Genomic DNA, 70,738 nt, shown 5'->3' on the forward strand with positions numbered 1-70,738 from the left:
CTTCTTTACTGAGAAAATCCTAAACATTAGAGGGTCAGTATGTATGTCCATATCACGTTCAGAACCTTGACGAAATGTTCCAATTCAGCCAAATAAACCACAAAAGCTTAGAGCAGATCATTCAGCAGCTAAGTTCCTCCTTCTGCTGCCTTGATGTTCTACCCACAGCTTTCTTTAAGAACGTTCTGCCTGTCATAGCGTCTGATTTGACTCAGATAATAAACACGTCCCTTCTGTCAGGTGTTTTCCCCCAGTCCCTAAAAACAGCAATTATCAAACCACTGCTGAAAAAGAACAATTTAGACAAACTTCTACTCCAGAACTACAGGCCCATCTCAAACCTCCTAGATTACCGAAAAAGCTGAGTTTCAACGATTAAAGCTATAGTTGGTAGTCTTGGTAGTCTATCTCTGTGGGAGATAAAGGCCTGTAAAAACGCCGCTGCTCTCATTGTAGACTTTGAACATGGCTGAGAGTCGCAAGAAGCAAACCGTGTACAAGTTTATGGGAAGAAGAAGAAGAAGGACTCAGTAGAAAGAAATAAGAACAGAGTGGATTTGGGAGATTTTTTTTTTCTTGTGATGCCCCTGAGGAGCTGAAGAGCAGGTAAGACGGTCTTGCACATCTGCGGTTATTCAAAAAGGGACTTGGGAAAAATCGCCAACTCTACCTTTAAACACCTTCTTATCAATGACCTGCCGCTTTGACATTTTCCAGTCAGTTTTTCGTATTCTCCACAGCACAGAGACCGCCCTTGTCAGAATGTTCAATAACATCAATATAAATGCAGACTGTGGATGAACCACCGTGCTGGTTCTGTTGGACCTTAGTGCAGGTTTTAATACTGTCGATCACTCCATTTTGTTAGAACGCCTGGTACAGCACTCAACAGGTTTAAATCCTACTCAAAGGACTTTTTTGTGTCAGTAGGTAACTTTACATCAGAGATGACAAAAATCCCATGTGGGATTCCCCAAGGGTCCATCCTGGGTCCCTCCTGTTCAACATCTACATGCTCCTCTAGCTCAGATCATAAAAACAACATCAGCTACTATGCAAACGACACACAGCTCTACATCACCATGTCAGCAGGTGACTATAAACCAGTTGAAGCACTGAGTAAATGCCTGAAACCACTGATCAGGCCTGAGATCTGGCTGTAGTGATGGACTCAGACCTGAACCAGTCTTATATCTTGACTTTCTGCTACTATTCCACTGCTATGTGCTTTCCTCTGTAATGTTTTCTTTTCTTATCTTCTGTTCATGTGCAGCACTTTGCATTGTCTTGTTACTGAAATGTTCTTTACAAATAAACTTGCTCCGCGTCTGAAGAAGCAGCAATATACCAAAAACCCAGCACACAGAGGAGTTTTGATTCAAATGATCTTGAATTAGGATTCAGTCTTAAAGGGACAGAGGGGGTGAGATATATGTGTGCAAATGAAAGATTAAAATTATAAGTTTAATAATAATCAAAATCTTGACTTCCATTAAGTGGGAAGTGGCTTTATTTGGGCTTTTCTCTAAAAACATGGCAGCAGCATGAGATAGTGGTTGCATAGCTGCATCTGAATGAACCACTAGAGTTCTTGAACAATGAGACCAAAGTTTGGTCCTATAGCAGCATGTTTGTAGAAGAGTAAAGGGAACTCATCAGTTTGAATATAAATAACTCATACCAAGTGCCAGGCACAGAGGTGGAAGGCTGCTGATTTGGGCTCATTTTTTACTTGTACACCATATGTGAGGCTCTAGGGATGAGGCTCGGTCCAAACTGGCTCCATCCATCCAACCGTTCTCTACACCAGCTTATCTGTGCAGGGTTGTGGGGTGGGTCTTCTCTAAGCCCCAGTGGGTGGAGGCAGATGAGCGTTCACACTGAGCCTGGTTCTGGTTCTGCTGGAGGTTCTCCTCCCTGTTAAAGGGGAGTTTTCCTCTCCACTGTCGCTGCATGCATGCTCAGTATGAGGGATTGCTGCAAAGCCATCAACAATGCAGACGACTGTCCACTGTGGCTCTACGCTCTTTCAGGAGGAGTGAATGCTGCTTGGAGAGACTTGATGCAACCTGCTGGGTTTCCTTAGAGAGGAAACTTTCTCACCAAACTGGAGGATTTGAATGATTTTGACTTTGGAAAGTGCCTTGAGATGACGTGTTTCATGAATTGCCGTTATATAAATAAAATTTAATTGAACTGGGTTAGGTGTCCAACCTGGACACTTAAGGCCAATTAACTATAGAAGGAAGCTGGAGTGAGAACCCACACATGCACGGGGAGGACATGCAAAGTCCATACAGGAAGACAGTAACCCCAGGCGAGGATTTGAACCCTGGACCTTCTTGCTTCAAGTACAGCCCCCCCTAATTGGGTCGTCAACAGAAAACATTCAACATAATGGCTAAAAAAAAGGACCAGAATTGAGTTGCTACAACGGTCCAGTCAAAGTCCCAATGAAACCTGTAGAGAGCTGCGGAGAAGCACATTTCTGCAAATTTCAATGAACTGAAGCGACATTGGAAAGAAAGCTGGGTCAGAATCAGAATCAGAATCAGACATACTTTAATAATCCCAGAGGGAAATTACTCCTCCATGATGTCGGCAGACTGATAAAGTCAGACTGAAAACCGCAGACTTGAGGTATTGCCGCTGAAGGCTGTTCCTCTAGCTGTTAAATCATGGGCTGTACTTAATTTTTTTCCCTATTTTTTGAATTTATTTTGAATCCAGATGAACCCCCCAGCCTTCCCTGAACAGCTGGACGTCTAAGGGCCATTTAATCTATTTGGGTGGTTTTATTTTCTTCTCAGAGCGGCCTGTACGCACGCATCAGGCCTCCATATGCTGAGGGCAGATTGAGAACACTCCCCAACTGAGCGCGCTCCGTCTGACAGATAAGGAGGAGGACGGACCCTGCTGTAGTCTGAAGGCGGGATCTCTCACTTTGTCTTGTCACTGTTTAAAACAGTTGACCCCGTCACAGAAACAGATCTGTAACGTTTTTTTTTTTAATGGATAACTATAATGATCATGTGAATAACATCAACCAAAAAAAGTTTTAGTTTAATATTATGCAAAAACTGCACAAATCTTGACCTTTTTGACGAGAGAAAGAAACAATTTTCTGCATTTTCTTCATTATTTGGTCTAGTTTTTTGCCTTTTTACACACTGTATGCCTCCCTCACCCTCCAAACACACACCAAACTTGCTTTTGGTTTACTTTTTTTTTTTTTTTTCTGGCAGCTCTGTGCCAACTCCTCCAGCTTTGCAAACACGATAAGGCAGAGGCTGCAAGAACTCCCCCTGCTCTGGGAGTAATGTTTAACCAGATAATTCCTCCAGGGGGTGGGAATAGACAACAGAAGTGGCTTTTTTTCTTCTTTTTTGCTGTCTGCTGGCGCGCCTTTACAGTTGAATTCATTCATAGCTGCAGCCAGAATGGAGGAGACGTCGCAACAGGAGCAAATGCAAGAAGCGGAGAATAAAAACCAGAATGAGGAGGAGGAGGGTAATGCCTTTTGCTCATTTTTGCTCATTTTGCAGGTGCTCTGACAGAAATGCTGTGATCTTATTGTCTGTGGTGATTTATTTCAATAATGTTTTCATAAATGTTTGGCTTTAAGCGTGTGGCCAGAGAGGAAAAACCCTAATAAAGCATTTCTGTTAGTTTTTTTAATGTCCGGGGACTTCATGGTCCACGTGTAACAGCTGCAGATCAGTGCATATTTCAGTTTATGGCGCACTAAGTCGACATTTTCCCTTTTTCTGCATCTGTCTCAGGTGGGATCCGGCGGCGACTGCGAGACAGGGAGCTTCTCAGGAAGAGGAAAGCCGAAGCAGAGGAGAAGGAAACTAACCAGTGGGTTTTTGGGTAAATTTATTTTAAACAAGAGCCCTGTCGGTGTTAACGCAGCTCGCAGCAGATCTCAGAGGAAGTCCCGCAAATTTCAGCGCTTACGCTGAAACGTTTGAGTCAAAACATTTGACCTGAGCACTAAACTCTCTGGGCCTTTACAGTGCACGGCGATAACACTATCAGCTCTCTCGCTTCTTATCTCTCGTCTCGTTTATCTTGAATGTGGAGCAAGAGGGAAGCAAAGGTTGCCCTGGTGGGTCTACTGACGCCCCAGATCACAGTCAAGGACTTTGTACTATTAGCTGTGCAAACGTGTCGCACAGCCCTGTGTCAGTGTCCTCTGCTGCTCGGCTTAATGAGCTCAACTCTTTCAGGGCGGAGAGCCAGAGGAAACGATCCAGGGCCGAGAACAGGAGCGGCTCAAAGAGGAGAGGGAGGCCTCGGAAGGCCGATGCCGTCCCACCGTTTCCAGTCCCCCAGGAGGAGGCAGGCGATCCTGCAGCTCTGGTGGCGTCGGCGCCGGCTGGAGTCATCTCGGGTCAAACGCTGAGCTCTCAGACCGCCACGCCGGCTGTGGAAGCGCAGCGAGCTCCAGATGTGGAGGCAGCCGCTCAGGTGCCGGTTCTTCAAGTGGTCCGAAACGACGTTTTTGAGAAGTTGGATGTGGATTATGCTCCAGTTCCTGTTCAACGTTCAGCCCCAGCTGGTCCAGTCCCAGTAGACGCTTCCTACGGTGCTCCAGAACAAGGACAAGCCTCCTATGGTCCTCCAGAACCAGTAGAAGCTTCCTTTGGTGCTCCAGAACCAGTAGAAGCTTCATATGGTCCTCCAGAACCAGTAGAAGCCTCCTTTGGTGCTCCAGAACCAGTAGAAGCTTCCTATGCAGTCCCAAACCCAGTTAAAGCTCTTAATGATGTTCCGGTCCAGCTTCCAGCCCCTGAAGACGTCCCATTCCAATTCCCCGATGCCGTTCCATTCCGAGCTCCATCTCAAGACTCTGAGTCTGCTGCAGCTCTCGCTCCTCCCTCAGCTCCTCCCCGGGTGGAGACCCTCTACACGGAGTCAGGAGGCAGAGAGTCCCTGGACCGGGTCCTGATAGAGGACTTGGGCCCTGACGATGAAGATGATGTCTCCCCTTCGCAAAACGACAGAGAGGATGAAGGTAGGACCGTCACGGAGCGCCGGATGGTGATGTTCTTCAAGCTGAGCTCTCATTAACGGTTCATCTGCGTATCTTTTTTCAGGCTTCAACGAACCGCCGCTGATGAACAAAATGTACTCCGTCCCAACACTGTCCGGTCCTCCTCTGCCTCAGGAATACTTTCCAGGAAATCAGCTGTAACTCGTCCCTGTTCAGCTGCCGCTTCAGTCCAGATCGTGCATCTTCTCTCTTCCTAGGTCACAGCGTGTGTCTGAGGTTTATTTTGGTTAGTGTGCATTTTCTCTTTGAGGAGAGCCAATTATTGCTTTTTTTTTTTTTTGGAGAAAAAGAAATGCTTGAGAGCAAACCAGACCTGCATGGTTATTTATTTTGAAATGCGCTTTACTGACCGCTTTTAACAAATTCTCCTTTTTTTTTGGTACTTTGCATTGAGTGAGGAGCTAAATTTTACTTTCTTTATTTAAGTAGGAATAACTACTAATTGTAGTGAAATCTCAACATGTGTAAGCGTGGATCATCTTTAATTTGATTTTTGTAAAAAAAAAACTTCAATAAAATTCACTTCTTATGTCATAAAAGGCTGGTCATTACTTTCATCTCAGTCAGAAAAATATTCAAAGATTGTGAAAAACACATTTCTTTTTGTTTTGTTTGTTGGGTTAATTCCAGGGATGAGCTTTGAAAGCATTAAAAAGTTTAGAAGAATATAAATACAGATAATAAATGAAATCTAAAAACAGTGATGTTTTTAGATTTCATTAGGTAGTCAGATGTGTTATTATTACTCAAGAGTCACATGAGATTGAGGGTTTGGAAATAAATGACATAAATCAGAATTTGCTCCATGCTATGCCGTTATTTTCTTTGTTTTCTGTTCATTTGTTGATTTGTACCTTTATTTTTTTTATATAGTTTAAATCAAATTCTTGCTTCCATCACGCGAGTTCGGAGGTCCTTCCTGCACTTTGGTCCTGCTAAAACCTCGCAGCTCATGACATCAGGCGTCTACGAGAAGATGATATTTTTCAGCATCTCGCTAAGTCTGATTAAATTAACGAATAAAAGAATTGGTTCACCAAAATAATACGTTTGTTTTTAAACGGCCTGGCCAAAGGCCATTAAAAAAAACCTAGAAGAAATTCTCTAGGCTCACCTGAAGGCGGCTGAGGTCAGAGATGCGGAGACTGTAAATGAAGAAGTCTGACTAATGAAACCAAAGGAAATGGCGCTTTGAAATATTAGTTTAGGGCCGTTTATACACATTCAAACAGGTTATTGTGCTCTTTCCATTCTTCATATTTCTCTTTATAACAAGAATGTTTTCCTGATGGATTGTAAATGATGTCATGGTGGAAAAAGTTTCAATCTTTTTTGGCGTTTTTATTTTTGTACTCCTCGGAAGGCATTTCAGGATGAGTAAAACAAACGAGCCAAAGTTAACGGTAACCTCAGGTTCCCTTAACCCCCATCATGAAACCAAGAGAGGCACTGGATTGTTTCTCCACAGCACTGGCAGGACAAAAGGTGATCAGTAGTCATTGCTCAACTGATGCAACACAAACTTGTATTCAGTCCACTTCTTCTGCTCAGAGGTGGGTGAAGTTGCTTAAAACTTAAAAGCCGCTTCCAATTAATATTACTCAAGTGGAAGTCAATAGTTCAGTGCAGCAGAAATGCCACTAGAATAAAAAAAAATGTCATTGTTATTCAAATTAAATGTAACTTATTGCTTCATCCTCTGCTTCTGGTTATGGTGCCACTGCAAAATGCAAACGTCTTTGCTCTGATTTTACTTTATTTTTATTACTTTTTACGTTTTATATACATAGTGTGGACGTCAAAACTGTGAAGCAAAAGTATATCAAATGACGTAGCAAACAAATGGTTGGGAAATGACTCGAAACATCATTTTAGATTCTTGGAAATAGCCCTCCTTTGATCTGATAACTGCTCTGGTCCCTCTTGGCCTTCTTCCTCAATGAGGTTCATGAGGTTAGGCAAAGTAGGAATAAAAATAAAGAAAACCACTGAATGATTTTCCGCTGCTATCAATCAATCAATCAATCAATCAATCAATCAATCAATCAATCAATCAATCAATCAATCAATCAATCAATCAACCAACCAACCAATCAATCAATCAACTTTATAGTCAATTTCTTCATATGCTCCAGACATACAAAGAGATCGAAATTACGTTTCTCACTATCCCACGGTGAAGACAAGACATATTTACCAGACTAAGTACACAGACAACATAACATTCAGATAAAAGTAAATAAGAGGGCAATGCAGTGAAGAAATAAATAAAAGCAGCAAAATTTGGTTTTTAAATTGTACATGGACAGTCAATAAAATATTAGTGCAAATCAGGCCAACAAAAATAAATAAAATAAATAAATAAATAAAATAAAATAAAATAGAAGGCTGAGGTAGTTCTGTTTTTAGTATTAATAGGAGTCATTATGTAAGAGCAGCAGAAGTGCTGTGTTTTCTGGACAACAACAACAAGTTTCAAAGTGCACAAGTGTGCAGGTGGAGTAATAATGCAAGGCGAGGCCTTGCATTATTACATTATTACTATACTATATTAAGTATAGTTGGTAGCGCTGTTGCCTTGCAGCAAGAAGGTCCTGGGTTTGAATCCTGGCCTGGGGTCTTTCTGCATGAAGCTTGCATGTTTTCCCTTTGCATGCATGGGTTCTATAAACATGACTGTTAGGTTAATTGCTTTCTCCAACTTGCCATTGGGTGGGCATGGTTGTTTGTCGCTGTGATGGACTGGGTTTCACCCATAAATAAAGCAACGGCATAATACTACCATCTGGGCCTGCATGCGACCCCCTGTCAAACTGCATCTGTGGAGTCTAAATAAAGCATTCCCTCCGTCTGCTGACCTTCACTCAGTTTTCACTGTTTGACACTGCAGCTACCGTCTGAAACACCCCTCCAAATGTGATCTACCGTATGACCCCTCGACCACATTCTAAACATGCCAGCTCCTTGTCCGTTCGGTCATTTTGACACCCCAAATTGGTCTGGATGCACACCAGACCACGTCCAAATTTGGACCTTTCCTCGTCAGAAATTGCTGGTTTTGGAAATGAAAAGTTTGACACAACTTATTTTACTTGAGAATGTATAATTAGATCCTACAGCAGAGCAATGTGGTTTATCATCTTGTGTGGCTTTAAAGACTTTATTGAAAATAGCCGTGCGTGCTAGATGAACAAACGTCGCCATTTTCTTCTGACATCTGATAAAATAAAAAGCTCTGAAAAGAGGTGGGAGCTGCACAGTTGGTGGCGCTCGTGCCTTGCCCTCGCAGCAAGAATGTCAAGGGTTTGAATCCCAGTCTGGGAACTATCTGCATGGAGTTTGCATGTTCTCACCATTTGGGTTCTCACTGGGTACTCTTGCTTCCTCCCAGTCTAAAAAACTTCACTTAATTGATCTCAACAATTAACCTAACCTGTGTGTGTGTGCATGGCTGTGTGTCTCTGCGCTGCCTGCCTCTCACCCAGCGACCCCGACCCTGCAAGAACAAACAGGTGTGGACAATGGATGAATTAGAAGCGGTATAAAACCCCTATGTTCAAGTCCCCAAGGCCAATTTTTTTACCCACCTCTTTGCTGCCACCTGCTGTTAGAAAAACAAGAGAATGATTCAGTATAAGAATCTTCCTCCATGAACTGACACGATTTTTAGACAGCTTCATGCTCTGTGCATGATCACCTTGTTTAAACTTTTTGGTGAAAGGGCCAAAATGATCAAGTCAAAGGAACTATAGGGCCAAAAAATTAACACAATTTTTTTAAAACCAAAAAAATTAAATAAATGTTAATATTTTAGCTGCTCTACAAAATATGATAATTTTAAATAATTAAATTAGTCTGATTTTGTGGGAAATGAATGTATAAATCATTGTAGATCCAAAATAAAAAAAGGGTTTTGCCCCATTTGTTGTATTAAAAGATGGTCATCCAGTTTGCAAATTATTTTGAACAATTTAAGATAAGATAAGATATGATAAGACTTTATTGATCTGACATTGGAGAAATTCACTTGTCACATCGGCTCAGTAATCAATAATCAAAAGAAGGTGCCAAAACGAGCAAAAGGTGCATCCGGTATATACAGTGTGTCTATATATATACAGTGGTTTAAAAAAATAAGAAAAATTAAAATACAAAAAGGAAATCTCATGTACATTCACGGTGACTATATACATATGTATTGACGTACATTAAAGTGGTAATAACAGCAGGAGTCACTTCTTTTCAGGATTATTGCACAGGTTATTGCACAGTGTATTAAATAGAATTGCACATTGGTTGTTACAGTTATAGTTACAGTTATAGTGCAGCATTGTATAATCTGGTTGCAGCCGGGATGAAGACCTGTGGTAGCGCTCCTTTTTACAGACAGGATGTCTAAGCCTGTCACTAAAGGAGCTGCTCAGCTCCTCTACAGTCTGGTACAGGGGGTGGAAGGTGTTGTCCATGATGGATGTGAGCTTGGACAACACCCTCCTCTCAGCCACTTTCTCCACCGAGTTCAATTAATTTGACTAATTAAAAAGAATAAACTTTACCCTTTTTGGTCTCGCAATATAAGAACAGTATTTGGGTCAGCTGTTCTTTGAAAACACTTGCTGTAATTGGGCAATTTTAATAACCGAATTCAAAGCAGATTTTATTGCACCAAAGTCTACATTTGGGTAATTAAATGTCATTGGATAGATGTTACTATGAAATTAAAAAAATATATCAAAAGTGTGTTTATTAAAAGATGAATAGTTTGTGTTGTACTTAACATTTTTAGTTTAACTTAAGATTTTAACTTTTCTGTAATCATTTTCCCTAATTAAAAACTAAAAGCATCAGGACCAAATCTTTCTTGAAATAATTTTTTTGGGGGGAGTACCCAAAATCAGTGCAGGGGCCACAAATGGGCCTCGGGCCGCAGTTTGGACGTGTCTGACCTAGGCGCTTTAACGCTTCAGGTGAGCTGTTTGCTTTTCACTGTAAACAGTCTTTGTTGGCCAACAATAAAATCCTGCAAATGCTTCCGCTTTGTCGGGCTGCTTCCGGTTGGATGACGTTTAACTTCCACCCAGTAGAGGCTTGTAGTCCGTTTGTGTCGTTGAAGCTAGAGGCTAAAATTAAATAACACATTATTTAAAATAGGGAAACATTATGTCAGGTAAATGTGAATATCGTGGACAAGAAGAAATAGTAGAACATGTAGGAATGTATTGTAAGAAGTATGAAGAAGAAATAAGTTATTTGGTCAGAGACCTTTAAAAGGAGAAAGTTAAATGGTGGTAGATATTCTGCAGAAAATTTAAAAAAATAAATGTTATCAATATTTATTTAAATACTTAATAATAACAGGAATTATTAGGAGGATTTAGTATTTGTAAATTAATATTATAGATATAGATATATAAATATAAGTATCTTAAGAAATGTGGCCATTCTCACCCACACTTCTCACCAGTTGGTGGCGATAATGCGCACCGAAAAGATGTTTGCCAACTGCCAATAAACGCAAGAAGAAGAAGAAGAAGAAGAAGAAGAAGAAGACTACAAAGCTAGAGGCTAGCTGGATGAAATCTGTTTTCTGCCGTTGTTCTTTCTTTATTTCAGTAAAACATGAGTCCGCTGTGTGAGCACTGCGGAGAGAACATTACGAAGATAAGTCAGCAGATTTCTGTAATGCGGAAAGAAATAAAAAATTTGAGGTACGTTAAAATAATAAAAAAGGACCACGCTGAAGTTAGCATCCGATTGGGCTGTTAGTTAAAGGGCGATTTCACTGTTTTAAGGACTCAGAACTTTATTTGGTCAGCTGTTTTTAAAAATAATAAACATTTATTATATGCTAAAAAACACGGGAATTTATAACATGGGAAACTAGTTTTTATTTGTGTCAAAATAAACAGTTAATCTGTAATTCATTCTGACTGTTAAAACATTCTAGATGAGATGCATTAACAAAAGACCTACTTGGACAAATCTAAATTTTAGAGGATTATTTTAAAATGTCAGCTAATTTTATTAAGAAAAAAAAATACAATTTCATATGTATGAAGTCTTTAACTGCAATTTCGATGTATGTTAGCCTTTATTTTATTTATTTATTTATTTGACAGGGACAGTACAATTAAACATTGCAACTAAACAGGTGGCCGATGTCCAAGTACATAAGGCTTGTAGCCATGGGCTAATTTGCAGCCTTCGTCCCTGGTTAGGCTTTTAAAAGGTGTAAGTATTAAGGGGGAGGGAGGTTAGTAACGACACACAAATGCATAAAAAACAAGAGAAGTTAAAACAAACAATACAATACAAGCCAGTTTAGTGCTCACACTTGATTGTCTTTGAGCCATTTTTTCAATCTTGTGGAGAAAAGTCGAACATCAGTCTGTGACTTCAGCTCCAGAGGCAAAGAGTTCCATAAATGTGATGCTTTCACTGAGAAGGCGGACTGACCCATAGATGTCCGACATCTTTTAATCCTTTTAAGCCTTCAGAAAACTTAAACTGGATCCAGCTTGGACACACAGTGTTTAGATAACACTAAACAGGACCGGATCATTTAAGAAATATTAAACATTTCTGAGTTTTTATAGAACCCCTGTTTAACTTGTGAAAGTTCAGATTACTGATCCCAGTGTATATTTTTATAAGACAGACCATTACACAGTTTGCTACGCTCTTTTGTCTTTTGTGTTTCTGTACATGGAATAAGTTTAACAAATCAAAAACTGTATTTTGTAATTATCTGGTCTTTTAATTGAGTTACCAAATAAAAAATAAATAAAATTTCACTGAAAATGGTCCACATCCCATACATTACTTCATAATTGCCTTTGTTATTGTTTCACCAATCAATTAAAGGTTTCATGGAGCATGAACTGAATTTTAGGTGTCTTGTTAATTGTAAAAAAAAAAAAATCCCCTATTCCTCTGTTTTTTGGTGCATTTAGAACTGGATCTCATTTAAAGTGGTCTGTTTGACTAAAGACCAAAATAACCTTTATTATCATTTCATTAAATAAGTATAGGTTTCCCAGATCATAAACTCTTTTTGTCTGCCTTGTTTTTGATTTGCATTTTAAACTATTTCTTTTCACTGCATAATATAATCCATAGTTAGACTAGCAGTCTAACTTTTAAAGCTTCCTGAAATAGACTCTTCTGATGTTTTTACAAATAGATTAAAGGTTTTTGGTATTTTTATTCAGATTAGAATGACCCGGTCCTGGTTTGACTATCTGAAATATTTTAGATTATGAACCAGCGCTGATTTAATGTAGTTTGCATATTCCTTAGAATTAGTGAAATAGTCCTTTTTACCAGAATCTGAAGACTTTAAGACATCTCCTGCATTGCATTGGTCTTTCCACAGCGCAGACATCCCACTCCTTCATCTCAGTAAATAATCTTCTTTCTCCACCTTCTCTGAACAGGCAGACGCTGGACAGTGCTGCCAGAGCTCATCGCAAACATCTGCTCTCAATACAGACTGCTGTGTCAACCACTGACTTCACTGGCCATGATAAAAAGGACTACACACCTTCATCACCTTCATTATCAGCGCAAGATGCGTTACAGCAAGGTAGATATTTATTTTATAGGTCCATTATGTTTTCTTTCCTATTTAATATGCACATACTCTACAGAATTATGTCACGTTTGTATGTGTTGTTTTGAATTGTGCCTTTTTCAAATTTTTATTCTTAAATTTTATGCAACTTTAAACCTAAACGCCATCGATTTTGGATGGCGTTCACATCACATTGCAGGAAAGATCCAGACTGTGCCGATCGGTTACATCAGCTCCTGTTTCTCCTTGAAGAACGGGACGCCCAGGCAGCCGACGATCTGCGGCCCGTCACGGGCGCGGCTTCAGGTCCAGCAGAGTGTATTCAACAACCCTGAGCATGCTCTGGTGGGCCTCGAACAGTATTCGCATGTCTGGTAGGTCGCATATACCGCATGTTCCGTGGACAGCGTTAGAAAACCTGAGGTGGGCTTGGTGCGAGCAAAACGAGTCGACTGTCCGATCAAATGCATTAGATTCTGATTATTTCCTCATGCTTTATGTAAACAATAAGAAAAAGATGCATTCTGGCCTGCTGATAAACACGGCTTCCATAGTATTATCCACTTTTTTAAAAAATTTTTATAAACTATACCAAAGAATAAGCACCTTTTAACAAAATTCATTTCAGTGTGCTCAAATGGACACTGCAGGTTCGAATGGACTCAGGTGGCGTTCCCCGAGGCTGACTGCTTGACCTTTTGTTTTTGTGGTGGTGCTTTGGAAATACAGTAAATTAATGAACGATTCCTGAGATAACCTTATCACAGTTTATTTAGCAAAAATATATAGTTGGTGTTAGATTTAGTTGGGATGTGAAACTAAAGTTTTGGCCTAGTGGTTAGAGCAGGCGCTGAATTCCACAGTATCTGGGTCCCTGAGCAAGACCCTCAGCCCCAGAATGCTGCCCGGCCACTGCTGGTGCCGCCCCACTGCTTCCTCAGGGGATGGGCCAAATGCAGAGGAAACATTTTATTGGAATTTGTGATGCAACAACAAATAAAGATGATTATTATTATTTAAAGCTGTCTGAGGGAAGTCCTCCGACATCTTGCCAGCGACTTTGTGGAGCTCCTCATGGGGATTTAAAGGCGTATAATGTCCCTCCAGTGAGTTTTTTGATATTCCCCTGAGGTCATTTCAGACACTTGATACCAAAATCGGAGACATGACATGATTTTCAGCTCAGCTTCACCGGGGTTAAACCTGATCATAGCCCACATTACTGCAGTTAAGCCCCAATCCATCCTCCGTTCCATCCTACCATCACTGGTGATCAAGACGTCAAGATAGTTGAACTCCTGCCTGAGCTTAGACTCTTTTTTTTATTTTTTTTCCCCCTGTATGTAGTTTGGATTTTAGTCTTGAGTTCAACACCCTTAGACTTGGAGGAGCTAACCCTCATCCCGGACATTTCACACTGCACCATTAAACACTGTAGCCCATGCTGAGCATCATCACTGGAAGACACCAAGATCATCTTCTCAGTGCAAGAATGAAACACAGAGATTACCTTAAGCACCTTCCTGCCTATTAAATTGCTATTAAAACATCACTCATCTCTTCTGGGGAGGCAAAGGACATCAAATTATGATGTTTTGCCTCTTTTTCTGCTATGATTGCTCAAATGAGAGTGTGTTGTGAACGCATAGTTCTATATATTTATTGATAATATTCAATCTTTACAGGATTATATTTCTTTTCCATAAAAACGGACACCTGAGCCACAAAGCCAAAGTGAAGCCGCCCAGATTGAATGGCCAGAGAGTCGGCGTCTACTCGACACGAAGCCCACACCGGCCAAACTCCCTGGGACTGACGCTGGCAAAGCTGGATAAAATTCAGGGTAAGAAATCATTTCACATCCAAGAGTTGTTCACGTGAGACAGGTGTAGTTTTTTTCGCTTTGCAGAAATTGGTTGAGGTCCACGCTGCTTTGAACAAACGTGTCATTTAATTGTTATTTCCTGGAACATTTTATCATGTCGCCAGCCTTGATGTTTAGGCTGTCATGTGCATGTATTTATTTTCTAGGCGACACACTGCATCTCTCCGACATCGACATGATTGCTGGCACTCCTGTCCTGGACATCAAACCTTACATCCCTGAATACGACTCGCCCCGCGAGAGGACAGCGATGGACTCGAACCCGCGTCTGCTGGGTGTGTCTGAAAACGAGACGGACCTTTTAAACTTCCATCTAGACCAAGATGCTCAGCGAGAAGAGAAAAGAGCAGGTGATGACGATAAAGATGAGATTTGTCGGCAGCCTGCTCAGTTTATTCTGCCCAAAGAAGCAGACAGTTTGCTGAGAGAAGTCGAGTCATTTATAAACAAGGATGACCCATCTCCACCTGAGTGTAAGAGCAAAGCCAGAGTTCCAGACTGTGTCAAAGCCGAACCTCCAGCACCGATCGTGGACCGGCCCTGCTATGGTGGAGAATCCAGCACAACCGTTGCCGACTGGATCCGAGAGCCTCCGGTTTCCCGCCTGGATGTGCGCTTTACCCCTCATGCTCAGGAACAGCTGGAGGAGTTCGTTCCTGCACATCTGTCAGGTAGGGCGACAGATAAAAAAAAAAAAAAGTTCCTCCACTAGAGGCTGCTGTTGTTTGTGAGTGACTTTAAAACCTCGTGTCTCTGACAGAGCCGTCCGACTGCAGCAGGCCCAGATTTAAGTTTCTGCGCAGTCCAGAGGAGGCCGCCGCTGCCATCAGGGGCGTGCTGTCAGCAGATCCCAGGTCCGTTTACAGGAGAACCCGATGCAGGGACAGACTCTTCTTCTTCACTCTGGACACGGCGGATGTCACTTGCTGGTTTGGACAAGGGTTCGCCGAGGTTCTGCAGGTCCGCCCTGTGGGATCGCAGCAAGCTGAGGAGCCACTGGAGTAGAACGACAATCTGCCCGTTAAATTCTCCTTTCTGCAAAGTTTCCACGCAGATAAACCTCTTAATACAACATTCTGGGAATCTGAGGAGATATTCAGTTTTATTCCTGTCAGTTAAATAAAAAAAATGGTTTAAATATATTTGTTTCTTTTTTCTTTTTCAAAATGTATTAGTTTGTATTTTGCTGATTCTGTTATCCTCACCAGGGAACTTTTAAAGCATTGGTGAATAAAATTGTTCTGTTACAAATTCACGACATACAGTACTGGTAACATTTACTAACACTTGTGCTAAAGATGTGTAAAAAATAATCAGGCATTATTGGAGGGATCCAAGAGCTCTGAGGAACCCATGACCGCTTTATTTTTCTTCCATTTGCTAGCAGGGCTAACTAGCTTTGATAGACTTATGTTATTCTTTTGTTTTTTTCTTCCTAAGTTGTGTCTCAACCATACTGCGCCAACACCATAACTGACAATTTACAAAATTTAAATGAACTTTTGTGAAATAAAGGATTTGGACATCAGTTTTATTATTTTTATAATAATAATAAAGAGTTTATTTTCCCTTCAAGAGATTTGGAAAGATTTGAATTAATTTACAGTGTATTTCAAAGAGTTGTTGCCTGTATCATTTTATTTATATTTCTGTTCTCCGTTTAGAGAGAACAGAAAAGAGTTTTTCTCTGCATGTTGTACAACAATTCAGCACTTATGTTAACTAAGTTGTCATTTGGAATGCAGTAGTTTCTTTTTACTGACACTGAACTGTCTGGTCAGCTCTTTGTCACCTCTGTCATTCACCATCAACTCTGTCAGACCGAATTTTTGGTTGTTTTTTTATTAAATAATATTAGTTTTTTTCTTTTTTCTTTATATATATATATACAAGAAAAAACAAATATGTATATTTGTTTTGTATAAAACAACAAATTTGTATAAATTTAGTATCCCGAGCCACACTCCATTCCAGTTGGGGGCAGTAATGCGCCAGGACGTCGTTTGCCAACCACCATTAACAAGAAGAAGAAGAAGAGAATCGACCAATGGCAGCGCCGTGTTTGTGTTTTTGAACTAGTGTCACCGTGTTTGAGGGAGTCTGTTTTGAACGTGAAGCAGTTGGTCTCTGCTCGGGAAAATCACAGGTTTATTCGTCGCATTTGAAGTGTTGGATCTGTTGAAGGTAAATCAATTTATGACAATTTACCGCTTGCATTCTGAATGGTTCCAGTAAAAACATCGCTACGGTTTGATTGGTTGTTCAACTGCCGGACTCTGGCCGTTGCAAACTAGAAACTGATCGTTGACACGAACAAACCTATTTTATATTGTTTAGCCTCTTAAGAAATCTAAAACAAAACCTCAGTAAGGATGGTAAAAACATTAATATCATTATGTTGTTTCATGGGGAATACAGATACAGTTTTTGCACACACGTTTTAAAATATAATGTACTCCCTAAGGTTTTGGGTATTATTTAGTACAATGAAGATATTTACAGCACTTATTCCTGAAAAGTGCTATATAAATTTGCATTGCCTTACTACATTCTGTCCATAAGGTGACTTCAAACGATAGGGGTTTTTGACTGGACTGTTTTAATCTGTTTGATCTGGTTTTTACAGTCATGAAGGAAAAAAACAAACAGTGTCCGGAGTGAGTGGAGTCTGTTGCAATGGTGTGGGCTTTCTGTTTTTCAGAGAGGAAAGCTGGGATCCAGTAACCCACATGTGTCAAACTCGAGGCCCGCGGGCCGAATCCGGCCCGTCAAGGCGATTTATCCGGCCCTTTAGTGCCACAAAAGGCCTATTATATCATAAAGTGGAGGCGTATATCATTTTGCAGTGTACAAAGTAACTAAAACTGTGCCTCCTGAAGCAAATGTTAAAAGAAAACCTGTGTAGTAAAGGCGTACTCTTGGCAAGATGGCGGCACAGAACTCTGCAGCAGTCAAAGTGCCCCGGCTTATTTTGTTTGTTTTTTATGTTCTTTTTCGTCTTATTACCACTCTAAGCTCTAATACAATACAAGAGCTTAGAGTGGTGATGACACGAAGAAGAACATAAAACACCACAAGGTGTCAGTATTATCCTTTAAACTGTGGGGGAAAATTTTTTTTTTGGACAGGAATGAGTATCAATGTGTGCAACGCTGCAATTGTTTGGATGTAATACTTGGTAGGCTATAACTTACCAGGTTCCATACATTCAAACTAGGGCTGAACAATTAATCGCATTTTCAATTTAATCGTGATTTACAAAAACGCAATTTCCAAATCGCAGAGGTCTGCAATTTTTGGCTCTGTAACAATTAGTGAAGTAGACACGTCCATTAGGTGTCAGTAAAATGTTTAAAGTGGGTTTGCCTCCACATGGAAGGTAAGACAGTTGCAGCAGTGAGATAATCAAATTTTATTACTTGTTTTAGAGTTTGTATAATCATACAAAGCATTAAGTACTGGTCAATCAGTTTAATACATAGACTTGCTTGTTGGTTGGACTTTGCACTTTATGTTCAACAATGATTTTAGATTAATTAAATGATGTCCAATTAAATTAAAAGCTGTTCTCTTCAATAATATTCTGATCAATAGAAACATTAAAAGTTCATATTTAAAATAGTCCTTGTTTACAAACATCTTTATTTAGAGGCCATTTTTGTTGCTTGTGGTTAATGTGGAGAAAAGTCAAAATCGCAGTTTTGGTTGAAATAAATCGTAGGCAGAACGCAATCATTTCTGCACCGACTTTAGATGCTGTGGGTCTTTTAGCAACTAATCCACATGGCGAGGAAACAAATTGATTTTTTGTTTGTATATTTTTTAAAACACATGATAAATTAAACTGGGGAAAAAAAATTGCATTAAATCGCAATATTAAGAAAAAAAATCGTAATTAGATTATTTTCCAAAATCGTTCAGCCCTAATTGAAACTCTCGTTGTGAATTATAAATGTTGCCCCTTGGACTGTATGGCTGCAGCTCATGGAGATGTTTGTGACCAAGATCCTAAACCTCAACAGTGTTGGGCTATATGCCGGCTGCATATTTTCATTTATAGTGCTGCCCTGAATAACGCAAACACAAATCGGATTAATTATATGGTTTAAAAAATGTTTTTTTTTGTTAATTTATTTGCAGTTGATCGGGTTGCCTATGCGATCTCCTGATCGATCCCAGCCAGGATGTCACATTCCAGCGTAGAAGACGGGGTAAGTCCTCTCCTGTGAGCGTTGTGACGGTATCACTGAGTGGTACCTTTTGTTTTTTACCTTTTTTTGGAATCACTGAGTGGGCCGCCTGTCTCACTGAACCTCTGTGGATGTTAGTCTTCCAGTAGAAGTGGCGAGCGGACGCCTCTCAGAAGCCTGGACAACGAGCTCCTGCACTTATCGACTAGTTCATCGAGGCTCCGGTCAAAGCTCAGCGGTGACACAGTGAAAGCCAGCAGGGTGAGTTTATACAAACATTCAGAGACGCTGTTGGTTTTTAGCTGTTTTATTCATCACCGGATCTCCTCCTCAGGCCGACGTTCATCTCTGGGACACGCCGACCCCCCGGTTGGGCTCCTCTGCCTTTACTAAAGGGACCGCGGTCATTCCCACCTCTACAGATACCACCCAGACCGTTTGCGGACTTGGAGACGTCACGTTCAGAAGTTTTGTCTGCTCTGGGAGTGAAGTCGAGATCCCAGAGTCTTCGGATTGTGGAGGACAGAGTTTGATCGTGCCTGTAGACGGGACATCTTTTACAGCTGAAGTGGAAGACGATACGGCGGCTTCCCCCAGCAGGATGGAGCAGTCCTGCGGCGAACACCTGGAGCATCCCTATTCCAACCCCGCCGTCGATCCTCCGGCTCTCTGTGAGGCTCCCGGCTCTACGCTCCATGCCGGGGACTCGGACGATGAGCAGCGCTTCACCTGGAAGTCGTTTGCCTGCGATGGAGGCGAGGTCGAGGTTTCTGACTCCACTGGATCACGGGAGGAGACCATTCCTCTGCCCCGGGATGAGCTCTGGGATCCGTTACAGGATGACGGTACAATCTCAGCTGACTGCACCCAGCTGTCTCCTCTGGAACATGTTGATCATCTGTACTGCGTCAGTGAAAACGACCCCGCCTCTACCTCACAGGGATCTGAAACTTTCCCAGAGGGACTGGCTGATCTAACCTTGAAGCCGTTTAACTGCACAGGCGGCGAGGTAGAGATCTCAGAGGACGCCGGTCCGGCCCATGAGACAATTCCACTTGTTCACGCCGGCTCTGGCTGCAGTTCATATAATTATACCATGGATGCGAGTTTGTGGGCGACAGCCTGTGATGGAGGCCTGGAAATGAGTAAAGATCACCAAGAGCATCCCTACTGCGATGTAAAATCTGATTCTTCATCTCTGGCTGAAAACCCAGACCCTGTTCAGGACCCACCGCCCTGCGGCGCTGAGGCTGAGGAGGGCAAACGCAGGAACTCGATGGCACTTACGGACCAGGATGAGAACGGCGGGGTGAGCTCCATCAGTGTCGCTGTAGGGAACGCTGGAGACTCAGAGGAAGCCCAGCTGTCTGAGAACATCTCCCATCCATCAGAGGACCAGTCTGGCAATGCCTCCATGGTGCCGTCGCCTGAGGAGAATCCCGCTGGAGGTGAGAGCGAACCAGCCAACAGCCGTTTGGAGGACGGAGAAACCGTGTCAGACACTCGGCCACCGCCTCGCACCGAGTCTCCTCCGACCGACGCATCGTTACAAGCCGTGGGCGATGGCTGGGATGCAGAACACCCTGAAGGTACTCCTTCACCCTCAGCGGTCCACAGAACCACGGATGCGTCTGACTGCCGCCGGCTCGCAGCTCCAGCAGACGCTCCTCTGCAGGAGGAAGTGCAGCAGGGATTGGATCACGTGTCCCTCTCTGTTTCTCAGCCTCCTGAATCCAGCGACGTGAAGGACAGCGCTCTGGGCTCTCTGGGTCCCGTTCTCTGTGACTCTGCAGAAAAAGCCGCAGAAGCGTCCCCTGATGTTTTGAAAGCGTTGTCAGAGTGTCCCTCCATCGCCTCGGCCCTGCAGCTCCTCAGTCCCGTCGTCAGGAGAGCGTCTCTGTCTTTATTCAAGCTTCCTACGGGTCCGGATAAAGACGGTTTCTTGGCTGAAGACTTTACGCTCGAGGGCGAGAAAAGCCTGGTTGATGTCGAGCCTGCAGAGCTGTTTGCTGGGCAGCTTGAAAGCCCGATGCCCCGCCCTTTATTTAACTCCACGGTTGTAGGCATGAAGCCGCAGGAGGAGCTTTCCAGGGAGAAGCCTCGGCCCGAAGCGGCGCCGCTGGTGTTGGAGGGCCACCTTCAGCAGCAGCTCCGGCAGATGGCAGAGTTCCTCATCACGGCCTGTGGAAAGATGGGGTCCACTTCTGCTCCACCTCCCGCCGCCTTCAGCCCCCCCGCAGGCAGAGCCGCTCCTGCAGAAGCCCGCAGCGTCTGCGTGGGCACCAGCCCTGTGAAGCTGACGGACCACAGCCTGAACACGTCTGGGATATTTGTGAGGAAGAGGACGTTCTCTGTGGCCGATTGCTGCACCTCCACCGACCCGCTCGTCTGGAAGTAAGTGCTCCCTCTCCCTGCCCTGAACCCCACAGATTAACGACGCGTCGGCTGTAAACCTATCCCTGTGTGGTTTCAGTTTGTCCCCCTGCAGCCTGGAAGGCTTCCCCCGACAGGAGCTGGAGCAGAGGCTGATGTCCAGCATGATCATGGTGGAGGCCCTTGTTCAGCAGTTGGCTGCAGCCAGGGCTCAGGGGCCCCACTCCTCAGGCCCGGCTCCTTCAGACCTGAGGGAGAAACTGGTTCAGACCGACCACACCGAGCTCAGTCAGGTAAAAACACCAAAAATGGCACACAGATTTAATTAATTGTGTTATTATTTAATTTTTTATTAGTTTTTTTTTTAAATAGTTTAATGTATTTAAATGTTTTTATATTTTAATTTTGTTTTTATTTTTTGTATTTTTATATATTTTTATTTATATATATTTTTTTATTAATAAATTATTATTAATGTTTTATTTACTAAATGTTTGTTTTATTTTTGTTTTTTATATATATTTATTTAAAATGTATGTATGTGTATATATATATATATATATATATATATATATATATATATATATTAGGGCTGAACAATTAATCACATTTTCAATATAATCGCGATATTAAAAAACGCAATTTCCAAATCGCAGAGGTCTGCAATTTTTGGCTATGTAACAATTAGTGAATCAGACGCGTCCTTTAGGTGTTGGTAAAATGTTTAAAGTGGGTTTGCCTCCACATAGAAGGGAAGACAGTTGCAGCAGTGAGATAATCTAATTTTATTACTTGTTTTAGAGTTTATATAATCATACATAGCATTAAGTTCAGGTCAATCAGTTTAATACATAGACTTGCTTGTTGGTTGGACTTTCCATTTTTTGTTCAACAAGGATTGATCAATTAAAAGCTGTTCTCTTGAATAATATTCTGATCAATAGAAATATTAAAAGTTCTTCTTTTTTAAATAGTCCTTGTTTACAAACATCTTTATTTAGGGGCCATTTTTGTTGCTTGTGGTTAATGCATAGAAAAGTCAAAATTGCAATTTTGGTTAAAATATATTGTAGGCAGAACGCAATCATTTCTGCACTGAGTTTAAATGCTGTGGGTCTTTTTGCAACTAATCTGCACAGCGAGGAAATAAATTAATTTGTTGTTTGTATATGTATAAAAAGACATGATAAGTTAAACTGGGGAAAAATTGCACTAAATTAATTTTTTTTTTTTTTTTTTTTTAAATCATAGGAACCCAAACAGCTTGTTTTGAATTATTCACATAAGTTCTAATATCTTTGTTCTTTGTTTAGACCACAATGTACCGGGATCTCTACCTGGAGGCTCTCGGCAGGATAAAGGAGTTGGAGCTTGACGAATGTTCTCGTCAGACCCTCGTCCAGTCAATGCAGGACATGACGGCTACCATAGTGAGTCGAGCGTTGGTTTAGAGCGCCTCATAGATTATGCTTCATCATTTATGGGGGGGGGAAACATTTAAACTCAAACATGTGACTTTATCCCCGCAGTCTTCTTTGAGCAGCGACACCGATGCAGCTCTGTCCAACGTGAAGAAAATGGGTGAAACCATCAGAGAGGACCATCTGAGCCTCGTTTCCCACGTATGTAAACGTGTGCCTGTCAGCTGATGGACGTTTAAAGTGATTTATGTAACATTTGTTGTGCTGTTCTGTAGTATGAGCGCATAAAGTCCCTGGTTGAGAAGTCAAAGGAAACTCAGACAAGATCCCTGGAGAAGGTTAAAGAAGTTCTCCACCAGAGGAACCAAATGAAGACCCAGATGGAAGAAGCCTTCGCATCCAAGGAGGCAGTAAGGACAAATCATTCAGGGGTTTTTAGTTTGTTGTTTCATAAAACTTTACTATTAGTTATTTCAGTTTTCCCTCCTAAATGAGAGCTCTTGGATTTTTCTTCAGCTTTTATTGACTGAGATGCTAAAACTGAAGAGTCATGAGGGCAGAAAGATATTCAACATTATGGCAATTCCATGTTTTGTGACACAAGTTGAAAAAAGAAAAGAAAAAAAAAAGCATAAACTGGTTTGATTCCTTTTATTTATGCCAAATTTGCCTTTCAGATTTGTTTTCATATCAGGAGGTTGTTGGAAAGTTTGGTTTTCATTTACTTTTCTGTAAAAACTAGTAACTTTACTCACTGTGACTATAAAAAAAGCAAAATGACTCTATGTTAAATCATTTATTTATCTAAACTTTCTCCCTCGACATTAAAGAAAAAGTCTGTGATGGTTTTATTTATTTATTTATTTATCTTTATTTTAGTTTTGAACCCAACTAATAAAATGGAGGACATCCTGTATCAAAGCATTCGTTCCTCATCTTTTTTTTTTTTTTTACTGAACTCTGAACAAAAGGCTTTTATGGGCTGAAATAAATAAGTTTCCACTATTGGTGCATTTAATGAACACTAGTAAATCAGATTTTTCTATGATCAACCCGCTGATCAGAGCTCGATTCTCGGAAAATTCGTCTAATCCAGTCTATTGGTGATTGATCAGTCTAAGACTTTTTCCCTTTCCAACTTGTGTCTGTGATATTCCTACAGGATGCGCTCCTTACAGGTGAACGGTGTGTCTTGTGTCTGTTCCCAGGCTTTCAGTGCGATGGATCAGCTGAGGGCGCACTGTGGTTCAGAAATCTCAGCTCTAGAGAAATGCGTTGGATCTCAGCAGGAGCTCTTAGCCGCTCTGAACCAGGCCTATCCAGATCAGGTACAAACCAGGCGAAACGGCGACCTTCCTCTGTAAGAGGCGACCCTGCTGATCCCACGCGCTCTCTCTCCTCCTGCAGGTTGCACTAAACGAGACCTGCCACCAAAGACTCAACTCGGTCTCTAATATTTTGTCGCAAACCATGGAGGAGCACTCCAGTTTGTTGACTGAGGTATGCTTGGTGCAGAAGTGCGATTATATCGATGTAGTAATATAGTAATAGCTGTGAAAGAGGCTTCTGTGTGATTATTTTATTTATTTATTTATTTTTTTCTGTTCGTAGCTCTGCACCGTGAGGGGCCTCCTGCAGAAAACGGCCCCGATGCTCGTTCAGCTGAACCAGAAAGCAGCCGCTGCGCTGAGAGAGAGGGACGAGCATTGTTCTGCAAGAGAGCGCGCCGAGGAAGAGCGAGAGCAGGTCAGAGCTTCCTCTGCTGGTCGTAACGTCATAGGGCTGGACAATAATTCAATAACAATGTATATCGATCGATAGACGTACATAGATGATGGAAAAAAAAAAAAAAAAGGTTGATAAGTTCAGTTTTCCTTCCTTATGCATTTTAGTCATGTAGGTTAATATTACAGTCATTACATCCTCCCAACCAATCACAACGCAGACCCAGGAACGATCTGCCCCCTTGAAAGAGTTCAGAGAGCACGACTTTTTTTTTTTATTTATTTCTTTTTTTTTTTTTTTTTTACTTGCGGTTTTAGTAAAACGATGGTTGAATAAAGGTTGAGTTTGAATTCAGTGTTTTTGAGTACACTATCTAAAAATAGGTCATTAAGCATAAACCGGTCAGGGCTGCACTTAAAATGTATGTTTAGAATTTGTTGATAATTATCGATATTGATCAATATTTTTTTTTATAATTTTAATTAATTGATTTGTTTCAAACAAAAAAAACTAAATTAAGGTCAAACAGTCTGAATATGTCCCATCACAGTATTTCACATGGAGACATTTACACATACATATCTCTATATTATCAATATGATTTTTTTTCTACGTCGTCCAGCCCTATAACATCATAGTTTGGGTTTAAAACCAGCCTAATTGAGAATGGAGCGCCACGTTTGAAAACAAAATATGAGTATGAAAAATATTTGGATCTCCAGACTTTATTCTATTCTATTTTTTTTATTTATCCTTTATTTAACCAGGTAATACCCATTGAGATTAAAAATCTCTTTTGCAAGGGAGACCTGGCAAAAGAGATTCTATGTCTCCTGTGTTCTTCTTTACTTCCTCCCTAATGTCCTTTATTTTAATTATTTTTTTGTCATACCCCCTTCCATCAATAATTGTGATTTATTTATTTATTTATTTATTTATTTTTTTTCTTTCCTTTTTAATGGGTCCTGCCTCACTTCATTTTGTCGTCGATTCTTTATGTCCTATTTATTAACCTGCTTTTTTTGAGGTTAATAAAAATGCTAATAAAATAGTGGATATTTCACCTTTTAATTCCATTAGAGCCGATAATTTGCCCTAAAACTATATATACTGCCTGCTGCACAGAATATTCTGCCTGTCAAGGAAAGATATTAGCTGCCCTTGTTTGTTCTGGCAGTTTTAGTTCAGGCTGAGCAGTTTGGCTGATATTCGGCTCTCTTCTGCAAACCTGCAGAAATCTGCTTTGTTCGTATATTTTGTTATTTTTAGGCACGTAAAATTAAAACGTTGGTGTGACGTTTTCCAGCAGCCGCTCCTTCCTGATAAAAAGTTTACGGCGTCTCGGTGCTTTATGCCGATGAGATAAATCGCTCCAATTTAAGTTGATGAGTTTTCATGTTCTGAATTTATGCAGGACTTGTATTATTAGTATTATAGAAAACCTTTTTACTTAACAAGTCTCCATCCAACAGATTGAAGAGGAGCTGAATGAAACCAACTTGAATCTTCAAACTGCGACGCAGCAGATCAGCGATTTAAATCTGCAGATCACAGTTCTGGCATCAGGTAACCTGTTATTCCCGTCAGAATGTCCATTTCCTGCCTAAATACGAACCTTTTTAAACAGTTACTGTGTCTGTGTACATTTCCAGAGATCGGCGTCCTGCAGCAGAAGCTGACGGACAAAGACGAGGAGGCGGCTCAGCTGGAGAGGAAGGTGACGGAGCTGTCGGCCACCATTTCCTCCACGCTGGCGTCCTACACCTTCCTGAAGCAGGCGCTGGATGCTGAAACAACAAAGTATGAATCACAGATCAGCGTTTCTTCATGTGTGCACAGTCTGGGGGGGTCCTTCCTTTTTAACGCAGCACCGGTTATTGCTTCATTTTTCTACAGGTTGCAGGATTCATGGAAAGACTTGCATCAAGCCAATGAACGAGCAGATCAGTAAGTGCCGTTATTTTGTGCTTTTTCCTGTATAATTTTGACTTAATTTGAACAATTACAGGATTTAAACCAGGGGTGTCCAAACGTTTAGTCACTGGGGCCAAGATTGTGATTCTTCCCCCCCTGCTTAATAATCTAAGTATGCAAGATTTTAAACTAAACAACTAAAGTAGTTGGAATTTTGGTTAAGTGATGTGTGTAAAATTGTAAGTCCAAAACTTAAAGGGTTTTCTGTTGTTGAAAAAGCTTAGTGTATTAATTATTATTATTTAATATTCTAATCAAAAGCAGATTTAAGTGCACCACAGTCTGCTTCTGGGTAAAAGTTATGGTGTAGCTGTATGAAAAGGTGATTAAAGATGAAAACCTCACATTGTATGAACATTTTAATTTATCATTATGGCCTCCTGAAAGCCTCCATCTGCATCAACTAGCTGTGCTGGCGAGCCAAATCTCTAACGTCTTTATATAGCAGCTGGGACGGCAGTCTAAGGCACCAGTGTCTATGACCTGGTCTGCAGCGTGGGTCATTTGGACCCCTGATTTAAACAGACCAACACACAGGTCAAACTTAAGGCCCGTTGAGGCAATTTATCCGGCCCTCAAGCACTACAAAAGGCATATCATGTCATAAAATAGAGACTTTTATCATTTTAAAGTGTATAAAGTAGCTAAAACTGTGCGTCCTGTAGCGAATGTTGATTATTCCTTTTTTAACTGTGTAGTAACAGCATCCTGCCACTAGAGGCCAGTTTTCTCACAACACATTAAAACGAACCAGAAATGTCCAAAAGGAGAAAAAGTGATGCAGAATGATGAGTTTAAAGTGTAACTCACCATAATATTAACTTTAATTTGCAGATGAACTGTATAAACCAGGCCTAAGGCAAGGCAAGGCAAGGCAAATTTATTTATATAGCACAATTCAGTACAAAGACAATGCAAAGTGCTTTACATGATTAAAATATAGCAAAATAAAACAGAATAAAAGCAAGTAGGAATAAAATATAGATAGAAAATAGAACAAAAAAGTGTTGATTCAGTTAACTAGGACAGTTGAAGGCAATTTTAAACAAATGTGTTTTTAATCTTGATTTAAAGGTGCTACTTTGGTTACTTTACTTTTTTTAGGCCCGAGCAGCGAAGCGCTGCGAAGGCCTATTGTTTCTGTGTTGTTTCTTATTATTATTATTAGGCCCGAGCAGCGAAGCGCTGCGAAGGCCTATTGTTTCTGTGTTGTTTCTTATTATTTTTATTCTGCCCCCCTAAAGAGGGGCCTTTTTGGGGGCTTTATCATACTCAAAAACTCACCAAACTTTGCAGGTGCATGGTGACTGTTTAAAAATTTTGTATTTTAAGGTCGTCACAAAAATCAAAAGAAAAATGCCTCAACGGCGCCACCTAGCAATTTTCAAAGGACCCTTTGCTATTCACTTACTTCATCGTAGAGACATGTGATTTGGTACAGTGGTAGAGCTCACCAAGACGCTCAGAATTTACAATTAATGTCATAGTGCAAATATCACAGGAAGTCGGCCATTTTAGATTGAATGTCTGATTTTGACCCCATTTTTGACGTGTACAGCAGTGGTATTTGATCGAACTCCTCCTAGAGATTTTGAGCGAGCGGCTTGAAACTCGGTCAGTCTGATCATAAGGCATGGCCAATTAAAAGTTATCAAAACGGTGAGTTTTTGAGCTTGTTGAAGGGGCATTAGCAGGGGTCAAAGTTCACCTACTCGCCACAAAAAATAAAACTATTATATCTCCTATTCAGAAACACACAGAGGCACCAAACGTTCTGTGATTGATCATCATCGGGTCTTCTTTAATATCCAATGGTCAAATGATGACATCACTTAGGCCACGCCCCCTGACAACAGGAAGTGTCATGTTTTGCTGTAAACTGTCGCTATGTTACCCCTCTGAGCTAATCAACATGAAACTGTGTCCAGAGACAGAAGACATGTTGATGTGTTGTGGATTCCAGCCCCAAGTGGATTCGATGGAGCAGGAGAGCGTGGCGGCGTGGTGAAGTCACCTCAAACGCCGCTGCCATACGTTTGGCTCTGAATTCCACATTTTTGGGCCGAGCTGCTTAAAACTCACTTGGATGCATCCTTATCCACCCCCCCAACAGGAATCCATAACAAACTTTGGTGGGCGTGAACTAATGCCTCAACGGCGCCACCTAGCAATTTTCAAAGGACCCTTTGCTATTCACTTACTTCATCGTAGAGACATGAGATTTGGTACAGTGGTAGAGCTCACCAAGACGCTCAGAATTTACAATTAATGTCATAGTGTAAATATCACAGGAAGTCGGCCATTTTAGATTGAAGGTCTGATTTTGACCCCATTTCTGACGTTTACAGCATTGGTATTTGATCGAACTCCTCCTAGAGATTTTGAGCGAGCGGCTTGAAACTCGGGCAGTCTGATCATAAGGCATGGCCAATTAAAAGTTATCAAAATGGTGAGTTTTTGAGCATGCTGAAGGGGCGTGAGCAGGGGTCAAAGTTCACCTACTCGCCATGAAAAACAAAACTGTTATATTTCATGGCATGGCCAATTAAAAGTTATCAAAATGGTGAGTTTTTGAGCATGCTGAAGGGGCGTGAGCAGGGGTCAAAGTTCACCTACTCGCCATGAAAAACAAAACTGTTATATTTCATACACAAAAACTCACAAAGCCACCAAACTTTCAGTAGTTGATCACCACTAGGTCTCCTACAATATCCAAAGGGCAAATGATGACATTTCTTAGGCCACGCCCCCTGACAACAGGAAGTGTCATGTTTTATTGTTAACAGTCGCTATGTTACCCCTCTGAGCTAATCAACATGAAACTGTGTCCACAGACAGAAGACATGTTGCTGTGTTGTAGATTGCAGGCCCAACTGGATTCCATGTAGCAGTGCGGCGTGGCGGTGTGGCGAAGTCACCTGAAACACCGCTGCCATATGTCCAGACTTCCATAGGATATTGACAAATTTAATAAAAAGTAACTTAAAATTACCTTAAAAGGACAACATTTTTAAAAGTCAAAGGCTTATTTAATGCTTTGAGAACATCTCTTCTATTCGGCTACAAAATCAACCAAAACAGGATGATCTTTTAAGCTATAAGACCATTTTTAAGATGTCAATACATAGATTTTAAGATGGTGGGTCGCCACTGCCTCCGGTGGCCAAATGCATCGCTGCATCAACTGATCTACACCAGTTTAATCTCATCATGGCAAAATTATTTTTTCTCTTCATGTGTGGCCCTAATACTCCATCGTAAGAACACCGCTGTCGTTACCGCGGGTCCTGGGGGGAATTTTTTTAATAATGCTCACGCATAGATGTGTAATACTTCTCATTGCAATTCAGACAGGCGCAGACTGCACCGTGCAGTTCATTTTAAAGAGGCAGTTTTGGCGCATATTCCGATAGAAATGGGCTGCGGGGAGCCTAAGTGTGTTGTCGTGGGCGTGTTTACCCGCTGCAGGTAACCGCTGTGAAACAATCAGAAAGATTTCCTTGATTAATAACATCTTTATGGAGCGCTGGACTTATTGTTACTATGTGCTGCTTTACCAGTTCTCTCTCTCTCGCTCGCTCGCTCGCTCGTCATCGGACAAAAATCAAACTGCTTCGTGTTTGTATTTGAAATTTTGCGTCAGACTCAGATTTAGAAGTGTTGTTACGACGTTTGAGCTGTAACTGCAACTGTTATATATATCTTGTAACTTTACTGAATTTTCAGCTTAAGAAGATTGGGTTTGACAGACAACACCAAGACAGGACAGCACAATAGTTTTCTTGAAGTATAATTTTGGAGAAGTAGAAACAAGTATTAATTTCAAAAGGTAGGTAAAAGAGGAAAAAGGTTTTTACAAAATCTTAAAATGTTGGATAGTTGTTATTTCCATCTTGCTGTGAAAATTGGTGAAATATTATCATTTTTAATGCTCAGATATAAAATTGCAAGGTAATTACTAAAATTGCCGTTTCTTGAAAATATTTTTTGGCATGCCATACTTTATATTTATAGGTAGCCTAGATGTGCATAATAAAAGAGTGGAACTAAAAGCTGGTCTAAAATTTTTATGGAGCTTTAACTTGCTAAGAGTAATAACGTTAGATGATTATATCCTTAAAATGAGATAACGGTCTCATAAAATGTGATAGTTTACTTGGTCTAAAGAGATGATTCAATTCAATGTTATTTATATAGCGCCAATTCATGAAATATATCATCTCAAGGCACTTTACAAAGTCAAAATCAATCAGATTATACAGATTGGGTCAGATTATACACATTGGTCAAAAAAATTCCTATACAAGGGAACCAGTTCATTGCATCAAAGTCTTGACAAGTAGCATTCTCTCTTGAAGAAGCGTAGAGCCACAGGGAGAGTCATCTACATTCTCCATGGCTTTGCAGCAATCCTACCTACTTAACAAGCATGAAGCAACAGCGGGAAAAAAACTCCCCATTAACGTGATAGAAAAACCTCCAGCAGAACCAGGCTCAGTATGAACGGTCATCTGCCTCGACAGACTGGGGGTTACAGAAGACAGAGCAGAGACACAACAAGAGAGACAAAAAAGCACAGAAGTTCTACATTAGATGGTAGTAGCGGGTGATCTGTCTTCCCTGGATGATGCCACAGCTAACAGAAAGCCGGACCAGGTGTACCTACTATGAAGAAAAAACAAAAATCAAAAAGTTAAAAGCTGAAATGACAACAGTCATTCAAAATTGAAGAACAATAGATCCTGATGTCCTGCAGTAGCCTAAACGTATAGCAGCATAACTATAGAGGTAGCTCAGGGTAACATGAGCCACTCTAACTATAAGCTTTTTAAAAAAGGAAAGTCCAAAGAGCCAGCTTCTAGTGGAGAAGATCAAGTATCTTGGGGTCTTGTTCATGAATGAGGGGAAGATGGAGCGGGAGATCGACAGGCGGATTGGTGCAGCATCTGCTGTGAAGCGGGCGCTGTACCGGTTCGTTGTGGTGAAGAGAGAGCTGAGCCAAAAGGCGAAGCTCTCGATTTACCGGTCGATCTACGTTCCTACCTTCATCTATGGTCACGAGCTTTGGGTCGTGACCGAAAGAACGAGATCCTGGATACAAGCGGCTGAAATGAGTTTTCTCCGTAGTGTGTGTGAGCTCTCCCTTAGAGATAAGGTGAGGAGCTCAGTCATCCGGGGAGGACTCAGAGTAGAGCCACTGCTTCTTCACGTCGAGAGGAGCCAGTTGAGGTGGCTTGTGCATCTGGTTAGAATGCCTCCTGGACGCCTCCCTGGTGAGGTGTTCCGGGCACGTCCCACCGGGAGGAGGCCCAGGGGAAGCCCCAGGACACGCTGGAGGGACTATGTTTCTCGGCTGGCCTGGGAACGCCTTGGGGTTCCTCCTGAGGAGCTGGCCCAAGTGGCTGGGGAGAGGGACGTCTGGGCCTCCTTTATAAAGCTGCTACCCCCGCGATATTGCTAAAGTGTTCCTTTGGCAATAGTCCAATTGCTAAAGTGTTACTTTAACATTACTTTTGGGTGTGTATCCACCAATTTAGATGTTAAACTTTCATAAAAGCTGTCTTAATGCAAGAAACAAAACCATTAGACACATGAAATAGCAAGTAACTTTAAAAAACTAAAATGGTTTTGTTAACTTTTCACATTAAGCTGGATTAACAGCTAGTAAGATACCTTTGATTAAATTGGTATACTAATGTTTAAACCAGGGGTGTCAAAGCTACGGCCCGCGGGCCGAATTTGGCCCGCCGAACGATTTAGTCCGGTCCGGTGGCCAAATGCATTATCATTATTCAACGGCTGTATCTCCTCGCTGCATCGAGCGATCTGCACCAGATTTTTTGTGAGTCGTGGGGGAGCGCTGCCGAACACGTTCGTGTGAATCGCCCAGTGGACGGGCGGGCAAAATGCGTGACAGCATCTGCGGTGGCGGGCGGCCAGCACCGCGCAAATCCTAGCTGTGGCCAATAGGCCAGAGCGGCGCTTTGCTGCGAGGGCCGCTCATCACCGCTTGCGGTTTTAATTATTATTATTTTTATTCTGCCCCCCTAAAGAGGGGCCTTTTTGGGGGCTTTATCATATTCAAAAACTCACCAAACTTTGCAGATGCATGGTGACTGTTTAAAAATTTTGTATTTTAAGGTCATCACAAAAATCTAAAGAAAAATGCCTCAACGGCGCCACCTAGAAATTTTCAAAGGACCCTTTGCTATTCACTTACTTCATCGTAGATTAATGAAATTTTGTACAGTTGTAGATCTAAGCAAGACGCTCAGAATTTACAATAAACGTCATAGTGCAAATATCACAGGAAGTCGGCCATTTTAGATTGAAGGTCATAATTTTACCTCATTTTTTACGTTTACAGCATTGGTATTTGATCGAACTCGTCCTAGGGATTTCGAGCGAGCGGCTTGAAACTCGGTCAGTCTGATCATAAGGCATGGCCAATTAAAAGTTATCAGAACGGTGAGTTTTTGAGCATGTTGAAGGGGCGTTAGCAGGGGTCAAAGTTCACCTACTCGCCACAAAACAGAAAACTGTTATATCTCCTACACAGAAACACACAGAGGCACCAAACTTTCTGTGATTGATCATCATCGGGTCTTCTACAATATCCAATAGTCAAATGATGACATCACTTAGGCCACACCCCCTGACAACAGGAAAAACTGTTATATCTCCTACACAGAAACACACAGAGGCACCAAACTTTCTGTGATTGATCATCATCGGGTCTTCTACAATATCCAATGGTCAAATGATGACATCACTTAGGCCACGCCCCCTGACAACAGGAAAAACTGCTATATCTCCTACACAGAAACACACAGAGGCACCAAACTTTCTGTGATTGATCATCATCGGGTCTTCTACAATATCCAATGGTCAAATGATGACATCACTTAGGCCACGCCCCCTGACAACAGGAAGTGTCATGTTTTATTGTCCATGGCTTTTACAGACAATTCATGTCGTGAATACATTACATAAATAAGATAATAATTCTTAGTCAGAGGAAATCCAAGGCAAAAACAGTTAGAAAAGTTTTGGGTTCATATTTAATCAGAGTGAGACATCACAACTTTGTTAGATCTCTATGTGAATTACGTGAGATAGTGAGTGCTCTCACCTTAAAAAAAGATCTTTGACGTATTTTGCTCCGGTTAAAAGCTGCTTTTCAGCGATGAAGCTAGGGAAACTGCTAATGTTGAAGTTGAATTTGTTCTACACGCTTCTGCCTTGGAAAAATATTTGTCTTTTTACAAAAACAATGTTTAAAGCCAGATTTGGGAACAAAGGTTATTCAGAGAATGCAAGAAAAGGAAGCTTTTGTGGGGAACTTTTGTCCTAGCTGTCTAGCTGCATATGGCCCCAGGACAGCACAATAGTTTTCTTGAAGTTTAATTTTGGAGAAGTAGAAACAAGTATTAATTTCAAAAGGTAGGTAAAAAAGGAAAAAAGTTTTTACAAAATCTTAAAATGTTGGATAGTTGTTATTTCCATCTTGCTGTGAAAATTGGTGAAATATTATCATTTTTAATGCTTAGATATAAAATCGCAAGGCCATTACTAAAATTGCCTTTTGTTGAAAATGTTTTTTGGCATACCATACTTTATATTTATAGGTAGCCTAGATGTGCATAATAAAAGAGTGGAACTAAAAGCTGGTCTAAAATTATTATGGAGCTTTAACTTGCTAAGAGTAATACTGTTAGATGATTATATCTTTAAAATGAGATAACTGTCTCAAAAAATGTGATAGTTTATTTGGTCTGAAGAGATGATGCAATTCAATGTTATTTATATAGCGACAATTCATGAAATATGTCATCTCAAGGCACTTTACAACGTCAAAATCAATCAGATTATACAGATTGGGTCAGATTATACACAAAAATTCCTATATAAGGGAACCAGTTCATTGCATCAAAGTCTTGACAAGTAGCATTCTCTCTTGAAGAAGCGTAGAGCCACAGGGAGCGTCGTCTGCATTGTCCATGGCTTTGCAGCAATCCTACCTACTGAGCAAGCATGAAGCGACAGCAGGAAAAAAAACTCCCCATTAACGGGAAGGAAAAACCTCCAGCAGAACCGGGCTCAGTATGAACGGTCATCTGCCTCGACCGACTGGGGGTTACAGAAGACAGAGCAGAGACACAACAAGAGAGACAAAAAAAGCACAGAAGTTCTACATTAGATGGTAGTAGCGGGTGATCTGTCTTCCCTGGATGAAGCCACAGCTAACAGAACGCCAGACCAGGTGTGCCTACTATGAAGAAAAAAGAAAAATCAAAAAGTTAAAAGCTGAAATTACAACAGTCATTCAAAATTGAAGAACAATAGACCCTGATGTCCTGCAGTAGCCTAAACCTATAGCAGCATAACTATAGAGGTAGCTCAGGGTAACATGAGCCACTCTAACTATAAGCTTTTTAAAAAAGGAAAGTCCCAAGGGCCAGCTTCTAGTGGAGAAGTTCAAGTATCTTGGGGTCTTGTTCACGAATGAGGGGAAGATGGAGCGGGAGATGGACAGGCGGATTGGTGCGGCGTCTGCTGTGAAGCGGGCGCTATACCGGTCCGTTGTGGTGAATCTGCACCAGATTTTTTGTGAGTCGTGGGGGAGCACTGCCGAACACGTTCGTGTAAATCGCCCAGTGGACGGGCGGGCAAAATGCGTGACAGCATCTGCGGTGGCGGGCGGCCGGCGGTGCGCAAATCCCAGCGGTGGCCAAGGCCGGAGCGACGCTTTGCTGCGAGGGCCGCTCATCACCGCTTGCGGTTTTAATTTTTTTTACATCTTTATCTGAACCAAAATGAATTATGAAATCAAGTCTCATTTCTACAGGTGTGACCTGCCCTTATAATGACTTCAAGATGTCAAAGTGGGCCAATATAGAAATGAGTTTGACAGCCATGGACTGACGGATGAAAAAGAATGAAATAACTGCAGCTGCTGTGCTTTTGCTTCTGATTGCATCCAGGCTGACGGCATCGCTGGAGGACTCAGAGCAGCGCGTCTGTGAGCTGAGCCGGGCGCTGGCTCAGAGCGACGAGCGGCTCGGTCAGCTGCAGAACCTGACCCAGTCCCAGAGTGTCCAGATCCAGCAGCTGCAGGATGTCTGCACACAACTCGGAGGCGTGCAGGAAATGAACGAGGTTAGCTGGTAGTTTGTAACGGTCTGTGTTTTTTATTTTTATTTTATTTCAACCTTTTATTTAATCAGCTTATAGCCGCTTAAATTAAAAACCTCATTTCCAACAGAGACCTGTCCTACATGGCCGGCGTCACATTAAACAATGAAAATATACAAGATACAATTAAAATGTACAAGTGGGTTATTAAAAAAAGTAACACCTTTAGTTGAACTCTCGCCGTATTTAACTGGTTGACTCTGTAGTGTCGCTCACCCCAAAATCAACTTTATTAGCAGACAAACTATAAACCTAAAGGCGCACCTTTAATGTTGCTGTACAGTTTGTTTTATATCTTCATGTGAACTTTAGTTCTGCAATATTCGTCTGAAACCCGTCTGGGGTTGCCCTCTTGAGTTTGAATGGTTATTGTAGGTGAATTTTTCCTGTTGGTCCAAACGTGAATTTGCTTTCATCGTTTGCAAAAATTTAAATGTTCAAGTCAAAAAGACGTGCAGCTGTCAGTTTGCAGGTTGATGTAAAATACTGAGCAACTGCATGGATGTACTAGACCAGCGGATTCCAACCTTTTTGAAACTGAGAGCTACTTCATTGGTGCTGTCATACGAGCGGCTACTATAACTAGAAGTTTCAGAGTTCACCTTAACAATATGTAAAATAAACACATTTTTTATGCTTTGTTATAGATATTGTCACTTTTAAATTTATATAAATACAAGTGTGAATAAACAGGAAGAGGAACAGAATAAAATAACGTTTTAGATGCAGCTCACTGGTGGTTTGTGCTTTTTTTTTTTTTAAGAACAGGCTTGAGGGCACCACATGTGGTCCTCGGGGGGGCTACTTGGTGCCCACGGGCCCCATGTTGGTGACCCCTGTACTAGACAAACATTCCTGCAGAAGTTAGGAAAAATAAGAATGTTATGCATCTTTTTCCGGAGGCCGATGCCCCTTTGGTCTGACGTTCCCAGCGGCGTGTTTTTCTTGGTTTCAGTTCCTGCAGATGGAGAACGAGCTGGTGAGGGAGCAGGTGGCTGAGAGCGAGCAGACGCTAAGGACCAACCTGCACGCGCTCCGGGAGAGGAACGTCCAGTGTGAAGACCTGAAAGGAGAAGTCTCTAAACTTCTGTAAGTTTTTATCTCGTTGTTTATCCGTCCATCCGTTTTAACAGAAATGTCCGCCTTCTGAAAAACAAAGTATAAAAGATCAGTCATTAATTATTCAGAAAATATGTTGTTCTCATGCAATTATTTGAACAGAACGTTTCTTATACACATACCAGGATGATCGTGTCTTTTTAAACTCTATTCATATCATTAATACTCAATGTAACACGTTGCCAACCAGTAAATTAATCTGGTCGTTTCCAGAACTCCTACAAAAATATTGTTCACTCTGATTGTTGCACTAATCTCCAGTTCTGTCTGGTGAAAACAAAAATCCATCATTAAAAACCGCTGGCTGCTTCATGAGATAGATCTCATGAATGGATTATATGAAACGGACGTCAAATGTGATTAAAAAATAAGCACTGAATAAAGTTATAGTCCAAATTATTCTGAACTCTGGCAGATCTAGATTTAAAGAGATCTTCATTTAAATCAACAAGTAGGAAGGGAGGCAGGTAGCCTTCAAAATTACAACTAACCGTGTCTAAAAATATATGATAGAGACAGAGATAAAAAAAAAGAAAAAAGATCTGGATAAAAATGATAAAGATAAAAAGAGACGGAAGCTGGCTGCTCATATAAAGCTGTATTCTAGGATATTAATGGAAAGTTAAGTGGAAGGAAAAACCAACATTGTTGATTCTGGTGTCTTTCATCTTCCTCTTGACAATACTCCATAGTTTCAATTTTCAATTCAACTAAATTTTATTTATATAGCGCCAATTAATGAAACATGATCATCTCAAGGCTCTTTCCAAAGTCAGATTCCATCAGATCCTCCAGGTTGGTGAGAAAGTTTCCTCTCTAAGGAAACCCAGCAGGTTGCATCAAGTCTCTCCAAGCAGCATTCACTCCTCCTGAAAGAGCGTAGAGCCACAGTGGACAGTCGTCTGCATTGTTGATGGCTTTGCAGCAATCCCTCATACTGAGCATGCATGAGGCGACAGTGGAGAGGAAAACTCCCCTTTAACAGGGAGGAGAACCTCCAGCAGAACCAGAACCAGGCTCAGTGTGAACGCTCATCTGCCTCCACCCACTGGGGCTTAGAGAAGACAGAGCAGAGACACAGAAAGCTCAGAAGCTCACATTGACCCAGGAGTACTTTCTATGGTAGATGGTAATAGAGGATGATCTGTTTGAAAAGAGAACTTTGGACCTCTGGTTCAGGAGTGGCTTGATGCGAGGATCACAGCTAGGCCTGTGTGATTTATTATTATTATTATTATTATTTTTAATCTAAATTGTGATAAATTTCAACCGTAATTAAGATTTCATTTTGACTTTTCTCTGCGTTAGCCACAAGCAACAAAAATGGCCGAAGATAAAGACGTTTGTAACCAAGAACTATTTAAAACAAAAAATGTAACAGTTTTTTTTTTATTGATCAAAATATTATTATTCAAGAGAACAGCTTTTAATTGAGTTGGACGTCAATCCTTGTTGAACATAAAGAGCAGGCAACAAACAAGTCTATGTATTAAACAGTTTGACAGCTACTTAATGCTGTGGTGAGATTCCTGAAAGTTTCTGGTAAAAAGTACTGATTATATAAACTCTAAAACAAATAATACAATTAGATTATCTCACTGCTGCAACTCTCTTCCCTTCTATGTGGAGGAAAACTCACTTTAAACATTTTACCGACACCTAAAGGACGCATCTGATCCATTAAGTGTTATATAACCCAAAATTATAGACCTCTGCAAATTGCAATATAATCGCAACTTTAAAAACAGTTTCCAAACGGGATTAATTGTTCAGCCCAGGTAGAAACCATCTGGACCTTGATGTTCTGACTTTAGCCTGAGTCCAGTCCTTGTGAAGCTCCCAATAAAATCATGAATGGATTTTGTTTGGCCATTTTCTCAAGGCTGCAGTTATCTCTGTTGCTGAAGCACGTTTTCCTTCCACCAAACACGTACGACCCAGTTGTATGTACTGTTAACATTTCTGAGACACTGAATTTTGGGTTTTACTTAAAGGCTTGAATTATATCACTCTGTGTTTTAGTTTCTGAAATTAGTGACGAGAAATGGTTGAAATTCTTCTTTTGTAAAACGTTAAAATTCTCTGTTGTCGCAGCCTATAAATCGATCTCTGTGTGTTTTTGAAGGGTTGAGAACCAGCGCCTGCGTGAAGAGCTGGAAACCACCAGATCTGCAGCCGACGGCGCTCGCATGGAGCTCCAAGAGAGCCGGGATCAGGCGGTCAGAGAGATCAGCGTTGTGTGCCGCACGCTGCAGGCGCTGACCAACGAGCTGCAGGCTTCTCTCAGCGATCAGGTAACCATGTGAGAAGTTCTCTGAGACGCATGCAGCTTTCTTTGCTTGCATGCAATAAAAAAAAAAAAAAGTTCAGCACAGAATATGCGTCAATAACCAAATGTCCGTTTGTCCTTGGAGAGTATATGTTGGCCTTTACGTGGGCTTTCTCAGCCTTTTTTTAAGTTTTCTTTTTGAACTTTTACCCGTTTTAAATCCGTTCCCGGTACACAGCTGTGACGGCACGATGTTTGGTGTGCTTAGCAAAATCATAAGGATGGAAAAACAGAAGAAGCATCAAGGAGAAAACGTGTCTACACCACGTCAACAGTGTCTGAATGTCACAAAGGAGGACCTGATGCAGGGCCTGAGAGATGCAGAATCCTTCAGTTGATCATTTGTTGCCTCTCTGTGAGAAAACTGCTGGCTTATAGACAAAAAAAGTGGTAGAATAGCAGCTGAAGTTGAAACGGAAAATGTCCCAAAAAGCCACTTTAAAATCATAATTCATGTGAAAAACATTGCGTCTGCAAATAATTGGTTATCGGGTTCATGGCAACCATGTTTCTGTCTGTAAAAGTTGTCTCTGTACTCAAAATATATTGTTGAGAGAGAGAGGGGTCCAAAAGGGTAACATGCAGCTACTAATGGACGGTAATATCTCCGAGAGCCTGAAAAGGGACCCAACCAATAAGTGCAAAAAAGAAAATAACACTCTACAAAAAAAAGAGCAAGCGATCAATCGCTCTCTCTATCAGCTGCATCCATTTCATGCATGTATGGATTCCCAAAAATGACCCATTGTCAGCAGCATTAACTAGTTGATGGTTGGAAACTCTCCACACCACATCCAAAGCTCCACAGCCTTAATTTCCAAAGTCGGACACCTGAGGCACCATGGGAGACCATTGTTTCCTTTGATGTCACCTCTTTTCACCTGCAACCCAACATCAGAGGCAGTGCATACTGTTTCAAGTTATTAATGTTTAATAACTAACTCTCTGTCTGTTAGAATATCAGCTCTAGAGCTGATATCAGGACAATAGTTGAAAGGAATGATTTCAGCACTGGCGTTCTCTTAACAGCAAACTCTTCACACATGTAGAATAAATGAGTGACAACTTTTCATCAAGTATTTATTAACAGAAATAAACGAACATCCAGAGAACATCACTACATAATGCTGTTTATCTGAATTAACACTGTATTTCAATCATAAGTCCTCTCTGCTAGGCTAGTGAAACTTAAATAAAACTACTGAGGACAATGAAGATAAAAAGAAACTAAAGTTTCAGCTGTTTACAGTGTTTACAGCTCGGTCCTCCAACACTAAAGAGATTACATCAGCATTTCATCAGGATCCAGGTGACCAAGTCCTCCACTCACACCAACAAATAGCCTCTAACCAGCAGGACAGTGATGGTGGGTCACTGATTAACATCTGACTGAGAATCCCCTTAGGAGGATTGACCTCCATGTCCTTAAAAACAGCAGCGCAGGTTGAAGTTGGAGCGCCTGAAAAATATTTCCAGGATTAAAGGACTGATGTCTCAGAAGGATCTGGAAAAAACTAATCCATGCGTTTATTTTTAGTAGAATTGATCACTGCAACAGTGTTTTCACAGGTTTGTTTTCCCCCTAAATTTTAATCATGTACAGCCCTTTACCTTGTCCTTGTACTGAAATGTGCTTTATAAATAAATTTCTCTCGCTCAGAACTGATAAAGACTTCTGGTGTCAGAAATGATCAACGGTCCGGTTGCCTCCGATTTAAGCCCGTCTGCGGTTGTAAAGAACATTTGTTTTATTATTTTGCGGCTGCCCTAAGAGGTTCTACACATGTGACCTGAACTCATAACAACGGTTTTTCTTACCCCTGTTGTCTCTAGAGACAGGATCAACAAAAGAGTGAAGAGTCTGCGCCGTTGGCCATCGCAGAGCCCCGTCAGTCGTCCAGCTCCTTCGTCAACAGCGTCATTTTGGCTCTAACTGCTGAGGAGCAGGAAGACGTCGGAACCGACTCGCCTTCCGGTACTGTTGTCTTCGTCACCGGAGAAATATTACAAATAATATGTAAACTTCTCATCTCGCCTCTTGCTCATCATTTTAGAAAGCCATATCCTGTTTTATACATTAAGCTCCTGCATTTGTTGAAGAAGTCGGTGTGATTTCATTAAAAAGTTCATTTGAACCTTATTTGCTGCGTTTTTTCTCATCTGCCCTCAGACGCGCCCGAGCCTCAAGGTTTGCTGAGCGAGACGAGCGCCTTCAGCCGCGTCGCAGCTCGGATCCCCAAGCAGAAGTCGAACACGGTGCAGGACGAGGAGCGGGAGCGGCGCAGTGTGGCCCAGCTCCTCTCTGGGCTGGGCGGTACCGCTGCTGAGCTCATCGACACGCTCAACCTGGTGCTGCAGCGCAGGGAGGCCAAGCTGCAGGAGCTGCACAACACCATGTAGGTGGACGGGGTGCAGAGGCTTAAATTATCACCAGGGATGTATGGAGGATGTTGCTAGTGTGTGTGTTTTTAATTTACTTAGAGTAAAAAAAAATATATCTGACACGTGATCCGCAAAGGTGTTTCCCAGCAGTCGTCTAAAACCCAGAGTTGTCAGTTTTCTAAAAGCTTTCTTGGTGTTTATTGACTGTTTCTGTTCGTTAGGGCTGAAAGATAATTCATTAACGATATATATTGATCAACAGACGTATATCAATGATAGAAAAAAGGGTCAATAAAAAGTTCAATAGAATAACAGTTTTCCTTCCTTATGCATTTTAGTTATGTAGATTAATATTAGAGTCATTACATCTTCCCAACCAATCACCACGCAGACCCAGGAACCAAGCTCCGCCCCCTTCAGAGAGTTCAGAGAGCACTTTTTCTTTTTTTCAAACTTGTAGTTTTGGTAAAAAGTTGGTTGAATAAAGGGTTGAGTTTGAATTCAGTGTTTTTTTATTTGAAAATGGGTCGCTAGGCAACAGCATAAAAAGGCCAGGGCTGCACGTAAAATATATGCTTTGAATTTGTTGAAAATTATCGATATCTATCCGATATGATTTCTATTTTATCAACATGTTTATTTTTTTTCTGTATCGTCCAGCCCTAAATGTTTCGAATCATCAAATAATAATAGTACATTTAATTTATACTGCACTTTTCATCAAAATATCTCCAAGTGCTACAGGTAAAAAAGAAAAAAAAGCATAAAAAATAAAAAATAAACTATTTTAGAAGAGAGAGAGAAAAAAAAACTATAAGGCGCACTAAATATTCTTCCCAAGGTTTAATATCACTCCTCCGCTTAACGTACACAGCTCTCTCCTCACACTTCCCTTTTTGCATTGTTGTCGTCTCAGTTTTTATAATTTATTATAAATTATTCGCGGCAAGAAATCTGGGTTGTTACTAATTGCAGTAAAGACCGAAGTTGTTTGCGACCTACCTTCTAATTTTCTAGTTCTACACCACCCTTTAACTGTGGCTATAGTAACTGGGTTTGTTTCAGGACAATTTAAGATCTTTTGTTTTCTTTAGAAAAAGTAAAGATATTTAATAGCAGGCAGACGTAGAGCTCTCTATAGAGAATTGGACTCATTACACGCTCAAATCGGCGATGACACGCAAGCCAGCCCTTAGTTAATGTTTTTGGACATCTGGAAGGTCTTATTTGCCCTTTTTAAGCCCTGAAATAAATGAGATAATGTTCACTTTTCCTCTCTTACTGTGTTGTCGTGCTGTTCAAGCTGTGCGCTGCAGGTGGAGCAGCAGAGCTCAAACAGCAGGCACCAAGCTGAAGTGTTGGAGCTGCAGCAGGAGCTGCGCCGGCTGAACAGCCTGGTGGAGCGAGGGAACACGGCGCTGCAGCAGAAAGCGCAGGTCAGGACTCCTGTTACCCGTAGGACCGCCAGAGCGCTGCATTTGGCATCTTAGAGTTAAAAAAAAAATGTTTTATTTCCCTCCTGTAGGACAAGAAAACACTGAACAAGCTGTTTGCTGACATCCAGGAGGCCCAGGAGATTTTAAGCAAGCACAAGAGTGACAACAACGTACGTTAAAACACAGAAATCGGTTTTAAGAGGACAACATTCTGTTTCGATGTTAATTCTCCTCTTTTTGAATTTCCCCTCAGGAGCTGCGAAAGGAGGTGGCGGGGCTCCGGCACGCTCTGCAGCAGACCACCGCCGAATCCCAGTTCCTGCGGGAGGAGTTGAGGAGAGGCGCGGGGCCGTCGACGGTGCCGATGCAGCAGGTGGAGGAGAAGATCCAGCTGCTGAAGGAGGTCTGTAGCTCCGCTCGTTTAGGTGCGATGGTCTGTGGAGCGGCGGGTTCCTGATTGTGACCTTTTGGTTTCACCAGGTGGAGAGGCTGAAGGCCGCTCTGCTGGAGGCGGAGCAGGCCAAAGTCAAACTGGTGTCCAGAGCCAAGAGACATGTGAGTACCGATCCCGTCTGTGGGGTTCCTCTGATTTCTGTCCAAATACCAGTGAGAAAATGTTTATTATCTTTATATCGTCTCTTAGCAAATCATCCATCAGACCAACCTGCAGAAAACCGAGAATGAGCTCCAGATTTTAAACCACATGATCAATAAAGTCAGAGAGGTGAGGCATTTACTCTCATATGTTTTATATTCTGTCAGATTTTGGGCGGCGCAGCTTGACGGACTTTATTGTCTTTATTTCCTCACACAGACTCTCCTCTCGGTGCCAGAAGTCGTGAAGCGTTGTGAGCAGCTGCAGCAGCTGGTGGATTACCTCGGCTGACGGGTTTCTCATCGTAACCCCGTGTTTGGTTTATTTATAGTTTGTTATTTTTTGCTTTCACTTGTTTTTCATCATTAGAAAATAAAGATATGTTAACATGTACAAGCTGCCTTTGCCTCAAAAACAACAACAAGATAAACATCTAACTAGTCTCATCCGATCTTGACATTTTGTTGCTGATAAAACGGGAGATGAATTTAAAAAAAGGAGCTTGGAGGGGATGCAGAGGCTCATTCATGTAGAAACGATGTTCTGGAACAATTAAAACAATCATCTGGACTTAATTTGGTGATGCGCGCAGAACGATGCAGCCCAGGTTGGACCATTTTATATGTAGGGTTATTTTCTTAGCAGTTGAGTTCTCCTAAGGCCATGAAATCGCTGTAAATACTATTTTTGTTGTTCTCACAGTTTGTATAAAACTTTATAAAAGCTTCAACACAGCTGAATCAAATATTTTTGGTCATTACCAGAGCTCTTGTGGCGGATGTGATACTGTACGTATGGAAAGCTGAAGCGTCCTTTTTACTTTTTACAGACTGAGCCACGCCTGAAGGAAAAAAAGAAATTATATTTCACTGTGACCCACTCCCTTCAGATTAAGGTCATCGCTCTTAAGGTTTTTCCTGGACTTTCTCTGAGTCGTTTCTCTTCTGCCAATCACTGAAAAGCATTGTGTTCAGTTAGAACGAGTTTATTATGTTATAGTCTCTCCCTCCTCTTTTTTTTTTTTTAAACCTTTTCTCCCTTTTAGCATTTTTTTTCCCTCATCTGTTTCTCTCCTTTTTTCCTCTTCTACCTTCCTGTTTCAGTGTCCATTGAACATGAAATAATCCCAGAATAAAATCTAATAAAGCTTCTTGTATATATAAATGAAGCAGAGCTCTATGGTGAAAGCAGGAAGGCTCCACTAGAGAAAGTAAAATCTTTTGGGCTGTTTTTGGCATTAAGACAACAATTCTTATTGCTACACTGCCAGACAGGACATGTTATAAAAAAACAATTCATAAAACTCTGCTCCAGTGCGCTCAGTTTGACTGTGAATAGAGGTAAATATTAACATATTTTTCAGACAAATGTTAAACTGAGATTCAGATTTTTGTAGATTTACCCAAATCTTTGAGCTTCTGCATCAAATATGATTGCTCTTCTGCGACAGGTAAAAGTGATAGCTATGTATATTTGAAGTTTGGTTTAAAAGTCGGGACCGTTACTGTGTTTTAACAGGCTGGATATTTACATTGTCTGGGACACACGGATGCAGTTCTAAACAATTTATAATTACTGAGCCGAAAGAGGGCTAAATGTTGCAGGAAATTTTAGGACTGGACTCGGACATTACTGCTTCAAAGAAACTTGGAACTTTTAATGAATTTGATGTATTACAAAATAATTAACAGACTTGTACAATAGATTTAAATCTAGGGGAAATGATAGAACACAACGCCGCGCATATGTTTATTCAATATGTTATTAAAATCAGAATTTCACTCAGCAGGACTCTTGATTATAGGGAGGTGTGGATATATTCCAACCTGCATAGGAGCAAAATATGTCAATTAGAAACATATTTTTTTTTACACAAACAGCTAAAAGTATAAACAGTGTGCACGGTAAAACCTTATAGTGTACTGTAATAATAAATAAAGCAGCCTGGCTGTTCTGTACTTAGAATTGAGGTGAAGATTGTCACAGTTGGATCAAGTTTAACATGAAACTGCAAATAAAACCAAAAGTTACCTTAGTGTTAACTTTTAACATGGGAGAACATGAAGCCAAACTGAGCTCTGAACGTTAGGTTAAACCTCTTCTATGTGTGTGTTACCGGGCGTGTCACAGAGGTAAAAGGTATAAAAAATTAATAACATTGTTTGATTTTATATAACCAAAAGGGCCCTTGTCCTTTTGCTTATATAAACCAACCCCCCCCCCCCCCTCCTTGCACGTGCCAAATGTACAACAATGTTTCCTCAGTATTTATTTCTGCGTGAACCACAAGAGATTTCACTCCCATCGACTTCATGTGCAAATAAGCAACAGAGAACATGTTCATAGGATTTTTTTTAAAACCGTGGTGGTGTTTTTTTTAATGGGGGATGACATCATCTAATTTGCATATTTGTTCATACACTTGTGACCAAAGCTGTAGGGGAGCTTTTGCCAAGACAAAAAAAAAAGTTATTAAAAGTAGTGATTAAATCAGTTTGGAACTAAAAATGACCTTTATAAAATGATTTATGAATTTTAGTGCATTGCCTGAATCCACACTACATAAAACGTACTAAAAACACCGCATCAGTGGCACACAAAGTGAACGAGGTGAATAAGTGACTGAAGCTTTGTTTGAATCAAATTACTTTAATGCAAAAGTTTCAGAGACAAAAGGACTACTTTAAAAACTGTATTTAGGTGACGAGGCAGCAGCAGTGGTGTGCCTGTGAGGCAGGGCTGAGGGAAGAAGGACTGTCATGGCAGCTCTCACTGCCGCCAGTGATTCCAGAATGACGGCCATTTTTGGTAACGCCGTTGTTGTGACGCTGTTGTTGCTAGTCACATTTTCAAAGAAAATTACTTGAAGGGTCTGAAAAGTCGCTAAATGTAGCAACAAAGATGCTAAATAGGCAACACTGGACTGTCCTCTATAATTTTCCTTCCCTCCTGCTGCACTCCACTAGCAGCTTGGCAGCTTGACAGGAAGGAGCAGGCAGTGATGTTTTTTCAAAATAAAGTACATTTTAATGTTTAATATTTTAAATTAATTTCAAACTCTGATTATTGTTAGCATAAGTGCAAAATATAGGCAATACATAATATGATATATATTCAATTCAATTCAATTTTATTTATATAGCGCCAAATCATGAAACATGTCATCTCAAGGCACTTTACAAAGTCAAGTTCAATCATATTATACAGATTTGGTCAGATTATACAGATTGGTCAAAAATGTCCTATATAAGGAAACCAGTTGATTGCATCAAAGTCACGACAAGCAGCATTCACTCCTGGGGAAGCGTAGAGCCACAGGGAGAGTCGTCTGCATTGTCCATGGCTTTGCTGCAATCCCTCATACTGAGCAAGCATGAAGCGACAGTGGGAAGAAAAACCACTCATTAACGGGAAGGAAAAACCTCCGGCAGAACCGGGCTCAGTATGAACGGTCATCTGCCTCGACCGACTGGGGTTACAGAAGACAGAACAGAGACACAACAAGAGAAACAAAAAAGCACAGAAGCACACATTGATCTAGTAATCTGTTCTACATTAGATGGAAGTAGCGGGTGAGCCGTCTTCTCTGGATGATGTCACAGTTAACAGAACGCCAGACCAGGTGTACCTACTATGAAGAAAAAGAGAGAGAGCAAAAGTTAAAAGCTGAAATTACGACAGTCATTTCAATGTAATACAATGCAAAACTGGAGAACAGTAGACTGAAGAACAGTAGAAATCAGTAGAGTGAGAAAATTAGACCCTGATGTCCTCCAGCAGCCTAGGCCTATCACAGCACAACTATAGAGATAGCTCAGGGTATGAGCCACTCTAACTATAAGCTTTGTCAAAAAGGAAAGTTTTAACATTAGTCTTAAAAATAGATAGGGTGTCTGACTCACGGACCAAAACTGGGAGTTGGTTCCACAGGAGAGGAGCCTGATAGCTAAAGGATCTGCCTCCCATTCTACTTTTAGAGACTCTAGGAACCACCAGCAGACCTGCAGTCTGAGAGCGAAGTGCTCTGTTAGGAACATACGGGGTAATCAGAGCTCTGATATATGATGGAGCTTGATTATTAAGGGCTTTATACGTTAGAAGGAGAATTTTAAATTCTATTCTTGATTTAACAGGAAGCCAATGAAGGGAAGCTAAAACAGGAGAAATATGATCCCTCTTGTTGATTTTCATCAGAACTCTTGCCACAGCATTTTGAATCAGCTGAAGACTTCGAACTGCATTTTGTGGACTTCCTGATAGTAAAGAATTACAATAGTCCAGCCTTGAAGTAACAAATGCATGGACTAGTTTTTCAGCATCACTCCTGGACAGAATGTTTCTAATTTTGGCGATATTCCGGAGGTGAAAAAAGGAAACTCTGGAAACCTGTTTAATATGGGATTTAAATGACATGTCTTGGTCGAAAACAACACCAAGATTTTTAACTTTATTACCAGAGGCCAAGTTAATGCCATCCAGATTAAGGGATTGATTAAGAACTTTATTTTTTGAAGACTCTGGCCCAAAGATTACAACTTCTGTCTTGTCAGAATTTAAATGCAGGAAATTTAAAGTCATCCAGCTTTTGATGTCATCAAGACATGACTGCAGTCGAAGTAACTGATTGGATTCATCAGGATTTATGGATAAATATAGCTGAGTGTCATCAGCATAACAGTGGAAATTAATCCCATGCTGTCTGATAATTTTGCCAATCGGAAGCATATATATAGTAAATAGAATTGGTCCAAGGAATGAACCCTGTGGTACTCCACAAGTGACCCTAGAGTTTGAGGAAGATTTATTATTAACATGAACAAACTGGAATCTGTCTGACAGATAAGATTTAAACCAGCCTAATGCTTTTCCCTTAATCCCTACAGTATGCTCAAGTCTTTGTAGGAGAATATTGTGATCAACTGTATCAAATGCAGCACTGAGATCTAACAGGACAAGTATAGACACAAGTCCATTATCTGAGGCCATGAGAATATCATTGGTGACCTTCACCAGAGCTGTTTCAGTGCTATGATGAGCTCTGAAGCCTGACTGAAACTCCTCAAGTAGGTCATTACTTTGTAAATGTTCACATAGTTGATTAGCAACTACTTTCTCAAGAATTTTAGATAAGAAAAGAAGATTAGATATAGGTCTGTAATTTACTAACTCATCTTGATCAAGAGAAGGTTTCTTAAGTAAAGGTTTAATAACAGCTACTTTAAAAGCCTGTGGTACATATCCATTTACTAAGGATAGATTAATCATGTCTAAAATAGGACCACTGATTAAAGGGAATACCTCCTTAAACAACTTGGTTGGGATTGGGTCTAACATACAGGTAGAAGGTTTAGATGAAGCTAAAATTTTAGATAGCTCAGAAAGCTCTACTGCTTTTAAACAGTTCAGACACTGCGCAGGTTCTAAGGATTCCTCCAATGCTGCCTCACTTACTGAGGATGAGGTAATCATGTTTGGGAGGATGCCAATTATTTTATTTTTAATGGAATCAATTTTATTTATGAAGAATCCCATAAAATCATTACTGCTAAGAGCTAAGGGAATGGATGGATCAACAGAGCTGTGGCTCTGGGTAAGTTTGGCAACTGTACTGAAGAGAAATCTAGGATTATTCTTATTCTCCTCAATTAATGATGAAAAATATGCTGCTCTAACTCTGCGAAGGGTCTTGTTATACAACAATAGACTGTTCTTCCAGATTAAGTAGGATTCCTCTTGGTGTGTAGAGCGCCATTTTCTCTCCAATTTCCTAACATTGTGCTTCAAGGAACGCAGCTCTGAATTAAACCAAGGAGCCAGCTTCCTGTGAATAATCACCTTCTTTTTCAAGGGAGCTACATTGTCTAATGCAGAACGCAATGACGAAGTCATACCGTTTACAAAGACATCTATTTGTGAATTGGAAGAAACAACATTGCTGCCATCTACAGGGCATTTCTGCAATACGGAGGATATTAAAAAGGGGACAGACTCTTTAAGTTTTGATACAGCATTATCCGATAAAGATCTACTATAATGGAACCCTCTTTTGGGGGTGGAGAACTCAGTTAGATTAAACTCAAATGTTATTAAAAAATGATCAGATAGGACAGGGTTGTGAGGAAATACTGTTAATTCTTCACAATCAATGCCATATGTCAGCACAAGGTCTAAAGTATGGAGCCAAGAGTGTGTCGGTTTATGCACATTTTGAGCAAAACCAATTGAATCTAGGATAGTTTTAAAGGCTACACTAAGGTTATCGCATTCTGTGTCAACATGGATGTTAAAATCACCCACTATAATAGCCTTATCAGTATTTAACACCAAATCAGATAAGAAATCTGACAACTCATCCAAAAACTGAGTGTAAGGGCCTGGTGGACGATACAAAACAACAAACAGAAGAGGTTTTATTGCTTTGCAGTTTGGATGAGGGAAACTGAGGGTTAAATGTTCAAAAGAACTGTAGTTATTAATTGGCCTGGGACTAATTAATAAATCAGACTGAAAGATGGTTGCCACTCCTCCTCCTCTTCCCACAGATCTGGGAATGTGGAAATTTGAATAATTGGAGGGATATTGCATACACTTTACATTGTTTTAACATATATTTTAAAAACATTTCATACTGAAGGTGTGGTGCTTTTATTTTACTGTGGTGGTGTGCGGGCTGTGGCAGAAACCCTGTCCAATCAACCTACTTTCTTTTTTCTTGCATTGTACCATCCAAGCAGCGACGCCCTGGGCAGACAGCCATATTACTATTAAAATAATTAAAACTGCGGGCGTGCCCGTGGTGGTGGGGTTAGCGCGAACCATGTTAGGAGGCCTTTAGTTCTCGACGCGGTCGACCCGTGATCGACTCCGACCCACGGCGCTTTGCTGCATGTCTTCCCCCCCCTCTTCCTGTCAGCTCACTGTCAATAAAACGCGTGCCACAAGAGCCGCAAAAAAGAAAAAAAAAATTTAAATTGCAAGAAGCTACCATGTGCAGAATGGGCAACCTGCATCACTCACTGAACCATCCAACGGTGGACACTTGTAAAGAACGTCAGACACGTGACGCAGCATGGATGAAACGGCATCGCTGGCATATGATGGGGCGCACATCGTGGATTTGCACGAAGCCTGGGGGTCTAATGTTGCAGGTTTTATGTGTCCTGGCCTCCCGTGTCCAGTCAGTTCTAGCTGTTCTGACTGCCAGGTGCTCCTGCAACTGCCTGCTAACGAGATTGTTTTACTCACAACTGCTTACACGCGTTTTGGACTTGTTTTTACAGACGCATTAAGGGTTTGAACGTGGACATTATTTCCAAATCGTATCTTTCTTCTTTGTTACTGAATGCATGTCACAGTCAGCAGTCCTAATTAAAAATATTCAGGTGTTTGATATGTAGCATAATTAAAATACCCTGAACATCTTTTTAAAGCAGTCGTTCTCCAACTTTTTTTAGTTTCAAAACCACATATAATCCAAACCTAGACAGGAAAGCCAGCATATCTTAGATTGTTCAAACAATGCTAATCAACCAAGTTATCTTTACACCTCTCTAACTCTCATGTTTATTTACCGTTACAGTAAAATTAACTTACCGACAAACTTTTTCTTTTAGATTTCATTTCTGGAAACCTCGTTCAGGCCTAGGCTGCAAAGTAATCCAGATGTTACCGCGGGCATAGATTCAGGACTTTGCAATCGGCTGCTCTGCGTTTTTAGGGGTGTCTGACTAAAGAGAGGTGAATTAAACATGCAAACCACACTTTACAGATTTTATTTGTATATATTTTTTTAACTATATGCCAATTTTTTCCTCCACTTTAGAACTATGCACCATCTATCAGTGTCATGGAAATGGCAATAAACACATTAAAGTTTGCGTTGGGAACAGGACATAATGTGCAAATTGAACAGGTGTGAATAGTTTTGCCAAAGCGCCACTCATGCATGTCTAAGAATGCTCTCTATGTGCACTAGCATAAATGCCAAGTAATTTTACTATTAAAGGTTGCATGTCAGTAGAATGTGACGGTTGAAGTGCCTTTAGTTGTTTTCCATGCCTGTAGATTTCTGTGGAAGTTTGCGAAGGTGTAGTTAATCTGAGGGTAAATATTTGCTCAGGTTGGATCGCTTTCATCCCCGCACTCGTTCCCCCTCTGCTCAAACTTTCTCCCGATATTAACACACAGCGTTTACTGTATCTATTTACAGGTTATATTGTTTTTTTTTCTTCCTAATGGTTTATTTGGATAATTTTAGGCCATTCATTGCAACGAAAATGTGTTTATTGTGGTTTTTCCTGTTGTCCTCCTTTCCAACTAGGGGTTGTAACAGAAAAAGAGGAAAAAAAAAAAAGAACATTTTCAGATGTTTTGTTTACCGAAAAGAAAAAATCTTTGAAATTCACAGCATTTAGACAGCAAAGCTGGTTTTATGGACGATAATGAAGCGTCTCCCTGCGAGTCTCGTCTTGTCCTCAGCTCCTCAGACTGTGGAGGAGTTTTTTTCTGAGTTTCCCGTTGGTTTTGTGAGATGAAATATCAAGTTACGGAGTCAATTCATTTTCTTGATTTGTGGATTCAAGTGCTGAGCTGATGTCTGGACACGATAAACCGGTCACAGTGACTGCCGATGGTGTGGCTCCAGACGACACTTCAAACCAGCTGAGCTCAAACACTTCAACCCAGGGGCTTTTCATCACCAGGCCAAAACTATCAAGTCAAAAGCACTTGAGATATATATATATATATATATATATATATATATATATATATATAATATATATACACAAAATTATAGAAATGTATTTATCTGCTCCACAAAGTATCAACAGGCAATATTTTTCTTTAATTGTTAGGTTTTCTGTGGGAAATGGGTGTATAAATCATTATAGCTTTAAAAATTGGGAAGGGTTTTGATTATTTGCAACCTCTTAAAAGACGGTCTTCCAGTTTGGACATTCTCTATCGTTTTTTGTGTGCCTTTTCTCAGCATAAAAAAACAGGTTCTGGGTTGTTTTTTATCTTTGAGAACGCTTGCTGTGTTTTTCTTTTTCTATACGTGAATTAAAAGCAGAAAAGTTTGCATTTCAGTAAAAGTAACTGGACAGACGTGGTCTTATTTACTATGAAATTAAAGAGAAAAGTGTTATTAAAAGACAAATACTCTGTGGCACCTAAACTTTCCAGTTGGAAGGTTTTTACTCTCCTGTAATAATTAAAAATTAAAGGTTTCCGTCTGCTTTAATCGCCTGTGCTCGGGCGCCAAATCATTCTTGAATTGCAGGTAGGAGTCGCACAAAAATCAATCCAGGGTCTTACTTTGGACACCCCTGTTTTAAGGGACAAACACAAATATGTGAAGATAAAAAATAGTTTTCTTTGTAATTTATACCAGGAATAATATTTAATCATAATTATGAGCCACAAGCAATAGTAGCTGAATATAAAATGAATAATGGTTTAATGTTTCAGAACAATTTAATTAATTAGGTCACCAGTAATTAAATGTTTCTTTTATTCATGGAGAAAAAGTGCTCTATCAGTTTATTTACATAAAAGCAAACAAAAGTTTTTTATTTAAAAAAAAAAGGACATGCACACGTTTTAAAATGAATCCTTTGCAAACAAGCTTATCAGAGTACAGCCAATAACCACGAAGAACAATAATTTATATGAACATAACACATTCTGTTATATCGGTATTTCATCCGTTCACATTGTGACCAAGAAAAGGGGGGAAAAAAGGTACATTTGAATAAAAAACTTACAGAATGTGTTAAAGAGGAAGTTGCCATCAGCCTGGAGGATGGGCTCTAAAATAAAATCACATTTATCTCCCCAGTCTGTTCGGTTCTGTCCTATAAACAGAAAGCAAACCCGGGTTTGTGCGCGTAGACGTCACTTTTTAAGTCACTGCCGTATTTTACAAGAGGCTCGCGGCCTGGGGGCCATTTTTCAGTGGCTCAGATTGCAGGAACAAAACGGTCCATGTTCCCCGGGTAGGACGGGTGTCTCAGGTACCCGCCGCCGTTGGTACCGGCTCCCGTCGCGCTGTTGTATTGGGAGAAGGAGCCGAGCTGCACCGGGGAAACCCTGCCGTAATGGTCCATGGTCTCTGCAGAGCCGTGAGCCGTGGCGTGGATCCGGCCCGCCGCCACGTACCCCTGGCCGTGACCCTGTCCATAGGAGCCCTGGTGGGCGTGGTGATGGCCGTGGCCGTTAGGACCGGAGTAGGTGAACCCGTGATGCGTGGAGCGCGGCGGCACCGCTCCCCCGCACGGCTGGCTCTGGAAGCCCGGCGTTCCCAGGCTGCAGGCGGCGGATCCGCCCGTCAGGCCCTCCGGACTGAAGCTCCGGCTGGGCTGCTGCATCATCTCCGGGCCCTGACCCGCCAGCATGCTGGCGGAGCTCGGGTGTCCGATGATGTTGTTGATGCTGAACATGCGGGTCTGACCGTGGGCGAACCCGGGGGGCGACGGGGAGGGGTAGTAGGCCGAGGGCAGCTGCTGGCTGTACGCCGGGTTGACCGCCATGTTGGGGTAGACCGAGCTGGAGTAGGCAGCCGACCTGCTGATCTGGACGGGAGAGAAGACGGGCGTCTCGTGGACGTACGACGCGTAGGTGCTGAGGTCACAGCGTTTGAACCGCTTCCTGCGCCTCAGGAAGCTGCCGCTCTCGAACATGTCCTCCGCGTTGGGGTCCAGCGCCCAGTAGTTGCCCTTTCCGGGCCGCCCGGGCTCCCGGGGGATCTTGATGAAGCAGTCGTTTAGCGTCAGGTTGTGGCGGATGGAGTTCTGCCACTTCTTCGAATTGTCTCTGTAGAAGGGGAACCGCTCGGTGATGAACTTGTAGATCCCCCCCAGGGTCAGCTTGCGGTCGGGGGAGTTGGCGATGGCCATGGAGATGAGCGCGATGTAGCTGTACGGCGGTTTCCCCCTCTGGAGAGGCCTCTTTCTCCTCCTGCCCCGGGGCGGCTGCTCCTCCGTCTGCGGGGAAGGGTTGGAGGAAGGCAACGTGGTGTCTGCCGGAGACTCTTTCTCCACTTTGACCACTGGCATTGTCATCGGCAAAACCCTCAACAACAAGAACAAAAAGATCAAGTAAAGCCCAGGAGGTCCCCCAAAATGTTTAAGAGCAAGGAACCAAATTAGATCTGGGACTGTGGAAGTCAGAACCAGACATTTGCCTCAAAGCTTTCCGTCTCTGAGTCTGAATCCAGCGGTTCTTCCCCTCCGGGAGGAAAATAACTAATTTCCTCTTTGCAGAAAGCGTCTTTTTGTTGAGAGATGAGTGCGTCTTGCTTTCCAGAGTGGCCGTCAGCGGCAGTGAGCATTGAGCTGTGAGCGTGCCATTTGCTGCGTTTAAGGTGTGAGACAGAATGAGTCACTTGGTGTTACCTGCAGACAGTATTACCTGCAGGGCCACACCCCCCCCCACGGCGTCACATGCTCTCAGCATGCCTGAGCTTCTATGAACCTCCATTGTTCATGTACGTCAAAAGTCTTCGTGCTTTATTTACGTTTATGCTTTACTTTTTTCTTCTGACTCTGCCTGAAAGGTTTGGCGTGCAACCCCAAACCCCCCCCCCAGAGTGAGTGCACTGTAGAACCGCTGCGTGCTTTAGTTTGGTTTTTATTTGTATTTGAATGGGACAGTGAATATTAATGCCCTAAATATACTGGATTCAGCAAACAACATGCAGACAGTTTTTTTTGTTGGTGTTTAGTAAGAGAAAGGCATCTCACAGCCAACTGTGTGTTTTTTTTCTCAAAGCATTTGTAAGAATTGTGCCAGCTGTCTTAATGTCTTTTTCCTGTGTGAATAATTACAGCATCGTCCGCATGCATCACCCAATTAAGGTCAGGGCAAACACCTAGGAGATTATTAATATGCAGGGAAAATAATGAAGGTCCCAGAACAAAGCCCTGCAGAACCCCGACATTATAACTAAGGCTGCAGGATTTGACACCAACTACAACAACGCATTGAGTTCTGTTCGCTAAGTAGGATTTAAACCATAATATAGTAAGTCTCTGCCGGGTCTCCACATAAAGAGACAATGTTTGCATATTCTTTTTTTCAAAAATGGCTCAAGCTCAGTCAGGCCAGGTGGAGAGCATGTTTGAGTTACTCTAAAGTCTGGGGGAAGATTGTCATTCAGATTTTGTTCTGGACTTTAACTGGGTCTGGGTCCTGCCAACACGTGAATATGCTTCGATCTAAAGCAGTACATTGCCACTCTGGCTTTATGCATAGGGTTGTCCTAACCTTGTATTTGTGCGTTCACAAACACACGACAATCCATCTTGATCCGCTGCGGCTTCAACCGTTTGTGTCCAAACCAGAAACGGTTCGGGCCAATCACGTTGCAGTATTGAGGTTTAGGGCGGGACATACCAGCTGCGACGAAAGCAAGAGCGGCTGAGCCGACAGCCGGTCCAACACAAACTTGGCAGCGCAGGAGGACGTAGCTGCTGCTATCACATCTGTTTGGTCAGAATCCACGATTTCTCTTTGATAGAAGAACAGCACGAAATGCCTTGACTAGCTTATTTTCTTGTGGTTTCTCCTGCTGCTTATGTATTAATTTGATACCGTGATTGGCTAAAACCAACCTTTGGTAGGCGGGCACTATGTGTTGCTTTGCCCAATCAGCTCAGAGAGTTCTACACATTATTAATCTGGCTGGCCAGGTTAGGGCTGTCCTGCTGGAAGGTGAATCGTCATCTGAAGCCTTTTGCTGCTTCTTAAAGTTTTGTTTTCCAGGACTATCCTGTGCATGTAGAAGAATATAATCCCCTCAGTATGACGCTGCCACCACTCTGTGGGGATGGTCTGAGCCCCGTCTTCGACATATTAAAGAAGTCTAGAAGTACAAGCCTCCACTGGAGCTGCTGGTCATCTTCTCCAACTGCCATCATTCAGTCATTTAGTAAAAACCCAGTTTCTATACATATTTACAAAGATGTTATTTCCACTTTCTTATATATTTATGCTTAGAATGTCTCCATTTAGAGTGAAGTGGGACCAACGTCAAATTCCTTGTTTGTCACAAATTGCCAATTACATCCGACACTGCTGTTGATGGTTTGTGGCAAACATTAACTGGACTTTCTTCTTGCCACTCCTCAACACAGATCCAGTTTTCTGGCTCAAACCTTCACCTATTTTCGACGTGCATGGAGACAACGTTATGCAGAGGTGAAGACTCCCAGCCTCACTTCCTTTGTGTTTAAACATCCTCTCAGAAAGGCCAGATTTGAGTACTTTACTTATGATTATCTCATGGACAGATTCTCTCCCACCTGAGCTGCGGGTCTCTGCAGCTCCTCCAGATCACCACGGGGTGAGCTCTTAGCTCATTTACCTGTATGCAGTACTGAGGTTACATTACACACAGGAGGACTCCCTTTAATACTAAGGTGTAACTTCTTAAAGGCGATTAGTTCCACTGCATTTTATTTACACTGCAAAAAGGGAACTAAAAGTAAGTAAAATTTTCTTGAAATGTGTGCATTTGTCCTCGATTTGAGTAGGTAAATGAGATGATCCTCCAATGGAATGAATTTTATCCCTAAAATATGTTAATCCTGCACTTCAAATAAGATGATGGAGATGATTTGTTCCTATTTTAAGTGCAAAAATCTTATTCCATTGGTAGACAATCTCATTTACCTCTTTAAATGAAGGGTAAATACACTCATTCAACAACATTTTGTACAGCTTTTCTTACACTTTATGTCTTGGTGTTGATCTCTTTAACCTAAAATCTCAATTAAATTAAATAAAGTTTGAGGTTGCAAGCTGATAAAATGTATAAACCTATGAATATGATGGCAAGGCCCTGTAAACCAGAACAAAGAGCGTCTTCACACAGTTATAGCCAGAGGCTGATAACCGGTTACATTTACTTCGGTAAAAGACATTTACTTCCAGGACTAGTTTTACCGCACTGTATTTTTTACTTGTACTTGAGTGAAATCCATGGCTACTCTACCAACCCTGAGTCACTTCAGCAAACACAAAACATGCATGTTTTAACCAGAATTGCACCATGAACTGGTGCACATTTGTACACAAGCTTTAATGCTGTAAAGTAAGTGTCTGTCTGCCCGCTGTGACACCTGGAGTTCAGGTGAATATTGTCACTGGAAGTATTTTTGCACTGTTCTGACGTAAAAATCCTAAGTATTGGCTTTAGACCTGATTGCATGACAAAGTACTCAAAATAAAGTTTGATTGATTGAGAAACTTTGTTGTGAAGAAGTTAGTTTCAGAAATATTTTTTTCTGCCTTATGTTACATATTATTTTTACTAATTCTCTACTTAAATCCTAAAAAAATAACAGAATTCGCGCATGAATATTTTTTTTCTGTCTGGTTGGATAATTTTTATTTATTTGTGTTTTTATTATTTTTCACTTCTACTTGAGTTAAGATCTATAAAATGACTGCTAATCATGAGCACACTTTCGGTCCACTCTTCCTACCTCTGATTATATCCATTCACAAACGTTGTAAGCTTATAAATTCTTTACTGTTTAGCTTTTGCCACCCTTTTTTTTTTTATTTATACCTGCAAATCACCAGTTATCCTGTCAGTTTTTACGTTAAATTATCCCAAACTGTCTAAAGCAAATATTGTTTCCTCTTTATATTCAAATGTTCTTTTCAAAGCCGACCTCAGTTGATTTAGAAATGTCTAAAATGGTCCACGTTGTTTGGACGTTTAACTCTAAAACACCTCTTTAGTGGTAACTTAACCTATGAGTTGTTTTCCTATCGCGCTTCCTTGTTTGTTTTGCGCCAGTGGTTGGACAAGCCAGCTGTGTTAAGAGATGTAAATGCTCTGCAGACAAATCCCTCCAGTGATTTAAGCATGCAAAATACAGACCATCATCATAAAGCCTCGACGCAGCCTGAAAGAAGAGGGAGGGAGGAAAAAAAAAACGCTGCTTTGCATGGAAATCATCTTTGGGAGTTGGTTCAGATATTTTTCTAATGCGTTTTAAACATCAGTCGTCTTAAATGATCTTTTCCTCTTTATAAATTAGTAGATTTAAACCTGGAAACAATGGTGAAACTCTGGTGGTGTGGAGTTCACCGCCTTAATCTCTAAAGCAAACAGAGTGAAGCCCAGGAGCTCACTCCCACTGCTCAGCACCAGGCCGGGTTAAACTGCAGCCATGCTGAGTGGGAACAGCGCGCAGGTTTTTGCTCAGACAAGCAGCCCGATGAAAGGTTTAGTCCCGCAGGAAGAGCTGCGGATGTGGCTATCCTCCGCTGCAGCTATACGGAGGCTGAGGTGCGGTATGTGATGAAAAAAGGAGCTTTTTAGGGTTAATGCAAGGATTTAAAAGCCGGTTTGAATGCACTGTTTGTGCTGATTGGGAAACAGGTCAAAGGAAACAAAGACGCATTAGAAAGTCCTTAAAATCTCCTTATTTAAGTTAAATAATCCCAGTTTAATCAAATTGTTTTATAAAAATCGTATCAGGGATTTGTTGAGATTCATTTAAGTCTTTGATTCAATCCTTATAATGCCTAAAGCATGTTACTATGGCAGTTGATTTGCTTTTTAAAACCATATTATGTGCAAATGAACTGTATTAAAATATACCCAAATGAAGTAGTTTAAAAAAATCGTCCATTAAAGAATCAGGGGACATTCAACATATTTCTCACATTAAGGTTTATTCAGCTTCAATAAATACATAGAAAATAAGGATTGTATGAGGGGAAAACCAACAGGAACTGATAATGTAACTTAAAATTATATTTATTAGATTTCAAACTAATAGATATTTTGTAACACTTTCATTGAGTAAAAAGAAACAAAAAACAAATAAATAGGAAAACCAAGTACATGACAATTTCTGTTTTATGGATACAAGAATGAATATTCGAAATAAGATCTAAGCTGATTAAAAATCTAACCTTATTTGAAAGGTCTCTCAGGAAGTTAGGGAAAATGTTTTAACACTCTGTAATGACTTTGGGGGAAGGTTTAGGAGGAATTATTCTATTTATTTCAAGGCTATAATAATGTTTTGGAGAGGTATAAAAGGTCGTGACTAATTTAAAGGCCTTTTGAAGGAGATTTGTGGGATAAGATGAACATGTGTGAAAGGTAGAATCCAAGGCGTTAACGTTCACCACGCTACTCTAACCCAGAACGTTATGCTATAAAAATACAGCTACGCCCAAAATTATTCAGTTCAGTTTTATTTATATAGCGCCAATTCATGATACATGTTGTTTTAAGGCACTGTCCAAAGTCAAATTCAATCAGATTATACAGATTGGTCAAAAAGTTTCTTATCTAAGGAAACCCAGTAGAATCCAGACATGAGGCTGATTTAGAAGTTTGTTTCTGAGAGGAAATGAGGTTAATATCTCTCAAAATAATAAAAACATATAGAAAGACAATAAAAAACATCCCTTTTATTTAATTTTTTACATTTAACCAAAAAAGAAAAAAGGCACATCATTCATCATTAATCCCCGTCGCAGTAATCAAATTGAAAAGACATTTAAATGGCTTTACTATAATCACACTCTTGCAGTTGCAGAACAATGTTTTTCATGTTTACTGGTACTTTGATGGTTATCTTTGGTGATGAGCTCCAAGTCTTTGAGGTTGGAAGGCCTCCCTGCCATGACCCTAATCTTTAGCTCCCTCCACAGATTCTCTTCTTGTACTGCTCCGAAACATTAATATATTACTTAGAGCCAAATTGAACATGTTGCTAAAATTTAAATATTACTTTTAAACCTAAATTTCCCACTGTTTGATTTGAAATCTGTAACTACATTTCATCCCTAAGTGTGTTTCGTAATAGTGAAAATGTAAAAACTCACAGCTTTTACGACATTTTAAAATAATTTTAGGCCTTTGCTACATTGATGTGAATTCAGTCTAACCTGAACAGATTTTCAGATGATGTTCATCGACCTGGAGTCAAACTCAGTTGTAATTTGCTCTATTTTTTTTAGAAAATGTCAAACATGTGCACAAATGTTTATTAAAAAATGTCTGACTTCTACTCGTCTACAAAAGCAAAAAGTAACAAGTTTTCTCCCCCAAAGTTCATCTTCAGTGATATAAAACTTTGGCACCAGGAGTTCCACAAGGTTGAGTTGTTGGTCCTTCTCTGTTTTAATCCATATTAAGTGCCCTCATATTTACTGGCATCAATGCTAAAGATGTAGAATACCCTTCAAATACATATTTTTTTTAATTATAAAAACATTAGCTAACAACAAAATATTTAGAGAAATGGATGTTTTTGCCTCATATATTTATTTTGTTGCGTGTCACATTTACATCCTTTGTAAACCTGCTTCACTCAGATATTAGGATCTATTTTATATGAATTGTTATTCTTTATAATGATTATTTTTTCCAACCAGCTTTCAATTCTGGTCTCTTATAATCAGATGTGGCTACTATTAAATAAACAATAATTAAAACGAACATGTCTGATATGTATTAGACATGGTAGCCCAGTTTTATAACCAATGAGTGTTAAAAATGCTGATGATGCACATCAGCATGGGATAATAAAAATTTCACAACACCAAGATTTAGTGCTTGAGCTCAGCCCCTGACAGGTGTGATGGACAGGTATTTCAGTTTGCATCGGACCTCACCCTTCGCCTAAGACTGCTTCTTATGCTCGGCGGTGATGAACAATCAGCAGTGAGTAATTTCTCAGGTAGCTGTTGTTACTGGAGCCCCGGCTTAAAGCTGCGGTCTTGATTTGGCCGTGTTACAGCCGATGTTTGTTCATGAGCTGTTTTATCTCTCTGTTTGCGGGGGTGCGGTGGCTTAGAGACATACCTGGTGCTGCTGGAAGCCGATTCCACCGCCAGCATTTCTTATCAACAATCCTTTTAATGTACAGATGCGCTTCGGTGACTCAAACAGTTTAAGGTTTAATTTGTGTTGTAGTACGGCATCATTCAACACCTTAAATGTTATTTTCTTTGTCCATTTTGAAACCTCAAATTTAAATATGTCAATCTGTACTTGGTTTTTGACTCACTGATTATACTCTGGGTCCTGCAGGATGGAGGAGCGTGCAACCATGCACTGGTGCAGCCGTGAGAGGCCTCCACCTTGCAGCCACAAAGCAGTGTAACGAAGCAAATGACGGCCGGAGGCTGGAAGAGGTTGCAGCGGAGGCAAATGAAGGGCCCTTCACTTTGTTTTCCACCTGTAGGACTTCTGGCTTTGCCGGCGAGAAACAGCTCTCTCAAAACAAAGACAAACAAATTAGACATTTGAATTTGAACACTTAACTTCAACCATTCAGTGGCTGCAGCTCTACAGGTGGTTGCAGGCCTGAAGCTGAGGGGCGAATGCAGGCACACACCCAGGAGATGTCAGCCTGAAACAGAGCGATACTTTTCTAATTGTTTATTCCTGCCTCTATCTTTAATTAAAATATTAATAAGGTTTATACAATTTTTTAGAAATAGTGGTTTTGTGTGCATTCACAGTACTATGGATGATCCAGTTATATAATTAGATATCAAAGCAAATAAGAAAAGTTATGTTTGTTGCACATCTAACAATATGTTTCTCAATTTTTAATTTTTTTTAAAAGAAAATAAGATTATTTAAATTATCTAAAAGTTTGCTATACAGATTGATGTAAAAGCTCTATTTTCCATATATGTAAAGTCTGACGTAAAATTTTATTCTCTTTCTAGATTAAGATTTGGCTTTACGTGTGTTTGTGTGTGTTTATGTTGCTTATTTAGGACCTTTACTGGTATATTTAATAAACTACTGAAAATCTACGGGCCTTTATGGAGTCCAAAGCCCGGTCCTAATGCAGAAGGCTCCATTTTATTTTTTTAGACCGGGGTTAGGTTTAGAGGTATGGTGTGGATCAAGATTTGGTTGTGGTTTAGGCACAAAGGCGGTTGCTAAAAGTCAATACAAAGTCCTGATATCAGTAGAAAAAGAAAATGTGTGTGTGTGTGTCAGACTTGGTGAGGCCGCTGTTGAGAAAGTGAAGGTATCTTGTTTGCATTAGCAGCTGCAGGGGCTTGGTGGGGATGCAAAGTCCTGACGGTTGAGTTGCTCCAAACCCGGGCCAGTTTACATAACTGAAGCAGTTCACTTCCCCGGGAGCCTGCCGTTAAATCGCTGCCAGCTCGCGTGAGACTCTGAAAAGCGTGGATCTATGGAAGAATAGACACATTCAACACAGGAAACGTGTCGGAAAAGGCCATTTCCATTAAACAGAAGCTGAAATGAAAAGATCGGATGGGTCTCATTGGTCCCACGAGCTTATATAGGAGTAATAAAAAAAAATGCTTTAATGGAATTTAATGTTGTCTGTACTAAATCAGAAATAAGATGATGGAGATGAGTTGTTTCCATTTTACGTACAATATTCTTATTCCATTGGCAAATAATCTTCAAATCAAGGAAAATACACTCATTTCAAGAAAATTTTACTTACTTTTAGTTCCTTTTTTTGCAGTGTAGACTGGTTTCCTGTATTGGCTTTGCACTGTAGATCAGAGAACCCGATATTCAAGCCAGAGACGGAGTTGCACTTTAAAGGTTTATCTCAAAAATAAAACAATTAAACAAAATCAGATTTGGGGATGAAAATGTCTGGATTGGAGCATGCTGCTTACAGCAGGAGATAACAGGCAGGAGAATTCAAATTCAATTCAAATTCAAAAATACTTTATTTATCCCAGAGGGAAATTAAATGTTGCTGTAACTCATTTGGTGAAGATGGTGATGGCTATGGGCAGGAGGGATCTCCTGTATCGGTCCGTTTTACAACCAATCTGAAGAAGCCTCAGACTGAAGAGACTCTGTTGTCCAAAGACAACGTCAACCCTTCTTTGCATTATCGTCTGCAGATGACGAATACAAAAGGGCTGGGCAGGAATCGTGGTCAGAGCAGTCAAAGGTAACGTCCAGAATCAGAGAGCCAACGAGGGTTTCCAGCAAGGGCAGAGGCAAACAGGGAAAGCCCAAAAACTTGAGACAAAGAATGCTGGAAGGTTTGCTCACACAATGGTTTTCTGACGATCTGGTGGAAAGTGACTGTGGGAGGCAGGAATAAGTCCCGGGAGAAATGATTTGAACCCAATTAACAGCAGCAGGTGAATTAAATGAGGTGAACTGGTTGGAGCTGTGGTAGAGGGTGCCGACTGAAATAAACATGGATGGAGCTGAATACAATTACAAGGACATAAACTGACTGAGAACATAAACACAAAGCTCCAAGGACAAAAGAATGAGAGACTTAACAAGAAGGTAAAAAGAAATGCAGTAATGGGAAATAAAACATCTAACAAATCTAAAATATGAAGAAGTGAAACTTATGGCAAAACCCTGACGGCAAAACTAATAGTTGGGAATGGCAAGACTTATAGAACATAAATGATAAGAAAAACATGAATCAAAACCATTAAAAGACACCTCCAAATCATGACAGTACTCCTATCTTTGGCTCAAACTCTGGACTTTAATGTAAAAGCTATTTTTCTGCTGTTGATGGAATCAGATGTTTCTGGTTTTACATTAGTTAAAGTCAGCTTGACAGTAATGAAGAATTATTTACTTAATGTGTGGAGATTTGACATAAAGCAAGTTTTCCATTAATAACAAATACTTAGGACTTTCCTTTTTGATTCCCCCCTGACACCTGCCTTTTTTAATTCAATAATTAACTGTAATTGACCAAAGTTTTGGAATGCTGGGCCTAATTTTACAAGAAACACCGAGATCTGATTACTGACAAATCTTTAGACTCAAAAAATCACTTAAATAGAGCCTTTGCGACAACAAGAAGTAGGCTAAAAGATGTCAGAAAACTATCCCTAATTGACAAAATAATATATCTATCTGTCTGAAAAGGGTTCCAGAGCATCTCCTGATGGATTGAAGGCTCCAGCAAACCACAGTGAAAGCTGTTATCCACAAATAGAGAAAACATGGAGCAGTGGAGAACTTTGCCATTGATGGTCTGCCTAATAAAATTAGCCCCAAAGCTCTTCCACAATAAACCCAGGAAGTTACAGCATCCAGAGAAACATCTGAAGTTCTGCAAGGTTTAGTTGTCTGAGTTCAGATCATGAATCAAGAGGAAGGAGTGATTGGGCTTCCATGGGAGAGTCACACAAGCAAAATCCCTACTGACAGTTTTTTATTTAGTTTTCTATGTGGTGGAAGTGTAATCTGGGGTTGCTTTGCAGGCTGAGGTCCTGAATGTCTTCCAGTAATAGATAGGAACCATGAAAGCTGCTCTCTAGCTGGAAATCCTGAAGAAGTTCCGCACTGCAAAAAGGGGACTAAAAGCAAGTAAAAATTTCTTTAAATTTGCATTTTTGTCCTTGATTTGAGCAGGCAAGTTTAAATGATCTGACAATGGAATAGGATTTCTGCGCTTAAAATAGAAATAATTCATCTCAATCATCCTACTTCAAGCGCAGTATTTCTAATTATCTTGTTTTAGGGGTCAAAATACTCGACCCATTGGTAGATCATCTTATTTACCTGCAAACATCAAGGGCAAATACACTCATTTCAAGTAAATTTTACTTACTTTTAGTTCCCATTTTGCAGGACAATGATCCAGCCCACAGCAGCAAATCAACCAATGAATGGCTCAAAAATATGACGGTTCTGGAAGAGGCAGAATCTTTTATTTTATTGCGATACTGGTGTGTGATGTGAACTATTTTTATTTTAAAAAACCTTCCACTATCTCAAAATTAAAGTAGAGAGTAGAAGGAAATCCACAATCTAAAATTACATTTCATATTTAATGAGGTCTGTGCCAAATATTAAAGTTTGTCATAATTTGTAATAAGGAAAAGGGTATTATAGTAAAATTTTAGAAAGATTAAAAACAAAAACATAACCTCTTCACACAGCAGGTTTCTTTTGTTCCTGCCAAATGTTGCTTAGACATCCTAAAAAAATGTATGTCAATCCCTATGACTTTTGTACAATTTTAGCCTCAATATCCTAAACATTTGGCATTCTTACTCATAATCTTTGTTGGATTTTTTTGTGGTTAAAAAAACCCACATGTTGCTGCAGGGGACTCAACTGAAGGACAAAAACTAGTTGTTTGCATAGTTTATAAAAAATTCTTTAAAAAAGTGAACTCACTCCACAAATAAACCAACAACTATCCAATCAGCTGCAAGAAAATGCTGGACAACAACAAAACCAATCTGTATTTGTTAAAGCTGAAGGAGGAGCAGGCCGACCTTCAAGAATAGATCTGAAGCAAAGAAAGACCTCAAACAAGATAGTCACCCTTCACTTCCTTTAGTTTTTATTTTCACGTTTCACCTGTGGATTTTATTCTATACATAGTCATAGTGTGCTCTTCATTATCGCTGTTTGAGTCCGTTGGGGATTTGGTTTACTTTTAGTCACGCGGTCTGACTCACACATCGCCTGATAGCGACTGTATCCTCTCTTCTGCACTGTAGCAGAGCTCACAATTGAAGTCATGCATCGTTGCGGATGTCAGAGCATCTGTGTCAGTTGGCGCTCTGTCAGGATCTGTGTCAACACCTCATAGATGTCTCAGCCTGCACAGAAACCAGGCAGCCGCAGTTTAGCATTTTTACCCATGCCTGCACCTGAAAAGGAGCCTCACTTGCACAATAGGCTTGCACGTTAGGATGGCTGTTGCTGTCGAGCACCATCCTTATTTTGTTCTACTTCATTAACACGGATTCATTTCTGTCTGCTGTCTGACTCTGAGGCACAGAGAGGAGTTAAAAAGGGAGGCATAGGAGCTGTGTTGTTTCTACCCTGAACACTTTTGGCTTTGAAAACGTGTTTCCCATGAAGCTTTGACTGTCTTGTCTCTTTATGTGGAGATATACGACTAATTCTGTGTGTGGGTGCGCAATGACACGCAACTCATTTGACAAAGCGACGTAACTTGGAGAAAAACAAAAAGAGCTTCGTTTTCATCTGATCTGTGGATAATAAAAATCATGGTTCTGAAAAAAGGTTGAGTAAAAACTGTGACAATAGGTGTTTGTTTGGTAAATGTGAATTTATTTTAAGGAGTTAGCATAGTTTGGCGTAAAAATAGAAAATGCATCTGATGAAAAAGTGGCCTTAGCACCTCATAACCCTGAAATATGAATTATGCTTCAGGATCCAAACTGGAAAATATGTATGTAGGCCCTCCAATCAAAGTTGACTAAAAACAGCATTCTGACAAGTGTTACTGCTACCAGCAGTTAGCTTATAGGTTCGCAAAAAGAGTAAACATTCTCCATCTGTGTGAGGAAAGCAATTAGCGCCTAGGTACTCCTACATTCAATACCTCATTTTAGGATTTAATACAGAATTATTGTGAGAAAAGTCCCCTTTTTTTGATTGAGGAAGAAGTTTGTTAAAGACCACTACTAGCAGTTAGCTTTGCTTCGCTAATTAGCTTTGCTAATTGAAGATTTATGATGGGTGTTCTTTGTACTTGCGCGTAGGGGAGTAGGATTTTCAAACTTCAAAGTCAGAAATACAACAAAAAAGCCCCTAAAGGGCAGTAGGCCAACTGGGAAAATTAGTTTACCAAGCGCCTCTACTTTTATTTTCCAATATGGCGGCTAAATGAATAGAAAGATGTTAGTAAAAACAAAACAAAAAAACAAAACAAAAAAAAAAAAAACCCAGAAAACTGATGTTGACATTCTCTTTTCTCATTGAAGCAGTGATAGCTGAAGTACTGTTTATATCTATTTGTAATTTTTCTTTCTCTGCTTGAATGTATAAAATGTAGACTCTTTATTTAACTTGTTTTGCTAACAAAACAGTTAGCAATGTTTTTTTTTTTTTGACTTGGAACTCTTTCCATTGTGAAAAGTCTTTTCGCACTCAAAAAGCATAAAATTAATAGCTTATTTGAATATTTATTCCAAAATTAGTCTTCATGCTAAAATCTGATTTCTTTCTGACCAGAGTGGCATAATTATGCAATTTTTGTCCTATGCATGCTTGGTAAATGTGGAACTGCAACCAGAAATTAGCTTAGCTTAGTAGAAAGACTAAAACCTTGCTCTATCCATGGGTTTCATAGCTTTCTTAAAGATCAAATCTACACATATTTTAGGAAAAGTCTGCGATTCCTCCTTTCTCACTGATCAAAGTATTTTGTTTGGTAAATGAGAGACTTCAGTTTCTGCTAAACCAATCAGTTAGCTTGAGTTAGCTCAAAGGTTGTGACCTGGGTTTGGATCCTGCTTGCATAAGGAAGGGCATCCGGCGTTCAAACTCTGTCTGTGTGAAAGTTGGTGTGGCGGTTCCTGAAAAACGAAGCAGCTGACTCACAATTATATGAAGTGTGAGATTTATGTGTTATGAGGTTAAAATGTTAGCATTTACCAAAGGAGATTGCTTGTCAGAGCTGAGAGACGTCAGTGAAACACAGAAGATTGCTCCTTTTCAACTTTACAGAAGAATTTAGCACTAGCTTTCGCAATAAGTGCGTCTTACTAACTGTGCAGGTTCTCATCTCTAAAAGGAAACTAAATCATAAAAATTGTTGCTGAAACCTGATCTGTGGGGATATCATGCTCGGTTAGGTGTTTGGAAACTATGAGGCAATCTATTGTAAGTACAAATCAAGCACGTGTTATCTAAATTTGTTTTCATGCGATCAAACAAGCTCTGTAAGCAGAAACAAATCACACAAACAATAAATAGCTGTATTTTATTTTATTTATTTTTTTGTCTTTGTGGCCAACTCTCAAGAACGTCAACACTATAAAAACTGCAGGATCAAATCAGGATTGCTCCCCATCTGGAAGCCCTGTGCCTATGGCTCCAACCCGTTTAAAAGCCTAGTTTTCTCATCACTGGCAGTCACCTATTTTACTTCCTACTACTGTCTCTGTCTCTTCTTCTTACTGCCTATACAAGTACAGCTCAAAAGATTACAATCTCACTATGTTTCCTTCCATTTAACTTTCCAGGAGTACAGTATTTAACTTTTTCACAATATCCACATTTTCTGACTTTTCAGTTTTCATTATCTGTAAGCCATAATCATCAAAATTACTAGAAATAAAGGTTTGAAATATTTCAATCTATGCATATTGAATCTTTAAAACACTTTCTGAAATTTATGAAACTAATTGTTTAACGTTTTCACGATTGTTAGATTTTTTTTAGCTGTATTTGAACATAACTAATTAGCAGAGTTGTCATTAAGGCTCCAGTAATCCCAGAATTAAATGCGGTGTGAGATCTGTGTTCATTCCCTTGAGAAAAAATAGTTTAAGCCACATTTCCCTCTAAAAAAAGTTGCATACATATAATTTGTGAAACTGCTATTTACAGATCTTCGTTTAGCACAAAACTAACAACTCTCTGTCAAATGGCAGGAAATTTTGCCTAGTATGGATTAAAACTTTTTTATCATCTAGAACTATTGTCAAAAATACATTAACTTTTGATCAACTTAGCACACTTATAAGATTATGAAGATGTTTGTTTGGTAAATTTGAAACCATAATGCGCATTTTGCTTAGCTTGGTTAAAAATAATGATGTCTTGGTGTTATATTAAAAAATAAAAAACAAACACCAAAAAAAAAAAATACCCTCTAGAAAGATCTCTAACTAATATCAACTAGTAGAAAATCAATAAATGAAAAGATAAATTACTTTTACCTTTCCAGCTGATCAGAGACATGACTGTCCTCATGTTTGTTTGGGGGCTGCACAGTTGGTGCCACTGGTGCCTTCCAGTAAAAAAGGTCCTGGGTTTGAATCCCACCCCAGGGTCTTTCAGTTTTGGCATTTGCATGCTCTCCTTGTGCATGCATTGGTTCTCACTGGGTACTCCAGCTTCCTCTCGTGGTCCAAAAACACGACTGTTAGGTTGATCGGTCTCTCCGAATTGTCCTCAGCTGTGCGCGTCCTTGGTTGTTGTTAAAATCACTCATATTAATTAAATATATTGGTCTTAAAGCAGACAATAATTAAACTTGCCCATTTTGACTCTATTTTTAAGTCCTAATTGGCTCACTGGCATTAACTTCAAGTATATAATGCAGACACATGTATCACTTAACCTGCCTATCTAATTTGCTCCACAAAGGCACAGTGTACATTCATGTGGCTTTATATGTACACAAGTATCCAGGGAAAGATTACTATGATGGTTAGAAAGTGCAGCCTCATAAATCTAATGCTACAACTCGTTACGTAACACATCTACGCCATGGGAAAACTTTTAATCCTGAGTGTTGCAAACACCTTAAATTATTTCTTTTAATTACTTCTATTGTTACATGTGAATTGTTAACAGCTTTGCCACCATCATCATATAAATATCTGATGTTTGTGTGGCTAAAGTTGATCCTTGTTTAGTTTTCATAGTTTTTTTGTTTTGACTCAAATAAATCCTTAAATCGTAGATCTAGGAATTTTAATTTTGATTTAATCTGTTTAGATGTTATTTCTTATTGCAGATGCATTAATAGAACTGGGTTCACATCAGTGCCTAAGCCATCAGCTTAAAAACAGAATTTAGGATTGAGATGTGGGATCACATTAAATTTAATTTGCTCTTAGAGTCGTGGCATAAGCATGTAAAACTGTTCATGGTTAGACAACACATGAAGTCACTTGAAGTCAGTTTAGTAGGTAATACCTTTTATAACGAAGACAGCAAATTAATATAATGTATTTGTGTGCAAAAAAACAAAACAAAATGTAGAAGTACGTTGCTTTGTTGGGAATAATAAAGTACCAGAGGTTAGACCAAGTCATTACTTTCCAAGTCATAAATTAGTCTCAAGTGGAGTCACAAGTCAAGTCCAAGTCCTACAGTTTATAATTAAAGTATTTACAAGTCATAATGAGCTGTCCCTGAAACACTATATACACACACGCACACAAAAAGTGTTTGCTTAAATGTCATAAAGCAATCTAAACAAATGTTTGGTTTCTTTAAATAAATGTTTAACTTTTTTCTTTGAAGCTTTCAGCTCTGCGGTGGAACGGCAGCTTGTTCAGCTTGTTGGGAGACGGGAAAAACTCCCTAACCCAATTTTTGACTTCAATGAGAGCATCAAGTCATTTCAAGTAAAGAAACGACTTGATGCTCTCTCTGAAAAATACATTTTTAACTTGAATTCTAGCGACATTTTTGGAGCACTAAAGTTGAACTGAACCTCGTTTGAAAGTGATTTAAATGTTTTGTTAGAAAGCACACAGTTTACAATATGGTTATCAGATCTACACCAGCATGCAATGATAGCATCTAGATAACAATAGCAACTGTAGATATGTTTTTAAAGTCTGGAAAATAGCTTAAAAAGGGCAAACTGAAGACATACGTAAATATCTTGAAGCTGTTTTATGTTAAGTTGCTGCTTCCTGCAGAGGAGAAGCTGGGGTTGCATGAATGAAAATGTTTGCTTTATTACCTTTACTATATAAAGTTTGTAGGTTTATGTCAAGTC

The 70,738-nt window shown here is 40.4% G+C and overlaps 4 protein-coding genes across 8 annotated transcripts; 3 read left to right on the forward strand and 1 right to left on the reverse strand.

Annotated features, from left to right (window-relative positions):
- The first annotated feature begins 3,240 nt into the window (after nt 1-3,240).
- On the forward strand, nt 3,241-5,598 carry hemgn (hemogen). Of its 3 annotated transcripts, XM_036137573.1 has the most exons (5): nt 3,241-3,510; nt 3,783-3,873; nt 4,233-4,681; nt 4,712-5,020; nt 5,103-5,598. In XM_036137573.1, exons 1-5 carry the CDS (start codon nt 3,441-3,443, stop codon nt 5,198-5,200), a joined length of 1,017 nt encoding a protein of 338 aa, XP_035993466.1. In that variant the 5' UTR covers nt 3,241-3,440; the 3' UTR covers nt 5,201-5,598. The 3 variants fall into 3 exon arrangements, with proteins under 3 accessions (XP_035993466.1, XP_021164024.2, XP_021164015.2); XM_021308349.2 differs by having other exon boundaries at nt 3,243-3,510; nt 3,783-3,861; nt 4,233-5,020; XM_021308340.2 differs by having other exon boundaries at nt 3,245-3,510; nt 4,233-5,020.
- A 4,979-nt stretch (nt 5,599-10,577) lies between these two features.
- Nucleotides 10,578-16,045, forward strand: trmo (tRNA methyltransferase O). The gene is made up of 6 exons (XM_012882334.3): nt 10,578-10,767; nt 12,496-12,644; nt 12,832-13,006; nt 14,318-14,475; nt 14,664-15,188; nt 15,278-16,045. Exons 1-6 carry the CDS (start codon nt 10,679-10,681, stop codon nt 15,520-15,522), a joined length of 1,341 nt encoding a protein of 446 aa, XP_012737788.2. The 5' UTR covers nt 10,578-10,678; the 3' UTR covers nt 15,523-16,045.
- A 515-nt stretch (nt 16,046-16,560) lies between these two features.
- On the forward strand, nt 16,561-44,272 carry spag5 (sperm associated antigen 5). 3 transcript variants are annotated; one of them, XM_036137576.1, is made up of 26 exons: nt 16,561-16,701; nt 18,658-18,728; nt 18,846-18,968; nt 19,042-19,889; nt 20,082-21,101; nt 21,181-21,373; nt 22,394-22,510; nt 22,610-22,702; nt 22,777-22,911; nt 23,710-23,829; nt 23,909-24,001; nt 24,113-24,247; nt 25,699-25,792; nt 25,879-26,026; nt 26,123-26,173; nt 35,185-35,359; nt 36,351-36,484; nt 38,640-38,808; nt 40,677-40,818; nt 41,014-41,239; nt 42,529-42,661; nt 42,751-42,831; nt 42,915-43,064; nt 43,142-43,216; nt 43,305-43,385; nt 43,476-44,272. In XM_036137576.1, the coding sequence occupies exons 2-26, from the start codon at nt 18,702-18,704 to the stop codon at nt 43,545-43,547; spliced, it is 4,635 nt and encodes a 1,544-aa protein (XP_035993469.1). In that variant the 5' UTR covers nt 16,561-16,701; nt 18,658-18,701; the 3' UTR covers nt 43,548-44,272. The 3 variants fall into 3 exon arrangements, with proteins under 3 accessions (XP_035993469.1, XP_035993467.1, XP_035993468.1); XM_036137574.1 differs by having other exon boundaries at nt 19,042-21,101; XM_036137575.1 differs by having other exon boundaries at nt 16,590-16,702; nt 18,651-18,728; nt 19,042-21,101.
- Nucleotides 44,273-52,797: 8,525 nt separating this feature from the next.
- foxe1 (forkhead box E1) lies at nt 52,798-54,620 on the reverse strand. Its single transcript, XM_012882241.3, has one exon. It carries the CDS (start codon nt 54,317-54,319, stop codon nt 53,219-53,221), a length of 1,101 nt encoding a protein of 366 aa, XP_012737695.2. The 5' UTR covers nt 54,320-54,620; the 3' UTR covers nt 52,798-53,218.
- Between the last annotated feature and the right edge of the window lie 16,118 nt (nt 54,621-70,738).

The sequence above is a fragment of the Fundulus heteroclitus genome, chromosome 5 (genome assembly GCF_011125445.2).
Source record: "Fundulus heteroclitus isolate FHET01 chromosome 5, MU-UCD_Fhet_4.1, whole genome shotgun sequence".
Classification (NCBI taxonomy): domain Eukaryota; kingdom Metazoa; phylum Chordata; class Actinopteri; order Cyprinodontiformes; family Fundulidae; genus Fundulus; species Fundulus heteroclitus.

Bases quoted from the DNA above. Each gene is read 5' to 3' on its own strand.
- hemgn (XM_021308340.2), top strand. From the start codon at position 3,441: ATGGAGGAGACGTCGCAACAGGAGCAAATGCAAGAAGCGGAGAATAAA. The intron at 3,511-3,782 runs GTAATGCCTTTT...CATCTGTCTCAG, and splicing joins CCAGAATGAGGAGGAGGAGG to GTGGGATCCGGCGGCGACTG. The intron at 3,874-4,232 runs GTAAATTTATTT...CAACTCTTTCAG, and splicing joins ACTAACCAGTGGGTTTTTGG to GGCGGAGAGCCAGAGGAAAC.
- trmo (XM_012882334.3), top strand. From the start codon at position 10,679: ATGAGTCCGCTGTGTGAGCACTGCGGAGAGAACATTACGAAGATAAGT. The intron at 10,768-12,495 runs GTACGTTAAAAT...TTCTCTGAACAG, and splicing joins AAAGAAATAAAAAATTTGAG to GCAGACGCTGGACAGTGCTG. The intron at 13,007-14,317 runs GTAGGTCGCATA...CAATCTTTACAG, and splicing joins GAACAGTATTCGCATGTCTG to GATTATATTTCTTTTCCATA.
- spag5 (XM_036137574.1), top strand. From the start codon at position 18,702: ATGTCACATTCCAGCGTAGAAGACGGG. The intron at 23,830-23,908 runs GTACAAACCAGG...CTCCTCCTGCAG, and splicing joins ACCAGGCCTATCCAGATCAG to GTTGCACTAAACGAGACCTG. The intron at 41,240-42,528 runs GTAGGTGGACGG...GTGCTGTTCAAG, and splicing joins CAGGAGCTGCACAACACCAT to CTGTGCGCTGCAGGTGGAGC.
- foxe1 (XM_012882241.3), bottom strand. From the start codon at position 54,319: ATGACAATGCCAGTGGTCAAAGTGGAGAAAGAGTCTCCGGCAGACACC.